The following is a 72,089-nucleotide window of genomic DNA, read 5'->3' on the forward strand; positions in this document are numbered from 1 at the left end:
AATAAGTAGAAGGTGATGAAAGTGATTTATGGGAGATGGAATCAAAGAGATATGGTATATTGTTGGATATGAGGTGTAAAGGAGAGGAAAGAGGCTATTATAGCACTGGGATTTTGAACAGGGGGGCATGATGACTGGGACTGTCATAAAAATAAATCGTGAAATCCAAAAGAGTAGGTTTAGATGATAATTTAAATTTTATTGTTATAGATAGGGTGGGGCATTCTATCAAAGAAGTCCTACATATAGTTGAAAATAGAGCTGAAATTCTGTGTAAGGAGTTACTATATTGAGGACATATCCTCAACCTGGAAGGGAGATTGATGGGAAAAAGATTAAAGTCTGGAAGTATTCTGTCCTTATACAAACCTGCAGATCTGAGTAAAGGATGCCTTGCCTCTTTGGAAACCATCTACAAGGATGTAGATGGGTGTAAACATCATTATTAGCAATCAATTGTTAGGATGCACAAAAGGCTCTAATTAGGAAAATTCAGAAGGAATTAAACAGATGCCTTTAGGGTTCTTAGAAAGACATTCTTTTATTGCAAGTATATATTAAACTGTGTAATGGTTTTCTTCAGGAAACAATGGAAAGCATAAACATATCAGTCTGAATGGGACTTCATGAGGCCGTGTAATTTCCAGGCAGTTTTAAATTTCATCTACCAAACTCTCTGCCGTCCAATCCTATGGATTTATATGAATCAGTGCAATATATGGGATTCTTAGTTTGTGAGACATAGATAACAGAATAATAGGATAATAAATCAAGGATTTAGATCTGGAAGGGGATTTAGAGATTGTATAGTCCATTCTTCTTCATGTGTCTCACAAGAACACAGAGGTCCAGATTAGGCAGATTGGGGAGGTGACTTACTTGCCTAAAGATCCATGATGCAAGCCAAGAAGCCCAGGTTTCCTGATATTTAATCAGAAACCCTATTTCCACTATTCTATACTGTATATTGTTTCCTAACAACCTCTCAAATTTACCCCATCTTTCCTACTCCTTTTTCTGTACTTTAGTCTCTATTTCCACTACCTTTCTTTCTCTTTATCTCGATACCTATTGGATAGCTAATCTCCCTACTCAGGTGCATGCATAAATGAAGCAAGATAAACAGGAAATAATTAACAGAGGGAAGTAACTAGTTCCAGACTATATCTTAGAAGACATTACTTCTGAATGTATCTTACAACTGTCCTTTTTCCACTCATCCTGCTATTATCCTAATTCAGGACCTCACTACTTCTCTCCTGGACTATTTAATAGCCTCCCAACTGGCCTTCCGGCTTACCCTCTCCTTTCTCCAAACAATTCTATGAATAACTGTCAAAATAAAGCACAGATTGGACCATGTCATCTATTTGAATGGCTCTTTGTTACTCATATATAAATATAAATTCCTTAACCTGATATTTAAGACCTTCCAAAATTTGGCTCCAACTTACCTTTTCAACTAATTTTCATATTATTCTCCATTACAAACTACTTTTTTTTTCTGCCAAAGAAGACTATTAGCTAATCTCCACACTTAATTCAGTACTTTCCTACCTCTACATATATGTCCAGGTTGTCCCTCATAGCTGAAATGCACTTCTGAAGTAAAATACTCCCTGGGAAACAACTTGGTCACTGAAATAATAGGGAAGTGTCCTTGACCTTCAAAAGTGGAAGAGATGCCCCCACAGTCATGCTATGTAGACCCTACCCAGATCACAAAATTAAAAAAAATTATTAAAGTTTTTTATTTTTCAAAACATATGCATGGATAATTTTGCAATATTAGCCCTTGCAAAACCTTGTGTTCCAACCCCACCCCCCCCTTCTCACATCCTCCCCTAGATGGCAAGTAGTCCAATATTTGTTAAATCCAATATATGCATACATATTTATACGATTATTGTGCTGCACAAGAAAAATCAAATCAAACCAGAAAAAAATGATGAAGAAAATAAAATGCAAGCAAACAACAACAAAAAGAGTGAGAATTCTATGTTGTGAACTACATTCAGTTCCCACAGTCCTCTCTCTGGGTGGAGATGGCTCTCTTCATCACAAGATCATTGGAACTGGTCTGAATCATCTCATTGTTGAAGAGAGCCACGTCCATCAGAATTGATCATCATATAATATTGCTGTTGACATATACAATGAAGATCACAAAACTTTTGTGCAACACCCCCTATGCTTATTTGCCTTTAGTGACAATGAAGCATCATAACAATCTCTAATATAAACAGAAGAGTGTTAGATTCAATGTCACTGATTTAAGGTTAAATTCAAATGTTGGCACTTGTATTTAAGATTTTGTTGATCTAAAGTAAAATATTTCCCTCTCTGGACTTCAGTTTCCTTCTAGGTAAAGTGGGAAAAGGATGTTGCATGGGATACTTTCCAAGATCTATTTTGATAATTTTTTACCTTTTTCAACTCTTAAAAGATGTTTCTTTTTTTCTGTTCTCCAGCCTGAGTTTATCCCCTTGACTCTCTGAGCTTAGCCTTCAGGGAATTCCTTTTTCACAAAGTGGTTGGGGTAGATGACTTTGAATGTCCCTCCCTTCTATTTCAGAAATTCTATGATTCTGAGACTTGCCATGGGAAATTGGGTGAGAAAAAGGACTGAATAGCTTGTCCTATGTACTTCCTAGGGCTTCATTATTAGACAATCTCTCCAGAGAAATCACTTAATCTGCAATCAAGAAACGTTTTCCTTTCTGGAAGCCATCCAGCTGTCTGCCTGAGATGATCTGATTTTTTTTTGGGGGGGGTGTCCCTCTGGACTCAGTGTATTGAACTCTGTCTCATTCTACCAATAACTTAGAATTTCTCCTTACTCTTTTTATATCTGAAATCCTGGAATCTCAGCATTTTAGAATACCTAATTCAGCATCAGATGAGATAGTATTTGTAAAATGCTTTTCAAGCCTTAAAGCATATATAAATGCTAGCTATTTTTGTTGTGATTAGTTCATGGAAAATCAAGTACTTCCAACATGGATGACACTGTAAAACACTAGAAGATACAAAACAAAATAATCCTTGCCCTCAAGAAGAATATAGTCAACTGGTGAGGGGACTACAACACATCCTTTTATAAATAAGTACAAATTAAGGCAATTTAAAGAAGAAGATCCTAATAGCCAAGGAAACAGAAGTTTGTGTAAAAGTTTGGTCCTAAGTTTTACCTTGAAGGAACCTAGGGGTTCCATGACACTAGATCATGAAATATCCCAACCATTGTATGGCAGAACTGGAAAGGATTCCAAAAATGTTATGATCTGTGTTGAACATATATGGGAAATGAGACTTAGAGAGAATTGGGTAACCTAAGTATAGTGAAGAACAGCAAAACCCAGGTGATTTTTTTTTATCTTAGCATTCTTCCGATCTCAAATTCATTGGTCTTTCCAATTTACCACATCTCTTCCACACTGCCTCCTGTTTGCTGGAACAATCACTTATTCTTCTCCTTTAAAGTAGAATATAGTCAACTTGTGAGGAGACCATAACTTTTACTTTTATAAAGAAGTACAGAGGACAAATAAGTGACAGGATTTAAGATTAGACAGTTTCTAGGATTCTCATGACCTATGAAGCCTTTTCAGCATTGAAATTATATGTAAGAAACAAAATAATTTTAATTGTCTCTAACACAAGATTAATGAGGTAATAACCCAGTGAAGGACAATATAGAAGGGTAATCCTAGGCTAATAATCAGAACTGAAGAACAGAAAGAACTGGGAAAGAATTTCAATAACCTATGGAGGGAAAGGAGAGAAAATCTGCCAAACATTAAAAGTGAAGGAAAACTGGTGTTCAGCTGAGAGAAGAAAGGGGTATTTTATTTGGATATAAATGAAAGAGAGAAAAAAGAGGAGTAAAATTTAGGCAACCTGGTAAAAGAAAAGATAGAAAGAATAATTTAAGCAAAACATGTTTGAGGAGTCAAAGGTGAGGGGAAGAGAATCAGAATAGAATTGCCTTAAAGTAGACTAAGAAAAAAAAAAAGGAAAAAGTACCATTTCTTCAGGAAGAGGAGGGAAAGAAGAAGACAAAAACCCCAAAGTACCTCCCATATTAAAGATACATATATATATATACATATATATCTTTATAAAGATAAATATATATAAAGACATATATATATATATATATAAAGATATATATATATATGACAATATAAACCTACCTCTCATAACTTTAAATGTGAATTGGTGAAATAATGCAATAAAATGAAAAAAAGATCAACAGATTATACAAGAAAACACATTGCAATCTGTTTGCTTACAAGAACCCTACCTTAAAAGAAAGAAATAAGCAGAATAAAAATGAAAGACTGATAAAAAAAATTCACAATGCATCAGGTCAATCCAAAAATCATTCTCTCATAACATAAGAAGAGATAAACCATGAAATTATGAGCTCCAAATGTCTTAGCATCTACATTCATAAAGGAAAATTTAGTTAGAGTACACAAAGACTTAGGTATTAATACAATAGTGGCAGGAGAATCTAATGTCCTTCTCAGTGTTGAATAAGCTTAATAGAGAAAAGATAAAATATAGAATTGATCAAATTTATGAAGAAATTAGAATGAAAGGATTTATAACATTTCCTCAGTGGGATGGATAAAGTATATCCAAATTTTTCATCAACATGGAACTTTTACAAAAAATGATCATGCATTAGGACAGAGGTATATTGAAAATAAATGCAAAAAAGCAGAAATAATAAACACTTTGCAGAAGATAATGCAATAAAGTTGTAATCAGTTCATGGAGTATAAATAGAAGATCGATCCAAATAGATCTTAAACAATAAAATATTATATAATAAATGGATAAAATATCAAAATATTGCATAGAAACATTAATAATTATGTGAAAGAAAATAATAAGAAACAACATACCAAAATTTCTGGAATACAGCTAATTGGGTCTTTAAAAACATAATAAATCAACAAAAGAAAAAAGAAAAGATAAATGAAGTGACTATGCATTTCAAAAATTGGAAAACCAACAAATAAGCAAATTTAAACTAGCACAAAAATAGGAGATATTAAAAAATTAGAGTGAAAACAGATAAACTAATAACTAATAACAAACTAAAAATAAAACAATAAGATGATTTTTTAAATGAATAGCAAAATTGATGTCTTTAGCCAACTTGATTAAAAATGAAGGCAGAAGATCAAGCCAACTAATTAGCACACAAACAAGATGAATCTTGACAAATATCAAGAAAGTAAAAGAATTATCAGGATCTATATCAAAATTATATTTTACCAAAATAGAGAACAGGAAAGAAATAGAGGAATATCTTTTTAAAAAACACATAAAATATCCAAACTAATACAAGAAAAAATTTTGAATAACCTAATCTCAATAAAAGAAATAGAATTAGTTATAAAGAAATTACAAAAAAAAAAAAAATCTCCATGTCCTGGTGGATTTAAAGAAGAATTGTGTCAAACTTTAAAAACAGTTCATAGCATTGTTTAAAATGGGAATACATTGGCCGTTTTCCTAGTTAATACAGACAAGACAAAAGCAAAGATGTTTCTTTCCATTACTATTTGATATACTTCTGAAAATGTTAGCAATAGCAATAAAATGAGCAAGAAATTAAAGCATAAAGATAGGTAAAAAAGAGATAAAACAATTTCTATATGCTAATGACATGGGAAATCATCTGTACCAACAAAACCTTCAGCAAAGTTGTAAAATAAAAGCTTAAAAATAAACTGCATTTCCATATAATTATAAAAAAAATCAGAGGCAAAAATAGAAAAGAAAATAGTATTCCCAATAATGACAAATTACATGAAATATTTAGAGCTCAATTTACCAAAGCATACAAAATTCTTGTATATATTCAATTACAAAATGAGTTCTTGCAGAGGACTAGTGACATCAAAAGGTTACTATCTTGACTTGTGAATTAACTGAATTTAGGAGAAACAGAAGTGTGCAATGTGGTCAGCCTCACTTTCCTCCAGAGTTATGGAAATTCAATGGCAAGACAAAAGTGAGGATGACTGAATGTAGTAGATGACCATGGCCTTTCTAAATTAAGGTCTTTCCCAGGACTCAGTTTGTCTGAAGTCATATCCTTTCAATGACTAAAATCTAAATAAGAGTTGAGACAAAAAATAGCCCAATTTACTATCACAAAGTATCAATTTGGGAGGGAAAGAACCTCAAGAGTTTCTAACCAGAATAATGCTATTTGTACTCACAAGGAGCCTCATAATCTTACTTGGGACTATTATTGGTCATTGAATGAAAGCCGGGGTAGTGTAGGTTTAACATGTAAAGTGACTCCATTTAAAAAATAAATAAAACCCTAAAGAACTGGAGGAATATTCAATACATATGGTTGAGTCATGTCAATATAATAAAAATAACAGTGCAATATTAATTCATAGAATGCTATGCCAGCAAATTATCAAAGGGATACTTTATAGAACCCAATAAAATAACAATAAAATGCATTTGGAAAAATAAAGAATTCCAATTTACCCAAGCTATTTAGACATCTAGCCAAGTTAATAAAAATCTTAATAACTATCATGCCCTACCATGAGACAGAATTCCAGTGCAATAACTTTAGAAAGAAATCATCAAGCATTTGTTTGGACATGCTTGTGTTTGCTGGTCCTTCCCTAATATTTCTTTTAAAACTAGTGCAGCAGAAGTGACTTATTGTTTTGATTAACATTAAAAGAAATTCAGATGAACATTTTGAAAATGTTATACCATGTTTTGGGGACAATTGGAAACTCTAAGGCATACCACAGAGGGTTAACTACCTCTATTCCAGGAACCAGTGGTAAAAATGATATTTTTAAGACAATGTTACACAAGTAGTATAGGAGAGTTCAATTAATTTGTCTTGTAAAGAGAATGAAGGTAGCATAGATAATGAATTACTATCAGTAATAAATGCAGATTCATCAAATGGCATAGCATCCAAATTCTTAAAGTAAAAGCTGAATGAGTTATAGGAGGAAATGCAAAGTAAAACTATACAAGTGGGGAACCTCAATTTATCCCTCTCAGACCTAGATAAATCTAACCATAAAATAAACAAGAAAGAAAATATGAAGCTAAATAGAATTTTAGAAAAGTTATATGTAATAGATCTCTGAAAAATATTAAATGGGAATAAAAAGGATTATACATTTTTTCTCAGCTGTGCAAATCATCTTCACAAAAATTGGCCATGTATTAGGGGGATAACAACCTCACAATTAAATACAGAAAAGCAGAAATATTAACACATTTTCCCAATAATAATGCAACAAAGTTGCATTCAATAAAGAGCCTTTAGAAAATAGATTAAAATTTAATTGGAAACCAAATGATCTGAATCTAAAAAATGAGTGGGTCAGTGAACAAATTATAGGAAGAATAATTGCATTAAAAGTAATAAGATAGTATAATTTGATAATTGTTACTGATACTGATCATTAACATTAATGATGATGATTTTGAGACAATAATCATGAGACATCTATAGGATACATTTTAAGAAATACTTGGGAGAAAATTTATATCTCTAAATGTTTGCATCAATAAAAGAGAGAAAGTGTAGCTCAATGAATTGGGCATTCAGTGAAAGAGAGAGAGAGAGAGACAAAGAGAGAGAGAGAGAGAGAGAGAGAGAGAGAGAGAGACAAAGAGAGAGAGAGAGAGAGAGAGAGAGAGAGAGAGAGAGAGGTAAAACTCCTGCATTAAACACCAAAATAGAAAGCCTGAAAAGCAAAAGAGAGACTAATAAAATCAAAAGTTAAAAAAAATTGAACTAATAAATAAAGTTAGGAACTGTTCTTTAAAGAAGCAACAAAACAGATTAAATATTAGCTAATTTGACTTAAAAGGAAAAAAAAATACCAGTGTAAAAAATGAAAAAGATAAAAGCAAAACCAAAGAAAAGAAAGGAAAAGCAATTATTAGGAGCTATTTTGTCCAAATATGTGCCAATAATATTAACAATCTAAATAAAATGAATTAATTTTATATATATATATATATGTATGTATATATATATATATATATATATATATATATATATATATATATATTGCTAAAATTAACAAAAAAAGAAAACAGAATGCTCTACCTTAGGAAAAGAAAGTGAACAAGTTATAAATGTTTTCCTAAGGGTAGAGGGCAGAAGAGAGAGAGGAGCAAAATAAACTCAAAATGAATATGTGATTTAGACATAAAAGGTGATAGCATCAATAAATTAGGGGAGCATGGAGAATTTTCCTATCAGACCTTATAAATAAGGAAAGAGTTCATGACTTTACAAGAGATAAAGAGTTCTACAGGAGGTAAATATATTAAATTAAAAGGAGGTTGTACAAACAAAACCAATGTAGCCAAAATTAGAAGAAAGTAGGAAAGTGAGGAAAAATACTTTATAAAAAAATTTCTCTTAAAAATGTATCATTTCATATGTGTGCTTTATGTATATATGTATATGGCAAATTCATAAAAATAAGTCATTTCCCACTTGATATATGTCAAAGAATAAGAACAGATAATTTCAGAGATAAAGATCAAAGCCATCAATACTCATATGAAAAATGCTCTAAATCATTGCTGCATATTAAAACACCTCTAAGGTACTACTTCAAACTTATCAGGTCAGCTAAAGTGCTGGAAAGGGCATGAGAAAATTGAAACACTAACACACTGTTGACGGATTTGTGAAGTAGTTTAATCATTCTGGAGAATAATTTGGAGCTATGTCTAAAGAGCCATAAAATTGTGCATGTCCTTTTATCCAGCAATATCATTACTAGGTCTATGCCTTCTTTCTTTCTCTCAGTCTCAGTAATAGGTTAACACTGAGAAACCTGGTAAATGAATTGGATTGCAGTGAGAGAGGGCTGTGCAAAGTCACCAACTTCACTTTCTCCTCTAGAGGAGACGGTCCATCTGGGTCAGTGGCAAGATATAGATCTGGACAGGTGGAGACATTGGGATGCACAAGGAGACTTTGGCTTTTTAAAGCTAAAGTCTTTAACAGGTCTCAGTTTGAGGCAATACCCATTCAGGGATTGAGGTGAAGAATATTCCCTTTTACCTGGTCAAAAAAAAAATCCAGTCTGGGAGGTGTGAAGAGAAAATTGTGTTCGCCTAAATGCAGGAAGAATGTTGACAAAATAACTTCTCCATTCATGGCTCCAGAGAAATGGTCATTGTTGGGATCTGTGAGTACAAGCATGAAGGGGAAAGACCTTGGATGGGGCTGAGTACTGGAAAGGAACATTGAGCAAGGAAGATAGAATTAGTGGAATTCTGCTTCAATTGAATATTCCCTACAAAGAAGCAATAAGGACTCCTCCCCAAATTCTATAGGGGAGGATTTATAGCTTAAAGGTAGCCCTCAATAATATTGTACCTGGTCAGACAGACCCAACCCTTGATGTAAGTTATTGTGTAGCATATGGGATAATGAACAAAAAAGATTTTTCTTGTTTGTCTTCTTGGTGATATGGGTATAATTCTGAGTACTGTGCCTTGTGAAAAGATAGTGAGGTAGGAAGGTATAACATAATGTCTTTGTATTTACCTAGAGATTTCAAGTTGATTGATTGATTGTCTAGGTCAAAGCTAGATCTTTGATTGCTGAGCAGCCAGAGCAGAGAGCATATCCAGAAGTTCTTCTGAGAGTTGAAAATGTGTCAGAATTGACCTCAGAGACACACATGTAATTCTCCATGACTGATGGAAGCAAGTGGGTGGCAAAGTGGATAAAACTCTGGCCCTAAAGTTGAATTTAGGAAGATCTGAGTTCAAACCTTTCAGACCTTTACTATCTGCCTCGGTCAAGTTCGTTAACATTTTTCTGCCTTGATTTCTTCAACTATAAAACAGGGATAAAAGTAACACTTACTTCAGAGTTGTTGTGAAGATCAAACAAAATAACATTGCTAGAGCTCTCAGCACAGTGCTTGACACATAGTAAGTGTTTATATCCCTCCTTTCTATCACTGGAGAAGATGATCCCATGATGGACTACTCCATAATAGACATGACTGAATTATTTGGAAAATCTTTCTTTTTAAGAAAGATGAATAGCTATTTTTGAGATAAAAGCTGGATCTTTCATCTCTGGGCATAGACCTATTCTCTGGGTGCAATATTGGAAAATTCATTAAGAAAAGATTTCCCAGCTTTCAGATGACTTTGGGAAACCTTGAAAGTAATCACAGCATCCTTGGCATGATGAAGCAGCATAATGCAGGGATGGCTCAGCTTGGTTTAAATTCCTATTCTTATGGTTACTAGTTGTGTCACCATGGGCAAGTTATTGAGACCCTTAGTTTCTCTCTCTGTAAAATGGGGATAATCATATATTTCTTGCAACTACCCACTTCACAGGGTCGTTGTGAAGAAAACATCATAGAAATGTGAGCTATTATTATAGTGGGAACCCTCAGGCAGCCGTCACAAATTCACATTTTAAACTCACATACTTATTTTTTGTTACCCAGCTACAAGCTATGTAATGCGATTATAAATCTCAGAGGCACAGACCAACATTGCTAGGAGAGTCGGGTTTTTCCTCTAACTGATTTTTAGCAGGCCCAGAGTATTTTAATATGTATTTCACCTTTATTTGATTTCATGGGCAATTGGTTCTTTTGCAAAGCAAAAAATTATTATTCCCCCCCACCCCTTGCTTCCCAGCATGCAAATTTCCCAGGGAAGGGGAGTTTGTTATCTTGAGCTCACTGGACCCTCTGGAGATTGCTCTCCCTTGTCCCTCATGACATTAACATTCCAACCACATTCTGCAGGTCTGGTACCCTACACAGCAGAGAAATGCATCACTGCCTTGCACACACTGAGAGTTTAGCCTCTGCAGGGGGCTTGCCTGATTACAGACACCTGGCCTCTCTAGTGCAAGAGGAAAAAAAATAGGCTATTAGAACAGATGAGATCCATCTTCTCAGCAATATGGACAGAGACGTCTGTGTTTGCACTGACAGGGAAAAGGCTGGTTGAAAGATGAGGAGAGAGAAAGTGAAAATCAAGCCAAACTGAACTCAGCTTCCTTGGTCAGTCACCAGAGGTAAGGGGGACCATTCCTGTAGGAATAATATTTCTCACCGACAGAACCGCAGATTTGCAACCATCCAGTTCATTTAAACGAATGAAAATCTACTTATAAAATTCCCCAGAGTGGTCATCCAGCCTCTGCTTGAAGAGCTCCAAAGACAAGGAATATACTCTTACCAGAGACAATCTGTTCAACTTTGGTATAGTCATTGGAATTTATTTTTTATGTTGGATTTAAAATTCTCTCTCTCTCTCTGTCTTTCTCTCCTTTCTTTTTTTCTCTTTTTTTTTTCTCTCTCTCACCAGCTTTTATACACTATTATTGGTTCTGCTCTATAGGACCAAGAAGAAGTCTAATCTCAGTAAAGCGATTTGAATGAAATAAGGAAATCCCAGGTGAGAAAACACCTCCACCAGTGCAGGTACCTTAATTCCAGAGAATTGCCTTGAGCTGTGTTGTCAAACTCAAATAGAAATAGGGGCCACTAAACCATATGTAAGGATCTCCATGGACCACATATTTATTTAGAAAACCACACATGTTTTTTAAATTAATACATCAACACACTAAAATCAGATAGGAATTATATTTTAATCTTGCTCAGGACACACTCAACAGTGTTACCACACTCTGTTTAACACCTTCAGCCTTTTCACTTGTTTCAGTCTTGTCTGGCTCTTTGTAACCCCATTTAGGTTTTCTTGGCAAAGAAGGAAACCTTCTTTTCATTTTACAGATGAGGAAACTAAGGCAAACTGGATGAAGTGACTTGGCCAGGACCACACAGCTACTAAGTATTGAGGCTGGATTCGAACTGATAAGAGATCTGTCACTCTCTGCACACAGTTGCCCCTCTGGCTTAGAGTATTGTAAAGTGAGCACAGGTTAAGGGACTTGCTCAGGTTGTCCAACCAGTATATGTCAGAGGCAGGGCCTTGAACCCAAGGTTCCCTGCCTCTGAGAATAGCCCTCTCTCCACCTCATTGCCTCTCCTTTGTTCATATGCCTACTGTCAAATACTGAAGGACAGCTATTATACCTTCTCTACTCTAGCCCATCCCCTCTTCTATGGTGAAAAAATTCACAGAACTTTCATCCAAACCTTCTGTTGTTCATGTCATGAACTTAACACCCTTCCCCCTCCTGGCTCCTCTCCTTGGATGCTTTTTTTGCCCTCCTATGATATAGTATTATCCATCTTTCATAGCCAAACTATCTTCTCTAGCTACCATATCACACTCATAGGGAGCACATAGTACCCTAAATTCTCACATAATTTTCCAGACAAACCGCTACCTCTTCTCATTTTCATAGATTTAAAGCTAGGAGAAACCTTAGAGAGAACCAAATATAACTTCCTCAATTTGCAGGTGAGGCTGGGAGAGTTTAGTGGAGACACAGCTAGTAGGTATCTTAGACAGAATTTGAATCCAGATCTTCCTGACTCCAGCTATAGCACTTTACTCATTATCTCAGCTTGATTTTTAAAAGCTTATAGTGAGGCACAGTAGTCTTGGAACCAAGAACACTTGGATTCCAAGCCCACTCTTGACATATACTGACTGTGTGCTCTTGGGCAAGACAATTATTCCCTGTCTGCTTCAATTACCTCATCTGTAAAATGGGTATAATAAAAACACCTGCTTCTCAGAGCTTTTGTGAAAATATGAAAAGGTATTTTGTAAAGCACTTTGTAAACCTTAAAGGTCAATGTAAATACTAGATATTATCTATTATTATTATTAGGGCAACTAGGTGACACAATGGTGGGTCTGGAGTCAGGAAAACTCATCCTGAGTTCAAATCTATCCTCAGGAAGTGGGAAAATAAAGTTAAAAGTACATAGTAGAGTATAAAAGAAAACCTTGAAAGGAAGAAAGAAAAGCAAGATATCTTTGAAAACAATGTGTAGTATATATTATATAGTTTTCTTGAAATGGAAATTTATTATTTTTATTGAATCCTCTCTTTTCTGCTACACACATAATAATGTCCTTTCTTTTCTTTTCTCTTTAAATTTTAAATAAATAAAAAAATTAAAAATCTGGCCCCAGACACTTACTAGCTGTGTAACCCTAGGTAAATCACTTCACTCTGCCTCAATTTTCTCATCTGTAAAATGAGCCAGAGAAGGAAATGGCAAGCCATTCCAGAATCTGCCAAGAAAATCCCAAATGGGGACATGAAGAATCAGACAAAATTGAAAAATGACTGAATAATATATGGTGATGATGATGACTTAATATCTCAATAATCAAGTAGAGAAGACACTGCTAACCTGCTCTTGTGTCAAGACTTTCCAATATCCATGAAATTTCAGATCCAGTTTTATCTTCTCCCCCTTTATATTTGTCCTATTAAATTATATGAGTAATTAGAGTTAACCCAAACCTTCAACTTGCCAAGATATTTTCATCTCTCTGTAGATGATTCCCAAATCTACGTACCCATCTCTAAGATCTTGCTTGAGATCTAGTCCCACTTTGCCAACTACCTGCTGGACATTTCCATCTGAATATTCTATCAATGTATTCATATGAACCTAATTATCTTTCCTCCTCCATTTTCCTCTCCTCCCAGCTTACTTAGCTTTTGGAAGTCACCACCATTTTTCTAATCACTCAGTTTTGTGACTTCAGCATTCATCTCCAGCTCTTCTTCCTTCCTCAGCATTCCCAATCCCAGTCAGTTGCCAAGTCTAGTTGTTTCTACATACATCACATCCATCTCACATCCTGTTTGTTCTCTCCATTTCACATCTTAGTTCAAGTCTTCATTACTTCTCAACTTGAATTGTTCCCCTAACCTCCTGATTATCACTTCTCTTTATATCATTTACATTGCTGCCAAATCTTATTCCCATGACATAGCTCTATCTTTCCCCTTCACAAAAACATTCAAGGGTTTATTATTCCTTCCCACATTATATATATGCACATATAATTATAATAATTTTAATAAATATATAAATAAATGGTATATGAATATAAAAATAAAACATAAGTTCCTCAGCTTGGCATTTAAAACCTTCTAAAATAAAGATGTCAAACAATCTGTTGGTACCAAACCTTCCTGAGTAAAGCTCGAACTAAATTAATATGTAACTGAGAAATGTGGTGTTCTCTTTTTTTATATAATATAAATGATTCTCTCTGAGAGTAGGTTTCTTGGGGGAGGTTTTCTGGAAGCAGCCTTAGTTTCAGTTCAGAGTAATAATCACTTCAAATGCTCCCAGCTGATAAAATCCAAATGTTTATTTCTTGTCTCTTTCCTTGGGCCCGGTTAGCTTTCTTAGAGCCCTATCTCTCTATTTGATTCCAAGAGTTCTTGCAGTTTGTCCTTTGCCTCTGCTTTCTTCAGCCTCCAGCCAGAACAAAGGTGGAATATGGAATGAATCTGTCTCTGCTTCTGTATCTCCCAGAGTGCTCTTTGGCCCTGAGAGCTTCTTGCTTATATGCTGTTCACTGAGTACACACCAATCATTATATCACTGGGAAACCATTATTTGTTGTAGGATTAAATCAATGCTAAACTAGATTTAACAATTGTCTCCTCAATTCCACTTAGTACCTTGTTTCAAGTTCTGACCCATAATATCTCCTTGTAGGAGCAGATTAATCATATTGAACCATGCTAAATTAGATAATTATTGTCTCTATCAACTCTAATGAGTTAACACTTTGTAAGGATTCCAACAGAGAAATATTCAATAAAATAAATAAAAATACAAAAGAGCATAGATAATGTTGATATATAGTTTTCTAAGTCGATGTATGGCCTGCAGGAATCTTTGTGAGATTTAGTAGCCCTTGTTTCTAATTGAATTTGACATCAATGCTCCACAGTGAAGCTCTCATTTACTTTTATTTTAGAATATGTTTCATTATACACTGTGGGTAGCTGAGCTGTCATAATCAGTGTGTTATCTCCTATCTCTGTGTACAGCCTCCTAAACGTAGAATAGATCTCTCTCTTCCCCATTTGGAATACTTAGCTTCTTTTTTGGTTTGGTACATGTTCCTCTTCTTATGTGATTTGGTCCCAATTCCTTGCTGCTTTACTAAGTTGTTATTCATTTCCCTTCCTAACATTCTCTTGTGTTTACCCCACTGGGTTATTATATCACAACTAGTTAGAACCAGATATCTTAGAAGTCATCCAAGTCAACCCTCTCATTTTATGAATGAGAAAGTTGAAATTTAGAGAGGATAGTTTCTCACCAATAAAGGTCACACAGCAACTAAGTGAAAGAGCAGGGCTCCAGATCAGATCTCTTGGCTCTGAATAGCGATCATTCTACTTGCCCATGCAAGGCAGCTGCCTTGGTGAGTAGGGACTGGTTTGTTTCTGTGTTTATTTCCCCCAGGACTTAGTAAAGGAGGATACACATAATAAGTGCTTAGTGAATGTTGAATTTTTGAGTTTGATTTTTTTTTTTATCCTGACTCTGACCTCCAATACATTATCCTGTTGACTTCTATTTCCATAGCTCTTGAAAGTTTATTAACTACTTTCCCCACGCCAACAAAGCGAGATAGCTGCAGAAGTATTTCAGTTTTAGAGATGGAGAAATTGATTCTCAGAGATCAGTTGTGACTTCTGCCCAAGTTCACAGCTTGGATTCAGATCTTGGTCTTCTAACAGTATCTCTAGTGAATTTTCCAATGCTCCCTATTTTCAGTGCCTGGGAAGGTTCTCACGTAATGCAGACAATGGTAGGATTAAAGTAAGAAAAAGCTAGAAAGAGGCTTTCCTACCTATAGAATCCTAAGAGATTTAGGAAGGTTCCTAGATGGGTGAAAATTTTCTGAAAGCATCAATAAAAAAGGTTTTTGTCAGGCTGAACCAAGAATAGAGTACACAATAGAAGTAAAGTATAGAAAAATAGGTACTAGTACTAAAACCAGAAAACCTAAGATCAAAGCCTTCTTCTATGCTTCCTTGTGAGGATATTTCAGAAGTATAACTCAACCTCAATTATATCTCTATATGATAGATTTATTGCTAATTTGTAGGGAATGTACTTTGAAAACCTTAAAGGAATATATGTATGTACATATGTGTATGCATATGTATGTATGTATATACACACCCATAATTCTGTGTATATCTATATGTATACATATATATGTATATATGTATATGTATATACACATGCACACATAGATATATACAAGCCATTATCTTTTTAGAAAATTGGACGTAAAGCAATGATGCAGAAGTGGTACCTCTCTTGAAGTGCACCATAGACCACTTAGACAGAAAGAGGAAATAGATGCAAAGTGCAAGTTTCACACAGAGCTATATGATAGATATTAGATGTCTGTCTACATCTGAAGCCTCTTTTAACTACAAATATATTACATATATATATATATGTGCATATACATGTTCACATAGTGTAAAAGGTTCATATAGTATAGTATGCATGTACATGCACATATATTATGCATATAATTCATATATATATATATATATAGCTTCTTATCACTATATATAGTATGTGTATATATAGGTATATGCATATATGTACATACATACACACAAACTATTATCATCTTCTTAAGAAATAGGATGTGAAGAGATGATGCAGAAGAGATAGTGCTATTGAAATATGCTGTACAGAACTCTCTTTTTCTTACCCTCTCTGCCAAGAGCAGACAACATAATAATTTTTTAAACTTACTTTGACAATCATTTCAGCCTTCAAAAGATAGAGAAAATGATCATAAAAAATTCCCTTCTGGATCTGATTCTTCCCAAAGAGAAAGAATTGATTACTGAGGGAAGTCAATGTTTCACATATGGATTTGCAAAGAGAATTTTTGCAAAGCTGAAAATAATCAAAATTTGATTGAAAAAAGATCAAGGGGTTTCATTGTGTTACAGCCTTAATGAGCCAGCAATGTGATATAGCAAGTAAGAATACTAGTGACAACTTCACTATATTGGGTTTTTGTTTGCTTGTTTGTTTTCTTTTGGAGACAATTGTAATTAAAGTGATTTATTTGCCCAGGGTCACATGCCTAGTTTCTGAGGCTAGATTTGATTTCAGGTCCTCCTGACTTCAAGGCCAGTATTCTATCCAAATTTCACTATATTAATACAGGCATATTGTCTGGGGCTACAGAGAAATCTGCCCAGAGAAGACCACATCTTGAGTAATATATACAATTCCACATTCCACATTTAGCATTGTGAAAATGGCAATTAGCTAGATGAGAAAGCCAGGTGAGTGAAAGATCTTAAGTTCATGTCATGTGAAGATCAGTTAAAGGAAAAGAGAAAATTTAAAATAGAAAAAAATATGTGTAAAGAGGCAGTGAGTTGTTTATATTTGGAAATGTATTTTCAAGTTTTTGAAGTGTTATCACATGGGAAAAAGATATAAATTTTCACATATATATCTTATAGATAGATGACTATAATTAGACTAATTTGACTTGTTCTACTTGATCCTAGAGAGAAACTAGGAGCATAGAGAGAGATCACAAAGAAGAAAATTTAGGTTTAATACAAGAAAAACTTCTTAACATATGTTAGAGGATGAGTCAAAGATGGGCTAGTAGGGATGGGAATTGAAGATAATTTAATTCATTACACTAAATGAAGCTTTTGGAGCTAAAAAGCACATACTAATTACTTTATTCACATATTGTACATGCTTTTAAATACACACACACATATATTTTCTCAAATTGAGGTGCAACCATTAAACCATTATAAGAAATTACATAATATCATTGTATTATTCTATTTGATTCTCCAACCATCATATTGTACATTATTCTCATTTAAACCTGAGGGGGGAAGTCCTGCGAAGATCTGTATAAGAGGAGAAGAATTTTAAGGTACTCTCATAAAGCCATAGAGGGAAGCATTTTTTCTTATAGTACTTCAGAGAGCATACTGTTGAATCCTAAAGGATAATGACTTTCTCAAATATATTATGATTGTGTCTTTTTGTACTTCATACAAAACATTCACTTCTTATATCATCAAAACATATTTCTAAACACTAAAGAATATAATACATTGCCTGAATAGCAAAAAAAAAATACACCAAAAAATTCTATGAGTATGATGAATAAAATATTACAGGTTTCGTAATTATTGAACAAGTCATCTGAAAGTGCCATAATGTATATGCTACCTTTAGTTTTCATTCAGTACCATACTCATCTTATTGATGTATTATAAATATGTAACATAGATCCAAGTACAGTAGAATGCTAAAGCAGTTGAAGCCTACATGGAAAACCATTCTTTATTTATGAAGAGCCTGGTACAGAAGATGTTTACCCAATAAAGTGTTATCTTTACCAGGATGTCAAGTATTAAGCATATCCTCGGCTTTAGATGACTTAGGCCACCCTAGGAAGATGTAATTGATTTTAGTCTTGACCTGCTTCCGTAAAGCCATGGTATTTAACTTCTCTGACCCTTAGTTTTCTCATTAGCAAAATCGGGATACTATTAATTATCATTTATTTAATACACATAGTTTTTATGAGGACCAAATAGCAAAAGGTACATGAAATATTCTGCAGTCATGAAGGGCTAAAATGTGAATTGTTAATATGATGAAGCTAAGAACTTTTCAGTAAATTATCAGGATGCCGCACTCAGTGGGAAGTTTCCTGCTAGTGAATGCAAATATTTCTCATTTTCTACTTTGGAATAAAGAAAGAAAATCTAGATTTGGTTTAGATTTGCCAGATAAAGGCACTTGGCAAACCAAGATGCTAGATCAATCTTTGTTATTAACATGTAACATTGGGAAAGTCATAATCTTATTTGTAAAAAAGAAGACTTTAAATTAAATAACCTCAAAAATCTCTGATATTCCATTATTTACATTTGAAAGTCAATTTCAGTTCCAACATTCTAATTCTTAAAGTGTGGGTACCTTCTAGTTCTGACATTCTATGCTCTGTGATTAAAGGTCTTTTTTAACAATAAAATTTAACATTCTAGAGTCACTTTCAGTTCTTTGCTTGTATTCCAAAGTGCCCTCTCAAAGCTAGCATTCTCTTTTCTCTGTTCTATGTCCCCTTCTACTCTAACAATCTATGCTCTAAGCTTTGAGATCCATTCAAGTCTAACATTTTATGATTCTGTCATTGGTCTCGATATCCCAAACCATAACCAGTTTTATCTTACAACTGAACTTTAATGATTGGAAGAGAGTGTGAGGCTTATGACTTTGTGCAACTCTGTCTGGCTCAAATCCAGTACACTTGCAAATAAAGACATCATCCTCATGATATCATTGATCTTCTTTGAGAATGAAGGACCAACCACAAGAACGACAACATTTAATATGTCTACAATTCTCAATTTTCAAGCCAATGCCAGTATAATGGATCAGTGACACTGGGGTTGAGGTTCTGTGTACTTCTATCTAACATTCTCTAATTCTATCATTGCCCTGACCTTAGATATAAATTATCAATAGAGAAACAGTTATCATCTTCATACACAGAATTTATTGAAGCTCCCTCTGAATACCTGTAATCTGGAAGCATATTTAATATATATTTATACAATTCTTAGTCTTCAAGCCAATTACAATAGCAAAGCAATGACACTGGCCTGAGATGTGTGTTGGAGAGGGAGTTCTGGAGAATGAATGGGATCAAACCCAGAGCCTAGTGACTATGAATGAAAGATCAAATTGCACTTATGATATCACCTTTGCACATACAGAGCCACTGGGTCTCCCTTATACCGCACCAAGTGTTGAGCAATTGATTGACTGCAACACTCAATTTCAACCCAGCAAAGAAACAGGCAAGCTTTTGATCAATATTTTCCACAACAGACCACTTCCATATGATAAATGCACTAGTTGGGAAGGGGAACAGATTAACCTTTCAGCGAGGGTGGCAGGCGGTGACTAGGAAAAAGATGGCTCAATTCTGCAGGGGGGAAAAGATGGGCTTAGCTCCTGGAGCTCTTTGCAGCCATATTTCAGCTCCTGCGAAACATAAATGAGAATCATCCTCGCATCTCACTCCTAAATAGCCTCTCTCTTTCCCCTGCCAAAGAGCAATGTAAGAACATCTTCTTAGTACTCGTCATCCATGTTTGTCTTGGAAGAAGTGAATGAGGAAGAAAGACAAACAAAGCAAGAGTTGGGCGGAGGTGGGAAACAGAGCAGGTCAAAGCAGGAGGATGATACATAGACTCCAGGAAGCTGATAGATGGAGACAGAAAGAGCAATACAAAGAGTAGGTGTATGGGGTGGAGAAGGAGGGGGGTAGATGAGAGGTACAAAGAAGAATTCATCCCCATCATAAATCCCTTTCCCGCTGACAAACCACAGAGAAACAAGGTGATTCAGCACTGTGATGGTGCCGATTATATCAGGGATTGTATGCCCCAGAGGCAGCTTGAGCAGGCAGTATGCAAACAGGAGAATGGAGTGAAGTGATGATGAAAGGAAAGTATCAGGAATCTAGGCCGGCTAAAAGAGGTAGGGAAGATCCCAAAGGAATAAGAACATACAGAAAAGGAGGCAAATAGTGCCCAAAGGCATTGTATGTTGCAAAAAGCCACCTATAACGTCACCATTAGATATTCTTAGCTGTATAGTCTTAAGTGACTTTTGACTTGATCTTTCTGAGCCTCAGTTTCTCCATCTGTTAAATGGGAATGAAAATATTTGCACTGTCTGCCTCACAGATTTGTGGTAAAACAATATTTGTATTTTGTATACCTTAAAACAATATATAAATGTAACTAACCTGTTTTTTATTATTGGTAGTGGTAATATAGCATCAATAAACCTTAAAGCACTTTATAGATTTAACTACTAGGAGCACTACTGCTTAGATTCCTAACTGCATTGGTCGTTAAGGACCAGCTGCTGGTCCCCCCATGGTCATATGTTTCACCCAGTATTAAAAGGCATCCTGGGGAAATATCAAGCTCTCTATGTCTACCAGAGAACTACTTCTACCCAATGATCCTATCCGTTTTTGTGGGTGATTTTATTTGTGCATAAATAAACTCATAGCTTATACCCATGTTCATGGTGAGAACTAAAAGGAGGAAAAGAAAGATTCTGCCTTCTTCTACCATCTTCAAATAGAACTCAGTCACTCCTAAAGATGACATACTCAGAACCAGAAAAGCAAAAAGGAAAAATATCCCAATTATATTAATAGAATCACATGAACTAGGTGCTACATAGGCTAGTTCTTTCTAGTTTCAGGTAATCTAGTCCTGTTTTGGTCTACAGACAAGCCAAATAAACAATTCAGGAGGTCAGTTCAGGACACTGTTAGACCTATTGTCCTTAGATAAGCTCAAAGGCAACACAAGAGTTTAAAGAATACAGTTTAATATATTGGATTACCTTCCATCTCGGGGAAGGGGTTGGGGGAAGGAGGGGAAAATTTGGAACACAAGGTTTGTCATTATTGAAAAACTATCCATTCATATGTTTTGAAAATAAAATCTTTAATAAAAACAAAAGAAAACAGTTTAGCTGCCAAGATTTATATCTCCTTGAGAGAAGTGTCGAGAGTCCTTCAAGATCTGAATCAGATATTTGTTCCTCAACCTTGGGGTGATCCCAAATTCATCTACTATCTATTCTTCTCTGCCATGTCTGTAGCCCCTCAATAGTGTATATATTTGTAATGGATTCATGAGCTTGTTCCCACTCTAGGACCTAACCTATAATCATAGTCTTCTCATGGGAGGGTGATTCCCACGACAGAAACAGGCTTCCTCCTTTCCAATGGCCATCTTGTCTTCTTTGTCACTCCTTCATGTCTGTTCCTCCAAAATCTAGTGCACACTACATTCTAGATCGCTTCCTTCATTTTAAGCATGACCATTCTCTTGTTTCCTGCATCCCTTTTCCATCACAATGTACATCTTTCCTGTTCCTCTAACATGGCGCCAGGCTTCTGTAAAGCTGTACTCCAGGAAGAGGAGAGAGTTGAATTGTAAGTGTGGGTTAGAACACATTGCATAATGGCTCATTATCTTTTCTTCACAGTGGTGGTAATGATGGTAATAGTATGATAATGGTAGTGGTACTGGGCGGGGGGGGGGGATGATGCTTGTGGTGATGGTGGTAGGGGTGGTAGTAGTGGAAAGGATTGGGATTATAGTAGTATTTTTTCCCCACCAGCAAGGCCAGATAGCAGTCTCTCCTTTAGATAGTGGGACATATTTATCCAAATAATTTTCAGAATTCCCTAAAACTCCAGTGCTTGCTTCAGGAAGACCATAGGGATTTCCTCTCCAAATACTCCTCCCTCACACACATTTACACACATCTAATATGTTCCCCAGTTAAGACACATTAATCTCTTTAAATGATTTAAAGAGTTTTATTATAAAGCAATATATGGACCCAGAAAGTTCAGAATGGGGATAGATAGGATGTTTCCGCATATACCTTACAAAAGTTTTAATAAATTATCATAATTCTTCCATTATTACTGCAAGACATTCAGCCTGTGCTCCTACTCTCCCTTCTGACTACATTTCTTCTGTCTAGTACTGATTTTAATGTCAGCTTGGTTCCTTTTCCCCTGCTACCAACTGGCTGGCCAAGGTTGCCAATTGTTGCTTGTCATCATTTGCTTCTCTATCTCCAAGGACTAGAACCCAGAATAAAGGTTGAGAATTTCTTCCTTAAATCCCTTTAGATCAGTCCTTCTGTTACCTCCTATGACCAAAGGCTGGGAAAGTTTACTATGGTCTTTCCTTGATCCCTGACTCTCCATTCCTGCTAAAAAGAACTCTTCTCTATATGGTTCCTAAAGTTACCTCCTCCAGACTTTGGGACCTGTCTACATAAACCTTTAACTCTAATAAAAAAAGCTGGCATAAAATGGCACTTGCAATATGCCAGATGCTGAACTAAGTACTTTTTTATAATTATCATCTCATTTGATCTTCAAAACAATTCTGGGAACTAGTAGTATCCAGAAAAGGAAACTGAGGCAAACTGATTACATGATTTACCCAGTAAGTATCTGAAGTTGGATAGAGATTTTAGACACCACACAATAATGATAATAAATCATATTTAAATAACACTGTAAGTTTTCCAAAGCATTTCCCTCATAATAGTTCCATGAGGTGTGAAGGACAAGTATTATCACCTCCTTTTGACAAATGAGGAAATAAATTGTCAGAGAAGCTAAGTAACTTGCCAGTGGTTACAGTTAGTCAAAATTAGAGGAAAAATTCACACTTGGATCTCATGATTCACATTGATTCTTTTTATAACATTTTCTTTTCTTACTTTTCAGTCAACCTCAGTTTCTTCTAGTGACCCCTTTTTATCCAAGAAAGTTTTATATAACCCTGGGTATAAAAATATATAAAATAGCTATACAAATCAAACATTGATTGATAAATTTTAAAATAATTTAAAAATATGTTGATACTTTTTTACAGTTGCCAACTCAGTACTGATTTAAATATATAAATCTGTACATACATACCCACATACACAGAAGTATATTGCATATCTGTATGTGTATGTGTGTATCCCTTCTATTTATTCTATGTGGGTCCCTAAATTTTATATCTTAGAAAGACAGTTTCATTTCAAGCTTGTCCTCACTCAGTCTGTGTTTTTATGATTGCATTGTAGTACCTCATAAATTTAGATCTAGAAGAGACCTTAGAAGGTTAAGTGTCTTGCTATGGGAATGGGGCTAGTAAGTGCCTGAGGTGGAATTTGAATTCAGATGTTCTTCACCCAGAGCCCCATATTCTATCCTCTATGTCATATTGCCTTTCAAATGCACCCTTGTTTTCATCTGATCCTTGTTCTCTGTTTTGAATAGGTAATCCTATAGGGGAGCATTTCCAGCTTCCACTTCCAGTGACTAAAGTAAATTTAAAAATAGATAATGGATGTGGTTCCCTTGTGTTCAATTGAAGATTCAGTCATGTCTCTTCTCAAAAGACTTGTGATAAGACTATGAGTCACTTGGCCCACTTGATTTTCATCCCTAATAGTGAATAGTGATAAGGTTTTTGACAATAATCACTACAACATTACTTTGATAGGGACATAGCATTCATTCATTAAACATTTAATAAGTGCCTCTTATTAATCATCGATGTGGTACAGGGCAGAGCTTCTTACACTTTTTCTATTGGAGAAGGCTTTTCATCCAAGAAAGTTTTTCATGATGCTGGGCATATAGGTATATAAAATATGTATACAAATCAAACATTTACTGATAATAAATTATAAAGAAATTTATTTTAAAACAATTCCTTGGTATAGATATATAATTTTACCATTTATTAAAGATGAAAGTAAATTTACATAGTAATGAAATGGATGTGCTTATTCATTTTTACATAAAGAATTAAATCTTGGTGGAATATTTAATATCTTTTAACAGTTGCCAGATTTCTTGAAACCCCTATATTCAGTTATGTGACCTCTTATATTATATATGCATATATGTATGAACACGCATGTGTATATGTGTGACATGTATAAATACATGTGGACATGGATGTGTTTATGTGGATATATATCTGTGCAGGATATTTATATATACATTCATATATACACACATATACGTGTGTTTGCATTTATATGTATATACACAGCAGCCCAGTTGGAGTTGGGAAAACTTGGGTTTCAAGTTCCATCTTTGACATAGACTGGCTTTATAAACCTGGCCTAATTGGTCACTTAATTTCTCAATGTAGTGGTTTAAGATGGTCCCTTTTGCAGAGAAAGTGCTGACCCTTCTTGATAAAAGGCATTTCTTCATCTTCAAGAATAAGCTGAAATCCTACCTTCTGCAAGTAGTCTCTCTCAGCACCCTCAATGCTAGGGTCTTTTTTTCTGAGATTATCTTCCATTTATTCTGTATATATTTTGTATATACATGGTCCTTTTTATGTTGTCTTGCCAATGGAATGTCAACTCCTTGAGGACAGGGACTCTTTTCAGCTGTTCTGTTTTTGTTTTTGTTAACAAACATTTGTTGACAGACATATCCATGCCAGGAAGAGACCATCAGAAGATTTTACCAAGTCATATCATGTGAATTGATTACACGCATCTTCCAAAGCAATGCAGATTGCAATCTACTGAAGTCTCCTCACTCTAAATCAAGTACACATTGTACTTAAAAGATAAAGAGGGATTCTGGGAATAAGTCAAAAGGAAAGGTCATCTAAAAAGGAAAAAAATAATCTGAACTTTGAATTGCATTGGGGGAGGAGGCTTTTCACTAGCAGCAAAAATGTACTTTTTGTTTGAGAAAACCTTAGAACTATTTTTTCTTCCATTAAGATGCCTGGGACTGGATTGGATTACAAAGAGATTCTTGAAATCTCTCTCTGCCAGTAGCTATACATATCCCAGGCAACAGAAAATAGTAGATAAAGCATGAGAGATTTGATGTGAAGGGACCTGCATTTGAGTCCCAGCTTTGATTGGGTAAATCATTGCATTACTCTCAACCTCAGCTTCCTCATTTGAAGACATAGTAAATCTCAAATTTGGAAATCGTGGGATGACAGAATTTGAGATTTGGAAGTTACTTTGATAGTCACCTAGTTCAACTTGTACACCAAAATACTGTAAATATTTGATAAATGGCTTTCCAGTCTCTGCCTGAAGACCTCCTTATGATGAGAAAACGTATCACCTCTCAAGACATTCCCCTCTTAGGTCTCATTGTTAGGTAGCTGTTTTTTTTTTTTTTTTCCTTGACTTCAAACCTAAATTTTTCTCTTTGCCCTTGATTATGTCCTCTATACACCAAACAAAGCAAATCCAATCCTTCCTTTTTATAGATCCCCAAATACTTAAGGAAAGCAGTCAAGTCCTCCCTTTATCTTTTTCTCCAGTCTAAACACAGTTCTTTCAAACAATTCTTATTTATCATGAACTCCAAGCCCCTCACCATCTTACTCATCCACTTTTGAATTTTCAACAGTTTATCAACGTCCTTCTTAAGTTGTGGCAACAAAATTTAACAGAACTCCAAGCCATCCAATCTGTATATAACCTAGAATCTAAGTGCCTGATTAATAGAGGATAGCTAGATTGAATTCAATTGAATCCCCAGAGGGTGATCATCCAGCCTTTGCTTAAAAGCCTACTGTGATGGGAAGACACCACTTCCCAAAGGACCCCATTTCATTTTGTTCAGCTCTAATTGTTAGTATATTTGGCCTTATATTGAGCTACACTTACATATTCTGCCTCTCAGGATTGCTGTGAAGATCACATAAGAAAATGGCCAAAGAATCAAATATAAATGTGAATGTTTCTTATCATCTGTCAGTACAATTCACTGATTTCCAGGTTTGCTATCTCTCTCTACACGACATGTCTAAAGCTTCCCAGACCATATTTTTCTTAAGATTCTAGAATTACATAATCACTGATTTTTCTTTCCTCAACATTAATTTCCAGTGCACTTGTAGCAATTTTCCATATCACAAGTTAATTAACTACTCCAGCAAAAAGCTGAAAGTTGATTAAACATTGATGTAGCTATGTATTGATTTGCACATTTTCTTGACTTTGTGTGCAATGCGTCAATAACATTAAATAATATCTTAATAAAATATCCTCATAATTATATCCTTTTCCCCCTTATTGCACTCTCTTGAAATATAATTACATGTAAAATAACTATTTATTCCCTAAAAGCTACCAATAAGTACCTAGCAGGATAGGTAGTACAGTCTAACTGGTGGGTACCCTTAAAATGCATTACATCTTGGCATTTCATTATATTACAGGGGAAAAGAAATAGATATAGGTGGTTTGATCTCCTAGAAAAAATGAACTCATAGAATGCTAAAACTGCAATGACCCTTAGAGTAGAGGATATAAAATATTGAAGCTGGAGGGTACTTTGCAACATGAATTATCAGAGCTGGGAGGGATTTTAGGACATAGAACATTGAATTTTAGAACTAAAACCAGCCTTGTGATTTTGTTGTTCAGTCATTTCAGGCATGTCTGATTCTTAGTCTGTTTTCTTAGCAACAAAACTAAAAGGGCGGTAGAGTCAATATGGCAGACTACAGGGAGGAATTTGTCCTTGTTCTTCCTCAAATGGCTCTGAATTCCTTTAAATGATGATTTTAAACAAATTTTAAAGAATTAGAATACTCCAAAAGATGGAGTAGAACTTTTTTTTAGCAGAAGACAACTTAGAAGCTCAGCAAAAAAGGTCTGTGACATCAGGATGGGAGTCAAGAGTCCTAGTGCAGGCCACACCAGTGGAGAACTGAATCCAGCCCCAGCCTGGCCCAAGACTGCCCTCTGAATCAGCAGCAGTTCTGGTGGCTTCTGGATCTCTCAGCCTAGGGATATCAGGGAGAACTCTGAAGGTCATCACAGAGGATCTATGGCAGTGGAATTGGAGTTTGGTGTTCAATCCCTTTGCTGCTCCAGTCAGCATACTAGGTCATACAGCTATAATGGAGTGGAGATAGAGCTAACAGCTCCAAGACAGAAAAGAGTGGTCAGATTCCTAGAAGGATCTCTGAAAATAGGTGAACAAAATGCCTGAAGTTAGAGACAGTGCACCCTCCATCCTGAAACAGAGTCCTACATTAATAAAAAATTAAAAGTTGAGTGATAAGCTAGGAAAATGAGCAGACAACAAAAAAAGTTTCTGACCATTGAAAGTTATTATGGTGACAAAGAAAATTAAAACACACACTCAGAAGATGAAAACAGAGCAAAAGTTTCTACATCCAAAGCTGCCAAAAAAAAAAAATTAGGCTCAGGCCATGGAAGAGCTCAAAAAGGACTTTGACAACCAAGTAAGAAACAGAGGAAAAATTAGTGAGAGAATTGAGAGAGATGCAAAAGGAAATACAAAAAACTAATTGAGGAGAAGAATGTCCTAAAAAACAAAATTGGCCAATTAGGAAAGGAGGTAAAAAAGCTCACTGAGGAAAATTATTCCTTAAAAAAAAAAAAAAAAACAGAATTGAGCAAATGGAAGCGAATGATTTTATGAGTAATCAAGATACAATAAAAAAATGAAAAAAAAAGGGAATAATGTGAAATAACTCATTAAAAAAACAACTTATCTGGAAAATAGATCCAGGAAAGATAATTTAAAAATCATTGGTCTGCCTGAAAGTCATGACCAAAAAAAGAGCCTGGACATCATCTTTCAAGAAATTATCAAGGAAATCTGTCCTGATATTCTAGAACCAGAGGGGAAAAGAGAAATTAAAAGATTCCACTGATTACCTCCTGAAAGAGAGCCCAAAATAACCCTCCCAGGAATATTAAAGCCAAATTCTGGAACTCCCAAGTCAAGGAGAAAATATTACTAGCATCCAAAAAGAAACAATTCAAGTATAGTGGAGCCACAGTCAGGATAACATAAGACTTAGCACCTTCTACATAAAAGAACCAGAGGGCTCAGAATATATTCTGGAGAGATAGGCTTGAAACTAAGAATCACCTACCCAGCAAAACTGAGTATAATTCTTTAGAGGGAAAAAAATGGTCATTCAGTGAAACAGGTTTTTTCAAGCATTAATGATGAAAAGACCAGGGATGAATGGGAAATTTTATTTTCATATACAGGACTCTGGAGAAGCATATGGAAGTAATAAGGAAAGTGATATCATAAGGGACTTAATAAGGTTTATCTGTTTACATTTTTACATGGGAAGATGATACTTGCTACTCATTAGAATGTTCTCACTGTTATGGTAATTAGAAGGAGTATATCTAGATAGAGGGCACAGATGTGAGTTGAATATGAAGAGATAATATCTTTTTTTTTAATGATGAAATTAAGGGTGAGAGAGAAATATACTGGGAGAAGTGGAAAGGGAGAAGTAGAATGGTGCAAATTATCTGTCATTAAAAACGGGACAAGAAAAAGTTTTACAGTGGAGAGGAAGAGGGGGAAGAAAAGGGGAGTGAGTGAACTTTAAGCAGAATTAGCTCAAAAAAGAAATAATATACATACTCAATAAGGGCATAGAAATCTATCTTACCCTGCAGTAAAATAGTAGGAGAATGGGATATGGGAAGGGGGAAGGATGATAAAAGAGAGGGCATATTGGGGAAGGAGTGGTCAGTAGCATAACATTTTTGAGGAGGGACAGGGCAAAAGAAAAGTGAGAATAAATGAGGGGAAATACAATTAGCAATAGTAATTGTAAAACAAAAAATCAAAGTAAATTTTTCTGATAAGTCTGGAAACTGAGTCAAGTTTATAAAAAATAAGATTCATGCTCCAGTTGATAAATGATCAAAAGATATGATCTGTCCCCAATGGGTTATCAATTCATGCATATCCTTTGATCTAACAAAACCAGTTACTAGACATGAATACCAAAAGAAATTTGGAAAAAATGCAAACAAAAAAAGGACCTATATGTACAAAAATATTCATAGCAGCTCTCTTCTCAGGCCAAAAGAAATTAGAAATTAAGGGGATGCCCATCAATTAGGGAATGGCTCAATAAACTGTGGCATATGTTTGTGACAGAATATTATTGGTCTCTGGGAAATGATAAGCAGGATACTCTCAAGAAAAAAAAAAACACACCTGAAAGTTCTCTATGGGTAAAGTAAAATATACTAAGCACAAAATAACAGCAATATTCTAGAATAGCAGTCATTTCTTAGTAGTACAATTGTTCAAGACTACTCTGAAGGACTTATAATAAAAAATCCTATCCATCCCCAGAGAAATAATTGATTATGTCTGAATACAGACTGAAGCATTCTCTCTTTCTCTCTCTCTATTGCTCTCTTTCTTTTACATAATTTTTCTTAAGGGTTTTTATTTTCATTAGGGAGAGAGATCTTTGTTTTCTTTCACAACTTGATCTTTATGGAAATGTTTTGTATAACTTCATACGGATACTTAATTGTGGGGATAAGGGAGAGAACCTAATACTCAAAAATCTTAAAAACAAATGTAAAAAACTGTTTTGAATGCAATTGGGGAAAATATTAAGTAAATAATGATCATAAGAAACTAGAATGGTTTAACGTTTCTTTCTCCAGCTCTTTTTACAGATGAAGAAGCTGAAGCGAATAGTCTTTAGTAACTTGTGGAGGATTATACATCTAGTAACTATTTGAGATCAAATTTGAACTTGGAGCTTCCTGATTTCAAGCTCAGACTCTATCCATAAGTGGCATTAAAGGTCATCTAGTTTGGCCCTTCAAGAAGCAAGTTGAGTACCAGAGAAAGGGAAGAGCTTGCTTGGGGCCACACAGCTCCTAAGGTAGAGTCAATTTTCCAACTACAAGTCCAGTGTTTTTTCCTACTGCAAAGAAGACCAAATTGTATAACACAACGCATAGGGAAGGACTTCTTATTAAAAAGAATTCTTTCCAGATGGCCTCATTCCTTGGGTTACATCTAGAAGTAAGAAAGGCAGAACATACACTTATTAAGTTGTGGTTCTGACACTGTTGTGGAGTTCTGAGGAGATTCAGTTTCAATATCTTCATTATTTTCAGCAAACTTCCCTGACTGCTCCATTCCTCCTTATCTTAGTCAGTCATACTGAACCATCCAAGGATGTGTTCACAATAATTTGTTGAGCTCGAATTCATTTTTTTCTCAAGATAAATAAATGTCACTAAAATCTTATTTCACCTGCCTTTCCCCTTGCCCATTATAACATTGCTTTTTTTGACATTCTTTTTCACTTTACTTTTTCTTTGTTTTTGTTTTTTAAGGGTGAGGAGTAGGAAGGAATTAAACTATACTAAATTAGTATTAGAAGAAAAGGCCATGGTTTCCTTATAACCTTTCACAAAACTTGAAAAGTGGCCCATGGATATGACTAAAATATCTACTAATTTTAGAATACTTTTCAACCAATTGATTGATGATTTGGCTATTTTCCCCCCCTTTTTGTAATTAATTCATTCTAAATAGTTGATTCTCCAGACTTCAGTGGAAAAAAAAAACTATTAATAACAGAAAGCTACAATGCACTCTCTTCTGCCAATGATTACTAACAAACCTAATCAATCCATCCCTTTGGAAAAGAGTAAAGGCAGTGTAGTCTAGAGTGAGGGAGATGGGTAGGGATGACCAGGATGACTGTTAAGAGAAAACTTCCAACTCAAGAATTAAATGCCTCTCTCAAAAACTTATCATTTTCTGGAATGCCTTTAAAAAAGATCTATATATAAAAGGCCTGGTTTTTTTCTCCTTTGTTGTTTTTAATCTTAACCAAAGAAACAATGAACAGCTCACTTTATGCCAGAGGAATCTATTCTGCCATTTTCCTTTCAACTTGCAAAATGATTACAAGTACTTTTTAGTGTCTACAGCTCGCTCCCTGACCATATGCCTGATAGGACTAAACTAATACTGATAAATAATAATAATAATAATAATAATAATAATAATAATAATAATAATAATAACTAATATTTGTTTTTAGGGTTTTAGAAGCATTTATTATCCCATTTGATCCTTACAATAACTCCACAAAGAAAGGACTATTATTATTCCTATTCTATTGATAAAGAAACTGAAGATAATACAGAATTTGAATTCTTGACTCTAAGACCAATGCTCTATCTACTGTACTCCCTAATTGACTTGAAACTTCAGCACATGAGAAAGATGAAAGAAAAAGTGGGAATGGATGTAAACCTGAATCTATATTCCATTAGAATTAGATTTCTAGATATCTCTTGATCTCTCCTTTCCTTTCCTGTTATTAACTCATACTGTCCTTGATGACTGACACATACTTTCTACTTACAAAAGTTAAAATCCTACCCTTTCTTTTTTAAAATATTTACAAGTTATTTTATTTACAAATTATATGCATGGGTAATTTTACAGCATTGACAATTGCCAAATCTTTTGTTCCAATTTTCCCCTCCTTCCCCTCATCCCCTCTCCTAGACGGCAGGATAACCAGTAGATGTTAAATATATTAGAGTATAAATTAGATACACAATAAGTATACATGACCAAACTGTTATTTTGCTATACAAAAAGAGTTGGACTCTGAAATATTGTACAATTAGCCTGTGAAGGAAATCCAAAATGCAGGCAGGCAAAAATATAGGGATTGGGAATTCAATGTAATGGTTCATAGTCATCTCCCAGAGTTCTTTCGCTGGGTGTAGCTGGTTCAGTTCATTACTGCTCCGTTGGAACTGATTTGGTTCAGCTCATTGCTGAAGATGGCCATGTCCATCAGAACTGATCATCATTTAGTATTGTTGAAGTATATAATGATCTCCTGGCCCTGCTCATTTCACTCAGCATCAGTTTGTGTAAGTCTCTCCAGGCCTCTCTGAAATCATTCTGTTGGTCATTTCTTACCAAACAACAATATTCCATAATATTCATATACCACAGTTTATTCAGTCATTCTCCAATTGATGGGCATCTATTCAATTTCCAGTTTCTGGCCACTACAAAGAGGGCTGCCACAAACATTCGTGCACATATAGGTCCCTTTCCCTTCTTTATGATCTCTTTGAGATATAAGCCCAGTAGTAACACTGCTGGATCAAAGGGTATGCACAGTTTGATAACTTTTTGAGCATAGTTCCAAATTGCTCTCCAGAATGGTTGGATGTATTCACAATTCCACTAACAATGTATTAGTGTCCTTGTTTTCCCACATCCCCTCCAACATTTCGCATTGTCTTTCCCTGTCATTCTAGCCAGTCTGGCAGGTATATAGTGGTATCTCAGAGTTGTCTTAATTTGCATTTCTCTGATTAATAATGACTTGAAGCATCTTTTCATATGGCTAGAAATAGTTTCAATTTCTTCGTCTGAGAATTGTCTGTTCATATCCTTTGACCATTTATCAATTGGAGAATGGCTTGATTTCTTATAAATTAGAGTCAATTCTCTATATATTTTGGAAATGAGGCCTTTATCAGAACCTTTGACTGTAAAAATATTTTCCCCGTTTATTGTTTCCCTTCTAATCTTGTCTGCATTAGTTTTGTTTGTACAAAAACTTTTCAATTTAATATAATCAAAATTTTCTATTTTGTGATCAGTAATGATCTCTAGTTCTTCTTTGGTCATAAATTCCTTCCTCTTCCACAGATCTGAGAGGTAAACTATCCTGTGTTCCTCTAATTTAAAATCCTACCCTTTCTTCACAGCCCAGGTCAAGTGCTACCTTCTTCATGAAGCCTTAGGGAAACTGAAAAAAAAATCATCCCAGCTAAAAGTAACCTTTCTGTCTTCAAATTTCATTAGTATTCTTTGGAATGATGAACCATTTATTTGTTGTTGTTGTTGCTATTCCATCATTTTCATTTGTGCCCATTTGAAATTTTCTTGGCAGACATGGAAGGGATTAGCCATTTTCTTCTACATTTCTTTCTGCAGATGACTAAAAGGAGGTAACTAGGGTTAAATGACTTTCCCAGAATCACACTGCTAGCAAGGATCGGAGGCCAGATTTGAGCTCAGGAAGATCAGTCTCCTGGCCTCCAAATCCAGTACTTCTTCACCTTAAAGAAGTGAACCATTTTGCTTCATCACAGTTTAACTTGTATAATATTTACTTGAGTGCATGCTGTATCTCCTCTAATAGACTGCAAGTTCCATGAGGGCAGAAATTGTCCTTTTTTTTCTTCATATTCCCAACAGATACATCAATGTGTAGCATACTATAAGTGCAACATTAATAAAAATGTGTTAAATTGAATAATCTATCCCCAGGGGTCCTTTAGTATCTTATGACTAGAACTATCAGCAGAAATCTATAGCCTTTTTTAAAATGCCCAATTTCATCCAACTTGATGTTTTCTCACATGGTTGCTTTCGCCAGAATTACTTTCCCTTTGGGAATTTGTCCCTCTTACATCCTCTTAATCTGAAGCCAACAGTGGCTTTTAGCAAAGGTTTATTAACAATTTCAATGGAAAAGCTAAACTGTATGTAAACCAAATGACACAGACACTTAATGAGTGTTAAGTACTTACTAAAAGCAAGAGTCAGGGTCTCCAACTCCCTACAGATCAGCATAAAGTCTGAGGCAGTCTCAGCTTGGCTCCATCCAAAAGTTGGATTCAATCAATCCTTTATGCTTGAATATATAGTTCTATTCTTCTTTGTGGGGTTTAACAGCCATCACTCCAAATCCTTAAAATATTCCTCCCTTATAACAGTTATCAGATATGGATCATTGCATATGATGAGAATATGAATCAAACTCTTCTCACATTATATTAACCTTACATGATAACAAACACTCTTCCTGAATTGAGTCAATGCACATTAATTGATGATTGAATAAGTTGTGGTATATGAATGAGATGGAATATTATTGTTTTGTAAGAAATATTGAGCAAGCTGATTTCAGAAAAGTCTGATTCTAAGTGGTGAACAGAGCCAATAGTACATTGAACACAATAACAAAAAGATTGTGTGATGATCAGCTGGGACAGACTTGGCTCTTCAACAATGAGAAGACTCTAGGCAATTCCAATAGACTTGTTATGGAATGTGCCATCCACATTCAGAGAGAGAACTATAGACACTAAATGTTGATCAAAGCATAGTATCTTCATCTTTTTATTGTTGCTGTTATTTGTTTGTTTGTTTTTTCTTTCTCACATTTTTCCCCTTTTCATTTGATTTTTTTTTGCATAGAATGATGAATATGAAAATATGTTTATAAAAATTGCACATGTTTAACCTACATTGAATTACTTGTTGTCTTGGGGAGAGGGAGAGAAGAGGCAGAAAAAAATTGGAACACAAGGTTTTGCAAAGATGAAAGTTGAAAACTATATTCGTATGTTTTTGGAAAAATAAAATACTATTTAAAACAAACAAACAAACAAACAAACAAAAACAAATATTCTTCCTGCCAATTCTAAGGTTTGTCAGGAAAGTCCCTTTATTGTACATCTTCATCCTTGAGTAAATTTCAAATGAGATCATTGAAAATTAAGAGTGATTAGTGCAGTGTCTGGCACATAGCAAATTCCAAATAAATTTTTTTTCCCTTTCCCTTTCTTCTCTTACCATGGGAGTCTTCTGTAATCACATGTAGTAGATATCAGTTAATATGGGAAATATCAGAACTGCTATCATAGGATTACAGATCATACGTCATAGATGTAAAAATAACCCAGTTAAACTCTCTCACTTTATAGCTAAGAAAAATAAAGCCAAAGATCATAAAAGTAATGAGTGAAAGAAGAAGGCTTCTCTGACTCCAAATGTAGAAACACAATTTTCATCACACCCAATAAAATATGTAAGGGATAAAAAGCAAATCAATGTTTTAGAATTAAGCAAGGGATCAATTTTGTGTTATATCCTTCTTGGAGGAAAGGCTTATTAGCAATAGTTAAATTGGGAGGTTACAAATCCATAAATCAATGAAATCCAGGGAATCAATGAAGACAAATATTTCTATGAAGTCATATGACACCATTGGTGGGCAATCATCAATTTAGATGTAGTAGGAGATTATCTAGTTGAATTCCCACATTGCAGAGATGAAAAACGGAATTCTAAATAGTTACCCTGATACAAACAACTATAAAGCAAAACAAAATCTAGAAAGTAACTGAATTACCAATAAGTAACTAGAGTCTAAACTAGATTTTCTGACTACAAATTAAGCATTCTTTTTTTTTTTTCAAAGATGTGTCATCTGGAATAATTGAGGGAAAAGAAAAATATTTAGAAGAGAAAAGAAATGTTTAGTTTCCAGAAAAAGAGATGAAATGCCTTTACTTGCCATAATGAAAATGTCCTTGAGAGAAGGTAACATGAAGTGGTAGAAAGAAATCAAGAAACCAGTTGTGGATATGCCAAAATTTTGTTTTGTGTTCTTGAGTAAGACATTTATTTTTCTCCAAACCTCAATTTTCTACCTTGTAAAATGCGAGAAGGCTAAATGATCTCGAAGTTCTTTTCTTTCCCTGAGATTCAATGATTTCAGTTAACTTACAAAAGTACTGAAATCTATCCCTCAATCACTGAGTCCTTTTGACCTGCCAACCTGAGTTAAGAATGAATTATCCTTTCTGCCTATGAACTTCTGCTTTGTAGCAAAGAGAGCTATTGCCTTCTTCCAACTCAGTGGGGCATAAAGTGAATCTATAAGGTCCTCCCTGCAGGCTGAAAGTCACTATGGAAATAGAACTCAGAAGGGAGAAGGATGGAGAGTTATCAGTAATCAGGACTTCAACAATTAAATGATCAGTCTTTCCTGCTACCTGTAAAATGGTACTTATTATTTAGTGATACTTGTCATGAGCAACTTAGAGATCTTTTGAGAAGGAAGCAATTGAGAGATCTTTGGGGAGTAAGAAGCAATGTAGTATCATGAAAAGGAGGCAAGATGACTTTCCCCAATCATGGACTCATATTAATAATAACATATAGATTGAGAGCTGAAAGGAAACTTAGAAATCATTTGTTCCTACTCCCTCATTTTTTAGATGGAGAAACTGAAATTTAGAGAGATTAACTATTTGACTAAGATCACAGGATCTCTTCTACCCTACTGGAGTGGAATCACAAGACCTGGATCCAAATCCTAGCTTTAAGGCCATGTCCTGTCCATATGTTCTACATTCTGAAGTCCTCCCAGTTTAATCCGTGTTCTAAGAAGTTTAACCACTCAGACATCTTATATTCTATGTTCTAAGGTCCCTTTCAGCTCCAAATTTTTATGCTCTGAGATTGTCCCTATTTTTAACATTCAAAAGTCTTTTCCATCTCTAATCTAACATTTTATAAGTTTACAATTTTAATGTCAAGACTTCCTTACCATGTTACAGGAAATCAGGCTGGAAGTATTTTGAAGAGACAACTTAAATTCCATTTCTATTTCTGAGCCTCTGTCTGGACTTGAGCTGATATTGGAGAGTTTGGCAGCATCTAATCTCAGCAATAAATTTTCCTGAGTGCTAAAATCTCTACTCTCAAGAGAAATGAAGGCATTCTAATGGTTAATGACTTTGGGCTTCTGGGAGGAGAGAGGGGAAAGAAATGGCTGGTGAAAGAATGAGTTTTTTGAGTATGAAGACACTTCTATTCTTTGTTTTATTTTTCTATACTCTGAGAACAATAGCCCTAACCACAGATACATCTTTGAAGCAACTGGTAATTGGGAGGGTCAGTTATCCTCCCCCATAGTTTCAACCACATCAGCACTTTCATTATCTATCTCAAGGGTCAGCAGAATGGATTCCTTGAGCATATTCTTTGGTAACTGAGAACAGAGTCTACCTTTATATCTGGAGATACTGACAAAGTGACTTTCAGGAATTATGGGTCAGCCATAATAACACATCAATCATGGGATCAGACTTAGAGCTGTACAGGACCTCAGAGTTTAATCTAGCTCCCTGCATTTTACAGATAAGGAAGACCAGGAAGGGCAAATCCCTTCCCTTAAGATTACTCAAGTAATATGTAGCAGAAATAAAATCTGAACTTAGGTCCTCTTGCCTCAGATCTAACAGTGTTTCTACTGTGCCAGGTGACTTCTTCATCCAATCAATGCTACAAAGGATCTGTGATCTCAGTATGAGTATTCCTCTAATACAGGTTGTGATCATCTTCTCTCTTTCATATCAGGCAATTTCTGCCTATGTTTAGAAATTTAGTTTAGTGCCATTTATTCAACTATATATGATAGACAGAATGACAGCTTTATCATCCTCCACTTGGTTTTTCCTGTGTGAATAGCTAGGCCATTTGTCAAAGAGTAATTATTGGTCTCATTTAGGAGAAGCTAAAATATTTCACTTTTTGATACAATCAACAAAATGATATACACAAATTTGTACTGTGACATTCTATATGTCTATGGACAATACCTTTGGTGAGTAAACTTTCCCTGTTGTATGATTTGATTAATATTGGTAACCAACATCATCAAACACTCATCTGCTGTTGGATGTTTCAAAGAATCCTTTTGGATTGTAATATATTCAACGCACATATTTTGTTGGGTATCAGTCTCCTTTGATAATCCATCATCGATCTCACACCCCAAAACTGTGGAACTGTCCTTAGTCCTTTTTTCTTTATATGCTCTGCACAAGTTGACGTCATGAATTCCTTTGAGTTTGATCCAAAGAACTCCCAGATCAATAGTTCTAGGCCTAGTCCCTTCTTGAGTTTTGTTTCTCTTTTTCTTTTCTGTAGTCTCACTATTGAACACATATTAGGTGCTCAGCAAATACTTATTGATAGAATGATCAAGGTGACATTTTTGTTCTACTGAAATAATTGATTTTTTTCTCTCATCAACAAGCAATAAGCACAATGAGATCTTGGAATCCCTGTACCTTTTAGTCAGTGGTAACTGGGAAGATGTGTTATGCTGTAGAATATCATTTTCAGAAGTCTGGCTGTTCTTTGCTCGTCAAGGACGTCCTTGATACACATGCTGATTACTATCATAAAGATTTAAAGAGGTGGGCAAGTCGGCACATAGGTCAGTAGTTATGGATGTTTTCTGGATTGCTTTCTTTCATTAGTAATAACATCCAAGCTTTTTTTTCTTCTAAATGCTTGGTATCCTCCCCTCTTTCAGAAAGCTTGAGAATCGATCCTTCAAGAGTTTTCAAAATTGTGTTGCCTCCAGTTCCCATTAAAATAGCACTTAATATCTATTGTTGACTCCAGCTCTGACAATAACCCTGTAAGGGAGATAGAGGCACATATTATTATCTTCAATTTACAGATAAAAAGTGAGCATCTGAAAAGCTGAGTGATTTAATCAAAGTCTTGGAGCTAATGAGAGACAGAGGTAGAACAGAAACCTTTATATTTGGGATTGGGCCTTGTCAGTGGCAATTACTTTAGGACTTGGTGTTTTTAATAGAAGAGATAGACCTGGTAGTGATACTTTTTAAAAATAGATTTTTATTAGGACTCATTTTAATTCATACAAGGAAAGACGTAAGGCCTATAATAAGATAATGAGGAGTGGATAATATAAAATTGTTGTTGTTTTATAGTAATCTTTTGGTTCTGTCTGATTCTGTGATCTATTGGCAAAGATAACAAAGTAGTTTGCCATTTCCTACTCTAGCTCATTTTCCAGATAAGGAAATTGAAGCAAACTGGATCAAGTTAAGGGACTGTCCATGGCCACACATATAGAAATATCAGAGGTGGGATTTGAATGTAGGTCTTTTATGATTCCAAGGACAACATTTTATTTTTTGCAGCTCACTGCTTCTGAGAAGGTGGGGGACAAAAGGAAAGATCAGGGGCAATCCAAGGTATGACCACACTTGGTACACTGCTGCAGTCATTCCTTAAACTTGGTATAGTCAGGATAGAGAAACTTCTAATAACTTCCCTTATGGTGCAAAGTGCGTAGCACAAGTGTTTGGCACATAGTAGATTCTATATAATAGTTGTTGTTACTACTACTACCACTATTACTACCACTACTATTACTACTATTACTACTACTAATGCTATTGTTACTACTACTACTACTACTACTACTACTACTACTACTGCTATTGTTACTACTACTACTACTAATACTACTACTACTACCACTACTACTGTTATTACTACTATTACTACTACTACTACTACTATTATCATTATTACTACTGCTGCTGCTGCTGTTGCTGCTATTATTACTACTACAACTTCTACTACTACTACTACTACTACTACTACTATTACTACTATTACTATTGCTACTACTATAGCTACTATTATTACTATTGCTACTACTATTGCTACTATTACTACTACTTCTTTTATAGAGGTATGGGGAGTTCAACCATATAAATAAAGACCTTTATTTTGTCAAGGGGCAGCAATATTTTATTAAGTTTCATCTGCTTAATCACTAATGATGTCATAGGCATGGAGAAGCCATATATTGGTTAGCAAAGCCCAGGAGTTAACATAGGGCTAGAGATTCAAAGAAGGGGCATATCTAAAGCAGAAGCAGCATAGCACACATGAACCTTATAAAATTCAAAGAGTACTCACACACACACACACACACACACACACACACACACACACAAACACACACACACACACACAACTGTTTTTTTTCCCCAAAAATACCAGTAAGTACAGTGGTCTTTTAGTTATACCATCTTCCTTTCTATCATATTAGCAATGATCTTCAGATGTTAATTAATCACCAAAACTTCCTCACCCAGAAGGAAAGTCACAGAGAGAGTAAGTAGCAAAACTGATATTTGAATCCACTTTAAATCCATCTTTTTAGGTAGGCCCTCTTTGTTCTTTATTGGCAAAGCAATGTAATTATGGAATAGGAAGAGAAGGAAGGAGCCAGCTAAACTTTTGCATTAATGAGGCTTCATTGGAAGTGGTTTTCTTCAACAATGAGATGATTCAAACTAGTTCCAATTGTTCAGTGATGGAGAGCCATCTATACCTAGAGAGAGGACTATGGGAACTGAGTGTATTCTCACTCTTTCTGTTGTTGTTTGCTTGCATTTTATTTTCTTTCCCAGTTTTTTTTTTCTTCTTGATCCGATTTTTCTTCTGCGGCAAGATAACTATATGAATATGTATACATATGTTGGATTTAACATATATTTTAAGATATTTATTGCCATCTAGGGGAGGGGATGGGAGGAGGGAGGGGATAATTTGGAACAGAAAACTTTGCAAGGCTCAATGTTGGAAAATTATCCATGCATGTGTTTTGTAAATAAGAAGCTTTAATAAAAAATAAAAAAGAAGAAAAAATAAAAAGCTTTAATAAAAAAGAAAACAAACAAACAAACAAAAAAACGAAGCATCATAGCTACTATAGCTCATTCTTACTCAGTGTTCTTCTATGTTTGTCTCTTCCTGAAACTTAAGCTCTTTGCAAGCAAGGATTGTCTCTGTTTTTTGTATTCTCAGAACTAGCATAATTCTTGGTACATAATAAGGACTTAATTAGAAAAGGATGCTGGCCTATTAGATTGATAACATGACAGAAAAAGAAAATGATAAGTGGAAAAATAGGCACATTAATACACTGTTGGACTTGTGAACTGGTCCAATTCTTCTGGAAAATAATTTGGAAATATGCCCAAAGAGCTATAAAATTGCATACCTTCTGACCACTATTAAGTTTGTACTTGAGACAGATAAAAGAAAGAAAGAAAGAAAAGAAAGAAAGAAAGAAAGAAAAAAGGAAGGAAGGAAAGAAGGAAGAAAAGGACTTATTTGTACAAAAATATTTATAGTAAATTTGTTTTTGTGGTGAAAAAGAATTAGAAATTGAGGGGATGCTCATCAACCAGAGAATGGCTAAAGAAGTTGTGATATACAATCGTGATGGAATACTATCTGATTCTTTGTCCCTGTTTGTCTTTCTCTTTTTTAAAATAGCTTTTTCTTTTAAAATACATGTAAAGATAGTTTTCAACATTCACCCCTGCAATACCTTGTGTTCTAAATTTTTCTCCCTCTCTCCTCTCATCCCCACCCCTAGAGAGCTAATAATCCAATATATGTTAAACATGTACAATTCTTCTCTACATATTTCTATATTTATCATATTGCATAAGAAAAATCTGATCAAAAAGGGGAAAAATGAGAAAAAAACGAATAACAAACAACAACAAAAAGATGAAAAAACCATGCTGTGATCCATATTCAGTCCGTAGAGTGCTCTTTCTAGATGCAGATGGCTCTCTCCATAATAAGTCTGAATTTCCTCATTGTTAAAAAGAGTCACATCCCTAACTGATTACCATGTAATCTTATTGTTGCTGTGTATAATGTTCTCTTGGTTCTATTTACTTCACTTAGCATCAGTTCATATACTCTCCAGGCCTTTCTGAAATCATCTTGCTGATCATTTGTTATAGAACAATAATATTCCAAAATATTCATATAACATAACTTATTCAGTCATTTCTCAGCTGATGGGCATCCACTCTGTTTCTAGTTCCTTGTCTCCACACCAAGGGCTGCAATTGCACATTTTTGTGCATGTGGGTCCTTTTCTGTTTTTTATGTTCTCTTAGAGATACGGGCCCAGTAGAGATACTGCTGGATCAAGGGGTATGCCCAGTTTGACAGCCTTTTGGGCATAATTCTAAATTCTTCTCCAGAATGGTTGGATCAGTTCACAACTCCACCAACAATGTATTAGTGTTCCAGTTTTCCCACAATCCTTCCAACATTTATCATCTTTTACTGTTACTTTAGGCAATCTGAAAGGTATGTAATAGTACCCCAGAGTTGTCTTTATTTGCATTTCTCTGATCAATAATGATTTAGGAGATTTTTTCATATGACTAGAGATGGTTTTAATTTCTTCAACTGTGATTTGTCTATTCATATTCTTTGACCATTTATCAGTTGAAGAATGGCTTTTATCCTTATAACTTTGAGTCAATTCTCTCTATGTTTTAGAAATGAGCCCTTTATCAGAATCCTTGGTTATAAAGATTTTTTTCCTTGTTTTCTATTTCCCTTTTAATCTTGTCTGCATTGGTTTTGTTTGTACAATAACTTTTAAATTTTGTCTGTCTCTTAAAAAAAAACAGACATTTGATACTGTATCACTAAGATGGCACACTAACCATATTAGAACTGTAACATCAAAGGAACATAATGATACTCTTTAATAGCCTGAAGGAACATATATATATATATATATGAACAGTTTTCCAAGCTGTCTTTCTCATATAGCTGACTACCTTACTCTTGAATCTTAATCCTCAACCAGCTTGCTCAAACTTGCTTATAGACAGGTTTTCAGATTGTTCTGAGGTTCTGATTTATAGGTAGTTCATAATTTGTTTGTGCTTTAAGTATCTTTTCAAACCATTCCCTTTTCTCTGCATAATGCCTGGTAGATTTCAGACCCCCAAAGTCTGATGCTTCATTAGGATTATCATATCATAAGTTTTCATCTAGTTTTTTCAACTGAGGCCCAGAGAATTGAAGTGATTTGTAGGGTTCACATAATGAGTCAATGGGAGATTTGGGACTGATTCCAAATACATTATTCTTTCCAATTTATTCTTAAGCCCAAGAGCCCTGGAGGTTATAGTAACCCACTCCCTCACACCATTGGTCTTGCTTCCACCCCAACCATTATCCAAATAGTCGACCCTTATGGGAAGAACTTAGAAACTGCTTCTGTAATTGCTGCAAACAGAGCTACCAAATTTACCCATAACAGAAAGTTCTTGCCACTGTCAAATAGTTCAGCATCAGAAACTGATGAGATTTCATCAGTCAAATCAGCTACTAAAGGCCATCTGTTTGGGCAATGAACCCTTGCAAACCATGGGACTGGGACCTGCAACTTTAGTCTTTTACAAGCGTATCTCCCCTATTAGAATCTAAATTCCTTGAGGGCAGGCAGGGACTCTACTGACTTGCTTTTTCGCTTGTATCCCCAGAATTATTAAAGGCACTGTTTGTAGAAAGTGCTTAAAGACTCACTCATTATAGCAGCATCACTTCCATCATGGATAACTCAAAAGATAACTGAAAGTTAGGGGGATGATGTCAGACTTTACAGAAGCATAGAATAATAGATTAGTGGAATGTTAGACTTAGAGGAGAACTTAGAACATAGAACATAGTACTTTAGAATTAACAGACCTGAGGTCATAGAACTACACATACATACATTTAGAAGTGACTTTAGCTTAATAGAGCACAATACAAGAACTGGAAGAAAACTTAAAAGTCATCTAGTTCTTATCTCTGCCTCATTTTGCAGATATAGAAATTGAATCCTCGCAAGGCAGCTAAATGAATTCATTTTAGTTTGCTCAATAAGTATCTTCCTTAGAGCCTTATCACAGTGATATGGCATAATATTTTTAAGCTGGTGAATTACCTTTTTTCATAGTGGACAGGGACTCATAAGTCCTACATTCTAATAGTAGTCTGCCACTTATTAGCTATGTGATGGGTTTATAATCTTGGCCTAGTCACTTAACCTCTGAACATAGTCTGAAAAATAAAGATCATGGGCTCCCTTGTGGCATCTCATTATTTTTTTTAACTTTCTGTTGCTATTCTTTTTTCCCTCTGTGTATACACAAATACTTATTTATGAATCATTACATGTATTTATTTATATGCATATATAAATGTATTATAGCTAGCTAGCTACATACATATAGATACAGATATCTTATATTTCCTCACCTAGCTGTCCTTGAAAAGGTATATGGCATTATCTTAATACATGCTAATAATATATGCCAATATCCTAACACATCCTAATAAAGATATGCAGTTCTCTTTGCTATCTATAAAATTCCAGGGTACCTATATCACTGATAATGAGGCTTTATTCCCTTTCCTGAAACTTTTGCTTGTAGATATACCTCATGAAAATGTGCTTGTCCCACTGGAAGTCTCTCCTATGGAGCCTTTTGGAGAAGATAAATCAGAGGTATGCAAGAAGGTTTTGCCTGCAACTAGGATAAGATCTATCTGTTTATGTATTATCCATTTATCTATCTATATAGATATCTATATATCTTTTTTCATGTTCATATATGTATTTATTCATATAAATATGTATATATGTATTGTATGTGAATATATATTGTATATGTGTTTATAAAAATATGCATGGAAATTTATATATACATATTATCTATTCTGCTTCCCTTATACAGCTTTCTGTAGCTATTCTTTTTTCCGTGTGTGTATACACAAATACTTAAATATGAATCAATAATGTGTGTATGTATGTACATGTGTATATAAATACATATAAGCATAGATATAGATATCTTATACTTCCTTACCTAGATGTCTTTGAAAAGGCAATACCAATAATTAATAACTGATAAATTGATGATTATTAGTCTTTCTTCATAACCAAAGACCCCTAATAGAAGTACTTAAATATCTTACTATACTTTTAGAAGGGAGAGGTACCCCTGATAGGCAAAAATAGCCCTAATTGGTAAGTAATTAATAAGGAATGGGCAAGTGACATAATGAATATTAAAGTTATATAAATGCTGAGTCATTCAAGGTAGAAAGATAAAAAGGGAAAAGTTGGAGCTGGATGCTTCTGTCTTAGGAAAAGACTTTGATAAAGTGTCAATAACATCTAGGACCTTGGACATCAGATATTCTCATTGTTTCCTGCCTTCCATGGGCCAATATAATGGGAGGAAATAGTAGTACTAATTTAAAAAAAAAGGAAACCATGTGTAAAAGTTTTAACAGTCAGAAAGTTTATAAAGGCTGTCCCAGAAGTCTTAGCTTGGTTTTTAAGCTTTAGTAAGTAAAAACTATACTAAAAATTTTAAAAACATCCTATATAATAGGAGGTTTAAGGATATAAAAACTTTTCTTGGTATCATTTGTTTAAGGGATTGAGGGCTAAATGACTCAGAGATAAGGAGCAAAGTTTTGGGGAGACAGACACCCATGCATTTATATTTCTCAGAAGGCTTTCTAGCCAGAATAAACTACGGTCAACATTTTTCTTGAAATTCTCTAGAGCTCTGCACTCTTCACTCTTGATGCCACTGATCATTGCTAGGTTGCCTGGATGTCCTTGCTTGAATGCTTCTGTGATGAATGAAAATTCTTAGACATTTTCTGAGTAATTAATAACATATTACCAATATATCACCAATAAATTGATCAGTCTCTTTTGATTACCAAAGACTCCTAATGAAGGTATAAATGTATTAATATACGTTTAGAAAGGGGGGTACCCTTAACAGATGAAAATCAGTCCTAATTGGTGAATAATTAATGAGGGTTTGGATGGGCTAAAGATCTTTAGCTCCTCCTACTGAAAATGTGACTTAATCATGAGACTTAGCTGCCTCCAACAATCTGGGTAAAGGAATCAATCTTTACCCAGATGGTTGTTTTTCTCCTTCATGAACTATGTTACCTTAAACTTTAATAAAGGGATGCAAAAGGCTATAGGACTAGAATTAGATTAGATTAGCAGAAGTAAGGTCTCCTCACTGGGTGGAGTCTTGCCCAAGATTGGGGAGCATGTACCCAGGAGATTTGGGGCAACTTCCCCTATTAGCAATATCCTTCAGAAACTGACTGACTGACCTACAAGGGCTAGTCTCTGAATGAGGGATCCTAATTAATAATTTTATAATAATAATAATCCCTTACTTTTATCCCAAATTAATCATGAATTTTCTTTGTTAGCATTCCTCTAGTCTAGATGATGGACAAAGAGTAGAAAGAGGAGCCCTCAGAACTTCACAAGGACTAATAATTAAACCGATGAGATATTTTCTATCTGATGGCTCAGGCCTCCTTCACGTTGGCCAGAGATAGACAAAGCACTGGATCCCCTTCCAAGGAATCCCAATTCTCAGGCAAGACCATGTGTTCTGGACCTGGAAGACAATCAGTTGTTTCCAAGGGAGGCAACCACTTAGATGTCAGAATCAAACAGGCATCAGCGTCTCACCAATTAGAGTTGTCAAGTTTTCAGTTCACACCATCGTTCCATCACTGTCACCAACTAGTTCTCAAGTCACTAACAGCCTGACCTGTTGATGCAGACCAGATTACCAACATCAGAGCATGACTGGACCACTGCCTGGAAGAGGGGAAAAAGCATCAGGTAGTAAGAATCTTTTTCAGTTATCTGAATATTGACACTTATTTCCTACTTCTTCCTACATATTTGGGCTTTCTCTATATTGAAATTTTAAAAAATAATTTCTTTCCTTGAGTTTCTTTGAAAAAGGGACATGACATTATCCCAGTACATACAGTTCTGTTTCTATGACTTACTTGCCAAAGTGCTTGGATCATTGACACTGAGGCTTAGCAACTTCTCCTGGAAATTCTGCCTCATGAAACATGTATTTCCTACACTGTAGAAGCTGTCCCTGGCAGGGTCTCTCCTATGGAGCCCTTTACATAAAGTAATCAGAGGGCAGCAGGAAGGTTTTATCTGCAATCAGGATGATATATTCATTCTTTCTATAGTTTACATACTTGTATTTCACTTTCAATTCCATGTATAGTCTCCATGATGTGAACATGTAAAATATATTTGTTGAAATGGAGAAAAAAGAGAAAAGAAAAAGAGAGAATGAGAGGAAAAGAGAAAAGAGAAGAGGGAAGGGAAAGGAGGAAAGGAGAAGAAGAGAGATGAAAGAAGGGGAGGAGAAGGGGGAAAAGGAAAAGAGGGAAGAAAAAGGAGAAAAAGGAGAAAAGGGGAGGGAGGAAAGGGAAGAGAAGTAAAAATGTGGGGAGGGGAAAAGAGGAGGGAAGGGAGAGGACCAGAGGGGAAAACAGGAGGAAAAGGAGGGGAAAGGAAGGGAAGAGAGGAGAGAGGGGAAGGACAAAAACATAGAGGGAAAATTAGAAAGAGCAACTGTTTAATCTAGATGGTTTGGATTGAGGGTTATGGATCTCCACTAAGAAAATAAGGCCTATTCTTAACTGAGCCCTATTAGTTGCATGACTGTAAGTAAGCCAACTGTTAGTGTAATACTACGAAAAGAGTACCAGATATAGTCAAGAATTTAGTTCAAATCCTCTGCCTGCAATTTATTATCTTTGTGACTATAATTTAATCTTATTAGGCTTCAATAAAATATGGGAATTGAACTAGATTACTTCTGTGTCCATCTAGCTTTAACTCTATGTTCCTTTGACGGTCTTTGGGCCTGAGCTCCTCATATGTAAAATGAAAGTTTGGATTAGATAAATGTCTTAAGTTCCTTCTAGATCAATCATTTTCTGTTCTATTTCTGTTCTTTAATTCTTATTTATCTTACAAATATTTATTATCTCTTACTGCCCATTTCTTAAAATATTAAAAAAAAAACAACAACACTAAACTCTCATAGATGTTCTGGTTTTAAGTTCCCTTTTAACACTGACATTTAAGGAATTAACAATTTGCTAATGTCCTCATCAGAAATGGACCAAATTTTCTAGAAGATATGATGGAAGTGAACTATGAGAAATTTTTGGGAAGAGAGTGCACATTGAAGAGGAAATCAAGTCATAGAGATGGGAAGTGACTTGATCAAGATTACACAGGGAGCAAGTTCCAATGGATTTCCTCTGACTCTAGCTCTAAAGAAGAAGGTACCTAGGTTTCTACTATGATGAAGGTAAAAAGAAGGATGGAACCAACTTAAAATCCAAAATGAATAGTCTTCATTTCCCTACACAAAAGTTTATTTGGCCTCTGGCAAAGCCAAACCAATTTCCCATTGCAATTTGCTAAACAAGTCTGCTATTTTACATGCCTAATAAATAGTCATGTGTCTATTCGAGTTCCTCCTGCAAAATAATTATTTTAATTGTCTGGGAAAAAAAATCTGTTGGTTCTGCTTATAGAATGTTTCACAGGAAACACCTTCCCCCTTATTAACTTCCAGTGTAACACCCTCCTCTCACACATATCTACGCACATCCATTAAGGCCACACTGATGTTTTACAAGTGACTTACCCAGAGTTCGTCTACTGGGTATTGGACTGGTTTATGTGGATGCTTGTAATAGAGGTGGGTGAGAGAAAAGTGAAAGCGAGAGGGAGACAGAGACAGAGACAGAAAGACACAGAGAAAAGAGAGATATAGAGAGAGACACACAGAGAAAGAGAGAGACAGAGAGAAAGGGAGGGAGAGGAAGGAGAAGGAGATGGAGAAGAGGGAAAAGGAGAGAGGGAGAGAGGGAGGGAGGGAAGTGGGGGTGGAAGAAGAGAGAATGATCACGTAGTACTCAGAACTTTTGCAAAATCACAGTGATGAAGTTAGAAGTGATCTTAGAGATCACTAATTGTGGAAAGGAAGCAGTAAGACCTTGGAGGGAGTTGCATCCTGGGGGCTTCAGAGCTGGTGCCCTAATTCAAATAGATTACTAACTACAGATGTCTCTGTATTCATCAAGAGCTCAAAACCTGCTCTTAATTTTTTCTAGGAGTCTGGAATGCTGGCTCTCGGTTTTAGCAAATGACCTTGAATCATGACATATTCCCAGGCTTCAGAGAGTACAGATGAATACCTGCTAACAATAGTTGAACAGCTCTCAGCTCTTAACAGGAAAGTAGATGACCAAGCCATCAGCAGCACATCCAAGCCAGGGACAAGGCTGGAAGGGGGAGAGAGAAAGTGTTATGTCTTACATAAAACACTTGGTACCAAATGTAGTCACAAACTCTACTACCTGAGGGTCCTAATTAATATTTACAATTCTGTATAAATTGGGTTTAGCTGGAAGAATCTTTTTGGCTTTGGGGCTTGTTAAAATAAAGGTTTTCATTGTCATAAAATCCTCTTTCCTGCCACCAACATTAAATATATTTGAGCATGTATGAATGAATCTTCAAGGGATGACTCTTGGTCATAATAAGGGGGCTTCAAAGTCATCATTCTGTCCAGTTTTGGAGAAGAGAGGATATAGTAGAAAATCCTCTTTTCTAGTCCAGAGATTAAGGTGCAAGGACTGGCTTTCTTAGTAGCTGGTGATACACTGGATAGGGTTTTGAGTTAGGAATCTATGTTCAAATCACTTCAGATACTTATTAACTGTGACTCTGGGCACTTCTCTCTACCTCAGTTTCTTCATCAGTAAAATGGGGCTAATAAGAGCACTTACCTCACAGAATTATTGTGAGTCTCAAAGGAAATAGCATATAAATAGCTTGCTAACATTAATAGTGCTTTGCAAGTAGCATTTCATTTGATTTTCACAACTTTGTGAAATAGATATCCTCACTTTATGTGTGAGAAAAATAGATATTGAATGACATTACTGACTTACCTTGAGTCACACATCCAGTAAGGTTTTGAGAAAGGATTTGGATTGTGGTCTTTCTGACTCCAAGTACAGAATTCCATGTATTATGTTATGTAGCTGTCACATTTAAGTATGCAAGTCTTTTATAAAACTTAATATATTATAAAAATGCCAGACAATATTATTGTTATTGCTGTTATTCCTTCCACTAGACCAGAGTTCTTTAATCATTTGGATTAGACTAAAGTTCCTTTGTATCAAAAGTTTCTTTTATCTTGAAGGGTTATCTAAATGCCACTTATTACTGTTCTAAGGTCTTTATGATTCTAAAATTTAGTGTTCATAGATCTTTCTAGGTCTGATATTCTATATCCTCAGAACTCTCATAGTTTTATTATTTTCTATTATAGTAAGTCCCTAAAGTGTTATTCTCTGTTCCATGTCCTAAAGTTTTTATTGTTGTTATTGTTCTTTTCAGTGCTAATTTTCTGAATCCAAGACAAGATCATGGCCATGTAGAAATTTACCAAATAGAAACTTACATGTTTAGTACCATAAAGGACCTTATGAAATCATGTCACTTAACTTCCTGATTGTACAGAGGTAGAAACCTAAGCCTGGAGAAATAAAATTACTAAGGCATTGTCCAATAGCTAAATATAGGTAAACAGGAGACAGGTCTAAATCTCTTGACGTCTCATCTCTTTGAGAGACATAATCATTCTGGCTGACATTTGTTTGTATAATGCTTTATTTAAAAATATATATATATTCCCATATTTGTCATGTTGTCCAAGAAAAATCAGACCAAAAGGAGAAAAAGCCATGAGAAAGGAAAAACAAACAAACAAAAACGGTGAAAATGCTATTCTTTGATCCAATTGCCTTGAATCACCACATTGTCCAGAAGAGCCAAGGTCATCACAATTAATCGCCACATAATCTTGTTGTTATTGTGTACAATGGCATGAATTTCTTCATCTGAAAATGGTTCATATTCTTTGACCACTTATCAGTTAGAGAATGACTTACATTCTTATAATTTTGAGTTAGTTAACTATATATTTTAAAAATGAGGTCTTTATTGGAAACACTGGGTAAAAATTTTTTCCCCAGCTTTCTGTTTCCCTTCTAATCTTGGCTGCATTGGGTTTGTTTGTGTAAAAACCTTTTAATTTAATGTAATCAAAATTATCCATTTTGCTTTTTATCATGTTCTGTAGTTCTTCTTGTGCCATAAATTCCGCTCTTCACAACAGATCTGACAGGTAGACTATCTCTTGCTTTCCTAATTTGCTTATAATATCACACTTTATGTCTAAATCATAAACCCATTTTGACTTTATCTTGTTATAGAGTGCTAGATATTGGTCAATGCCTAATTTCTGCCAATAATTATAATTTATATAAATATATATATATTTAATTTTGAAAAAAAATTTCTTTACAACATTATCTCTTGCACTCACTTCTGTTCCAACTTTTTCCCTCCTTCCCTCTACCCCCTCCCCAAGATGGCAAGCAGTCCTATACATGTTAAATATGTCACAGTATATCCTAGATACAATATATGCAGAACCGAACAGTTTTCTTGTTGCACAGGAAGAATTGGATTCAGAAGATAAAAATAACCCGGGAAGAAAACCCAAAATGCAAACAGTTTACATTATTTCCCAGTGTTCTTTCTTTGGGTGTAACTGCTTCTGAATATCATTGATCAATTGAAACTGACTTAGATCTTCTATTTTTTGAAGAAATCCACTTCTGTCAGAATACATCCTCATATAGTATTGTTGTTGAAGTATATAATGATCTCCTGGTTCTGATCATTTCACTTAGCATCAGTTCATGTAAGTCCCTCCAAGCTTCTCTGTATCCATCCTACTGGTCATTTCTTACAGAACAATAGCATTCCATAACGTTCATAGACCACAATTTACCTAACCATTCTCCAATTGATGGGCATCCATTCATTTTCCAGTTTCTAGCCACTACAAAGAGGGCTGCCACAAACATTTTGGCACATACAGGTCCCTTTCCCTTCTTTAGTATCTCTTTGGGGTATAGTTAATGAGTTTTTATCCTAAAAGTTTTGTTTATCAAACACTAGATTACTATAGGCATTGACGGGTGTGTCATGTAACCAACCTATTTCACTGATCCACATATAATGCTTTATAAATCTCAACTCATTTTCTCTTCCAAATAACCCTAAGATGTAGATGCTATTGTTATTTCCATTTTACATATGAGGAAACTCAGAAAGAGAGGTTAAGTAAGTTGTCCAAGATCTCAGTGTTAGTGGGTGTCTAAAGCTGGTTTTGAATTGACTCAGCTCTTCTTCTGAATTAACTCAGGTCTTCTTCCGAATTGACTTCCAGGTCTAGTTTTCCATGTACTACTATCTAGCTGCGTGCATTCTGGAGCATGGCTAAATGTGGGAATTTATTTTACCAGACTGTGCCTGTTTATGATAACAGTATTATTTTTCATTTTCATTTTCTTTTGATCAGTTGTGGGGATAGTAGAATGGACAGATTATAAATGAATATACAAATAAAATTATTAAAGCAAAAACAAAGCAAATAACTTGAATGAAAAACAAAATCTTTTTGTCTATTTCAACATAACTTGATGTCTCTTAAGGGGACAGAGGGAAAAGTAGAGATTCAGAAAGGGAATCTCTAAAAATGGTGAGCCAGAGACTATAACATTGCTTAGGAAATTAATACCTTTGACAAAGAGGAAGTGAATGAGCACTCTATACTCTGGGGATGGGCATTGTGAGGAGAAGGAAGGGTCTTGAAAGAGTGAAAAAGTGCCCAAGATGGAGTTAGGTCATTTCGTAATTTTATTGAGATGTGGCCATGGAAGCAAGAAAAAAAAAAAAAAAAAAAGAAAGAAATTAGATTTTTTTTTCATGGTCTCAGAGGAGAAGAAACAAAATATCAAAAGAAAAATTAGAGATCCATGTCACCTCATCTATCTAGGCTGGAACTATATAACCTCAGGTGGAGAGAAGAGAAAGCATTACAGTTTCTGCCCCCTGCTTATTAGCCTCTGAGACTTAAAACTAATATTTGTAGAAGAAGCAGGAAAATGTAATGAAAAAGCACTGGACCTGGGGTCAGAAATTTTATCCCTGGATCTGGCTGGACTAAATATAAGACTTTAACCAAACACTTTCCTTTAGTAAGCCTCAGTTTTTTCATCTGTGAAGTAGGGATAAAGCAAAATATTAATATTACTTGAGCTCACAGGGCTATTGTCATGAAAGGACTCCAACAAAAGTGAGCTACTAGAATTGCTAATTTAAAAACAAGGATGAGATTTACACATTAAACAGTTCTCCCACTGGTTCCCTTGGCAACCATCACAAACAGGTTCAGACACCTCTTATTCTCTGTTTTTAAAGGGACTCTACCTCTTTTTCTCAGTTTCCAGCTAAGCTAACCTGAATATAAGGAAAAACCCTTTTTAAAAAATTTTTTTTTCAAAGGAGACTCAAAGTAATTTCATCACAGATGGCCATTTAGGACCTCAATGTAGTGGCCCAAGATGGATTCTACAAGGAAAGAAGGAAGCTAAGAAAGTAATCCCTGGCACCAACTGGTAAATGGCCAATTTTGAGGGATCTTATCATGAAGCCCATCTCATCATAAATCATGACATCTTAAATTTAGAGTTAGAAAATCCCTTTGAAGTTATCCAAACCAATCCCCTCATTTTTATAGCTGTATATTGGAGGTTCCTGAAAACCTTAATTGATTTACCCAAGGTCACATAAATAATAAATGAAAGAGCTAAAAGTTATATCTAGGTCCTTTATCTTCACATTCAAGAGAAATTATTAGAGTGGGAGGAGCTTTTAGTCTAACATAGTCCTCCCCCCTCCATTTTCCAGATGACTCAGTGAGTCTCTGAGAAGTGAATCACTTGTTAATAGTCACACAACTGGCAAGAACTAGGGCCAGGATTGACCACCAGAGGTATTATAGAAAGAACAATTGATTTGAAGCCAGAGAACCTGTATTCAAATTTTATCTCTGATATTTACTGCCTGTATGATCTTATCACTATGTCTTCTCGAGTCTCAAATTTCTTCATCACTTAGACCTATGATCCTTTGGCCCTGTGATCCAACCTAGTTATGAATCTCATCTCTTTTATTTACAAGCTCACAGAAACTGCTTTGCTTCAATTTTCTCATCTATAAAATGGGCTATAAAAAGGAAGAAGCAAAGGAGGAGAAGATATGAAGGGAAAGATAAGATCTATTAAATTAGGGAAGTGGGATTTCTTTTTCTAGTTTTAAACTACTAAAATTTTAAAATTATTAAATCTTATGATCAAAGACTTCTTCTGACCTTAAACCTGGCTCTCTTTCCATCATACCCTACATAATCCCCTTTTTTTCTTCCGTCATTTAGGAGGGGTCATAAAATAGGTGCTAAATTATGTTTTAAACTAACAGATACTGAATTTGGTTTTTAGTAGGAGTGACAAGATTTTTATTCATTAATTAATTTACTTAATCATTAGCTCATCTATTTATCTACTAACCTATGTATTTATTTATTTTTGAAAAATAAATTTTGAAAAATAAATGTTTGTCAACCCTAAGCAATAACTGTGAGTTCTAGCACTGAGATTAAAAAATTCAGAGAGTGGGGTACAATCGTCTTTATATTCCCATGCAAGATAAACTCTTTTCTTTTGCTTCTTTGTGCAACAAAGAAATTTTGAATCTTCTCTAACAACCCAAGAGCAGGAGTCAGAGAGTGGATGATAAATAGGGCTGAGATGGGAGCTTCCCTTCCTCTTTGTGCAGCAGAGAAATCTAGAACATTCCCTCTTTAACACCCCAAGAGCAAGAGTCAGACAGTAGATGTTGCACAGGAGTGAGCTGGGGTCTTCCCTGTCAAGGCAATTTATGAAAGGCATCCAACACTGTGCTATAATTCTATTAGATTTTTTTTTAATGCCAGAAAAGATGGCTGGATGCCAGCAATCAATCAGAAAGCATTTATTAAGCACCTACTGTATGCCTGGCACTAGGTTGTTCACTTGGATAGAAAGAGATTCATGAATTGGTCCTTTTAGTCAAGGAATTTACATTCTATTGGACAAAATAGCCTCTTCGTATTCAGTGAAGTCCATAAAGTCCACAAAGTATATGAAAAACATATACAGTATAAGAACAAATTGTTTGCTAGAGAAGAGAGGTATTAGCAGCTAGAGAAATTAGAAAAGGCCTCACTTAAGAGATGGAGTGTAAGGGGAACTTTGTTGTTGTTGTGTTTTTTTTTTGATATTTTATTTTATTTTATTTAATAATAACTTTATATTGACAGAATCCATGCCAGGGTAATTTTTTTTACAACATTATCCCTTGCACTTGCTTCTGTTCCTATTTTTCCCCTCCCTCCCTCCACCCCCTCCCCTAGATGGCAAGCAGTCCTATATATATATATATATATACATATATATATATGTTAGATATGTTGCAGTATATCCTAGATACAATATATGTTTGAAGAACCGAACAGTTCTCTTGTTGTACAGGGAGAATTGGATTCAGAAGGTATAAATAACCCGGGAAGAAAAACAAAAATGCAAATAGTCCATATCCGTTTCCCAGTGTTCTTTCTTTGGGTATAGCTGCTTCTGTCCGTCATTTATCAATTGAAACTCAGTTAGGTCTCTTTGTCAAAGAAATCCACTTCCATCAAAATACCTCCTCATACAATATCATTGTCGAAGTGATCTCCTGGTTCTGCTCATTTCACTTAGCATCAGTTCATGTAAGTCTCTCCAAGCCTCTCTGTATTCATCCTGCTGGTCACTTCTTACAGAACAATAATATTCCATAACATTCATATACCACAATTTACCCAGCCATTCTCCAATTGATGGGCATCCATTCAATTTCCAGCTTCTAGACACTACAAACAGGGCTGCCACAAACATTTTGGCACATACAGGTCCCTTTCCCTTCTTTAGTATCTCTTTGGGGCATAAGCCCAATAGTAACACTGCTGGGTCAAAGGGTATGCACAATTTGATAACTTTTTGGGCATAATTCCAGATTGCTCTCCAGAATGGTTGGATTCGTTCACAACTCCACCAACAGTGCATCAGTGTAGTAAGGGGAACTTTGAAGGAAAGCAGGGATTCTTTCCAGGATATGGACGTGAAGAGGCATTCCAGGCAGATGGGATATCCTATGAATAGGCATAGATATGGCAGCTGGAATGCTGCATAGAGGAATAAAGAAAATGCCATTTTGGTTTGGCAGAAGAACCTGGGCCCTATAGAGAAGGTTTTGAATAGTGGGTGACACAGAGAACCTAGAGCATTGATAAAATTATTCCCTGGGGCAAGCAGAAAGAAGATCCTGATAGACATCAGTTTAGCTATGGTCCCACCTTATGTGAAGAGAATCCCATCAGAAACCCAAGTTATGTCAAACCCTTGAGATTAATTTTTTCCTGTAAATCTACTTGTGACCCATTCCATGTTTGCTGTCTTTGGGTCAATCCACCATCACTCTTTCCCCTTATACCTCCACTTTACCACGGGGAGTCTCTCCTAACCCCACTAGGCTCCTAAACCTCATTTCTCCTCCATATCTAAGTCTTTTAGAGTGCTAAATCCTTTTCAAGATTTCCAGAAAAGGGAATGGGCTCAATCTCATGGGGTGTTCCCTTTCTAATGGGTAATTATGAGTTCCCTTAAGATTTTTCTTTTATATGCTCTCCCACTCTATCTCACATTTACCATTCTTAGTGTCTATTGTATCTATTGTATATTGTCTATGTGTCTATTGTAACCTTTTCTCATAAATAAATCTACCTTTTGTCAAAGAGAATAGCCATTGTGAATTCTTCATATGACCAAACCCAATATTTGATGTTTCTCTTAAAGCATATCAGTTGTTGCTACATCATTAGCTGAATTAGCCACATCATTTTTGTATCATTCTACCCCTTTCCCTTGGAGAGTGAGACCTTAGGGAGGCAGAAACATAATTTCCCTATACACAGTTTATATCCTCATTTCTCTACTCCAGGAACTAGGATGTTCTCCCCCATTTCTCCTTGGAGTTGCACTACCTGTCCAAAATTCTGATCTATAAAATAAGGAATGTCTTTGAAATTTTGTTGGGTGTAAATTCAGTAAAAGCTGCTTTCTTTCTTTAAAAAATCCTTATGTGCCTCCTCCCTCCTCTTCCCATCCCTCACTTTTCAACTCTTGCTCTGAGAGCAGTAATCATATAAATTCTACCATTGTTCTGGATCCACTATTTCCTGGGCAATCTCAAGTCATCCTGTCTTTTGTTCTGCCACTGGACTTTTACTACTTTGGAAAAGAGAATGAGGCTGACAACTTTGTGCAAAACTGTATCACTTAAATCCAATTCATGCACCCTGTAATGTCTGTTGTCCTCTTCAGAAACAAAGGGTGAACAATAATAATGACAGCAACAATAACAAGACACTATGTGAAATGCTTTATAATAATTATCTCATTTGATCTTCACAACAACCCTGGAAGGTAGAAACTCATTTCTTTTGTATATTTTATTTTTTTTAATTAAAGCTTTTTTATTTTCAAAATATATTCATGAATAATTTTTCAATATTGACCCTTGCAAGGTAGGTACTGTTATTAAACCCGTTTTACAGAGAAGGAAAGCGAGCCTAAGGGAAGTTAAGTGTTTTGCCCAAAAACACACAGTTTAGAAAATGATTGAGGAAGAATTTTAAAGCAGTCTTTCAAATCCATCATACCATTTAGTGGCTTCATTTTTGTATTCTATTGTTTTGATTGATTAGAAGCAAGATGGCAGAGTAGCACTGATCAGGAAGGCAGGTGATTTGACCTCTGGACCTGATCTTACTTATCATTTCCTTCACAGTCCCTCAATTTCCCCCTTTTGAAATCAAAGAGTTGCACTGGATGACCTCTGAGATCCCTTACTGTCTTACTATTCTGTGATTTTACAATTCTAGAAATTAGCATGGGGAAAGATCTGAGTTAGACTCAGAATTTAATAGGAGTGAGATTCTTTGTGTAGCCTACTAGCACTGAAATCAAGCCAGTACCCCCTTCTGTTTCCAAAGAGCTTAATAAGATGGTCTCTCTAGCCTTTCATTCAGTCACATTTAGAAAGTGCTAGCACTTAGTCTTCTACTCTTAAAAGCACCTAGCCAATTTCAGAATAATTCAGTGGTAAGTGGCCCAAACTAGGCAACTTAAATTGACTTTGATTTCTTTTTCGGGCCAAAGGAATGGGGATAAGGGCTCACTCCTAAATAGCTTTCATTTGGTGCAAATTCAGACTTCGATCTAACACAATTTGTTTGGTGCCTGTATAGTGGGTCTGTATAGGAAACTGATTTCTCCTTTTGTGGATTCTCCCTGTTCTTATTAGTCCTTTGTTCTCCAAGAGATCTATGATATCATGGGGATGATGCCATTGACATGCAAGTGAATTGGATTTAAGTAGAGAAGGGTTATACAAAATCACTACCTTCCCTTTCTCCTGCAGAAGTAACTGAATCCAGTGGCAAGACATAATTCAGGATGACTGGAGACAGCCCTGGATACACAGGGAGATGTTGCTAAATTAACTGGTCTCAGTTTGACTGAGGCAATGCCCATTCAATGATTAAGGCTAAGTAAGAATTGAGGCAAAGAATGGCCTCTTTTACCTTAATAAAAAAAATCAATCTGGGAGGGGAAGAACCTCAGGGTTTCTGGTCAAACTAGAGACAATTGCTATTTAGTTTCACTCTGAATCAATCAGGGTCCAAGCAGTGACCAACTGGGGGTTGGCCTGGGAGCAGTGTTGGCCAATCAATGAGAGCCAGAATGAGTTAAATTTAAGGGATGATCCTTAAGAAAGAAATCTATATCTTGCATTCTCTTAGACTAGCAGAGAAGATCTCTCCTCAGAGATGTGCTGATCAGTTTAACAGACTGCCAATAGGATTATGCAGAATTGCTTCCTTTGCTTTCCAGTGGGGAATTGGCCTTTAGAAGAAATGAGAGGTTGCTCCATGAATGGAGAGTTAATGGGATTTTCAGCTCTAAAGTCAGGGCTGGGAAAACAAAGAAAGGAAAAAAAAATCAGAACCTATACCTAAACAGAGTCAAAGCTATTTGAAAAACATTTGAATTTCAAACACTGCATTAGTCTGATGAAGGTTCTCAGCAGTGAATGGCTTTAAGACATGAGCGGCTTATTAGAGCATTATCCAATTCCAGTGGTTATATACACATCCAGCTCAAATCACATTTCTCTAATGCAAATATAGTAAAAATGACAAATCCAGAATTTCAGACATATGTTATAAAATGGGAATCTGAGGCAGCACTCAAGGGGGGGACTTTGTACATTGTATGTTCCATCACTTTCTGGGAAGGTAAAAATAGATTTGAAGTCCTACTTTGTAGGTAGGGAAATGAAGAATAAGTAGCATAACATCAGAATCTTCTGTTAGTAGTCTTCCAGGGTCAATCAGTATTTGACATGTGATGTATAATCTTCCCCATGAATGCTTCAGATAAGAGACCTCTGAATATGTCAAGGTTGTGGCTGTTTGTGATTTAAAACAGAGTCATCACTGCTGGGCCTTTATATATTCTCTGAACCTGAGAGCCCAGGTAGCATATGTTTGCACAGGTCAACACATAAGAATTTTCTTAAGGATAAGAAAATTAGTAATAATATCTCACATTTATCCCATTTACAAGGAACTTTCATTTTTTTTAAACTTAAACTTATTTAGTTAATATTTTTCCTGTTACATTCCAAACATTTTTTTAAACATTTGTTTTTAAAGTTTTTGGCTTTTAGGTTCTCTCCCTTATTCCCACCCACAATTAAGAAACCACATGTGAAGTTATGCAAAACATTTCCATAATAGTCAAGTTTTGAAAGAAAATAATTTTCCCATCTTAATGAAAATAAAAACTTTCAAGAAAAATTAAGTTAAAAATAGAGAGAGATAGAAGGACTAATAGAGAATGTTTCAATCTCTATTCAGACTCGATCAGTTCTTTCTTTGGGTATGGTTAAGATTTTTCATCACAAGTCCTTTAGAGTAGGTGTGGATAATTATACTACTGAGAGTAACAAAGTCATTTACAGCTAATCATCCCAAAACATTGATATTACGTTCTATACAGTATATTTCACTTTGTTCATGGAGAACTTTCCAGGTTTTTTCTTTGTTTTTCCTGAGAGCATCCTGCTCATCATTTTCCAGAGAACAATTGTAGTGTTCTCTCTAAAATGCAATGTTCTCTGCTGAACTTTTCTTGGAGCCTCTAGGAGTAATCTTCATTTCAGTTCAGTAATCACCACAAGTACAGCCAGGTGTTAAAAGTCCAAATTCTTTATTGTCTCCTTTAAAGTCTAATCTCCTTCACATGGGGCTTGGCTAGTTTTCTGGGGGCTTTCTGGAGTCTTGGTTTCAGTGGAGAAGCGAAGAAGGAGAGCCTGCCACGAAGGTGGTGTGAGATGGGATGAATCAGCCTGAGCCCAAGGGTTTGTGCTCCAGCCTTCAGCCTCCAGCCTTCTGTCCCCTTGTCTCTGGATCTCTGAAACTCACTGGCTGAGGTTTCTAGCTTATGTGCTACACAAAGCAATCATTATATCACTAGGAAACCATTATTCGTTGTAGGATTAAATCAATGCTAAACTAGATTTAACCATTGTCTCCTCAATTCCACTTAGTACCTTGTTTCAAGTTCTGGGCCACAACATCTCCTTGTAAGATTAAATCAATCATACTAAACCATGCTAAATTAGATACCTATTGTCTCTATCAATTCCACTGACTTAGTATCTTGTAAGAATCTTTGTTTCAAGTTCAGAGTTCTGGTCCATAAAAGCAATAATATTCAATCAGAGAAATTTGCTTCAAAAAATTTTAATAATTATTATTGCTAATTATATTTCCCCCATTTCCTTTTACCTTGTCCCAACTCAAAAGTGTTTTGCTACTGACCCCTCCCTCCCCTAATATACCCTCTTTTTTAATACTCTCCCCCTTTTCCTATATCTCATCCCTCACCTATTATTCTGTAGAGTAAGGTAGAATTTTATGAATGTTATTTCCTATTTGAGCCAATTCTGATGAGAGTAAGGTTAACTTACTCACCCTTTCCTCCCTTTTCTCCCCTCCACTGTAAAAGCTTTTTCTTGCCTCTTTTTTTATAGCAGATAATTTGCACATTCCACTTCTCCCTTTCCCTTTCTCTCAGTACATTCCTCTTTCACCTTTTAATTTAAAAAAAGATATTATCCCTTCATATTCAACTCACAACCATACCCTCTGTATATATCTATATTTACTCTTTCTAACTGTCGTAATAATGAGAATATTCAAATTCTTCCCATGTAGGAATGTAAATAGGTAAACCTTATTAAGTAACTTATGACATCACTTTCCTGATTACCACCTCCTTATGCTTCTCCAGAGTCCTGTATTTGAAAATCATTAATGCTTGAAAATCCTCTATTTCATTGAATGATCAATCTTTTCTCTGAAGGATTATACTCAATTTTGCTGGGTGGGTGATTCTTGGTTACAATCCTAACTCCATTGCTCTACAGAATATAATTGTCCAAGTCCTTTGGTCCTTAACATAGAAGCTGTTAAATCTTGTGCTATCCTAACTGTGGTTCCACTTAACTTAATTGTTTCTTTCTGGATGCTTGTTATATTTTCTCCTTGACTTGAGAGTTCCAGAATTTGGCTATAATAATCCTGAGGGGTTTTATTTTGGGATCTCTTTCAGGAAGTAATCAGTGAAAAATTTTAATTTCTCTTTTACCCTCTGGTTCTAGAATATCAGAACAGTTTTCCTTGATAATTTCTTGAAAGATGATGTCCAGGCTCTTTTTTTGATCATGACTTTCAGGTAGACCAATGATTTTTAAATTATCTTTCCTGGATCTATTTTCCTGGTCAGTTATTTTTTCCAATGAGATATTTCACTTTTTTTCCCCTGATTTTTCATTTTTTTTATTGTATCTGGACTGCTCATAAAGTCATTAGCTTCCATTTGCTCAATTTTATTTTTTAAGGAATAATTTTCCTCAGTGAGGTTTTGTATCTCCTTTCCCAATTGGCCAATTTTGCTTTTGAAGGCATACTTCTCCTCATTAGTTTTTTGTATTTCTTTTTGCACCTCTCTCAATTCTTTCTCTAATTTTTCCTCTGTTTCTTACTTTGATTTTCAAAGTCCCTTTTGAGCTCTTCCATGGCTGAGCCTAATTCTTATTTTTCTTGGAAACTTTTGAGGTAGGAGCTTTGACTTTGCTATCATCTTCTGATTGTGTATTTTGATTTTTCTTGTCACCATAATAATTTTCAATGATCAGAAACTTTCGTTTTTGTTTTCTGCTCAGTTTTCTAACCTATTACTCAGCTTTTAACTGTTTATTAAAGTGGGGCTCTGTTTCCAGGGTGGAGGGTGCACTGTCCCAAGCTTCAAGTGTTTTGTGTAACAGTTTTTCAGAAATCCTTTTAAGAATCTGAGCATAAGCATTCTTTTCTGCCCTGGATTGTTAGGAAGGTCCCTGCCCCACAGTAGTGTAAGATCTAGTGTGTTGGCCCTGTCTGGAGCTCCTCTGATTGGGGCTGCACTGAGGTGCACAATTGCCACAGACCCTCTCCACTGACTTTCTGAGTCCTCCCTGGTGTCCCAGAGCTGAAAGGTCCAGAAGCCTCCAACATTGCTGCTGATTCAGAGGTTACACCTTGCTGACACTGGAGCCTGGACTGGAGTTAGAGCTGGAACTGACCCTGTGCTGGGATTGCCCAGTAGGCTCCCACTCTGTTTCTACAGACCTTTTCTGCTGACCTTCCAGGTCCTCTTTGGTGTCTCTGGGCTGAGAGATCTGGAAGCTGCCAGAATTGCTGCTGATTCAGAGATCAGGCAGGGCTAGGGCTGAGGCTGGGTCCAGGATTGCACCAATACTCACATTCTGGTGTCACAAACCTTTTCTGTTGAGCTTCTAAGTTGTCTTTCACTGAAAAAATGTTCTGATCCATCTTTTTGAGTGTTCTGATGCTCTATAACTTGTTTAGAGTCATTATTTAAAAGAATTTGGAGCAGTATGAGGGAGAGGTCGGGCAAGTTCCTGCCTTTACTTTTTCATTTTGATTCCACCCTCCACATAGATTGAAACTTTCCTTATAATAGCTAGATGTGACTAATATTTTTAGAGTTTAAGGAGGCCCACAAGGCATCTAGGTGGTACAGTGGATACAGCACCAGTCCTGGAATCAGAAAGATCTATCTGAATTCAAATCAAGCTTCAGATGCTTACTAGCTGTGTGCTCCTGAATAAGTCACTTAACCCTAATTGCCTCAGTCCCTCCTCTGTGTCATGGGGACACAGTGAAGAAGGAAATGACAAACCATTACATTAATCTTTTCCAAGAAAATCCTATGGACAAAAATCATGTAGGGTTTGGCACAAGTGAACAATAACAATAACAAAATGTCATTTAGGGTCATACAAGCATTTTTTTATCTTAATTTTTAAAACAACGAATCTGAGACAGAGAGATGTTAAGAGATATGTATACTGTTATACAGCTAGTAATCATAGGAAGTGAGATTTGAACACAGATCTCCTGACTATAAGTCTAAGGTTGAGCATAGGTCATACTATAAAGCAGAAGCCATATAGGTAACCCTAGTCCCCCAGGGTGCATTGACCTACTATGAAGAGGCTTCTTTTAGCTTTGTTGCTCTCTCTCTGAACAACACGCTGAGAGTATAAATGCCTGTTTAAAGAACACTAGGCCATAGGTTTAGATTTTTCCTGCTTTTATATTCTTCTTCCCATAGCATTCTCAGAATAGGAGATAGAATGGTATCCTGGAAGCTTCCTTCCTTCTCTTTCAGGGTACCTTGTTTCCCTGATCATAGTACCAAAGTGAAAATGGAAATAGAACTCATTCCAATCCAAGATTTTGCATCCTATTGCTCATTCTAATCACCCAAGTAATCACCAGTGAGTGAAAAATCTATACAAGGATTTGGACAATGAAATCTGAAAAATAGCCTTTAATTTTAAGTGCGATTTCAAGAGTCTAAAAGTAGTAATAGAAATCCTGGTACTTGAGGCAAGTGTGGAATTGGTTTGAGGGAGAAGTACAAGAGACCTTAAGAGGGGAGTTTGGGGCACTGCTCAGAAGCTGCTGCCAAAATAGGGAATAAAGCAGAACTGGGCCATGATGAGTAAGGAAGAAACATGGTCAGACATGTTTTAATAAAGTAATGTCATCAGTGTGAAGGATAGACTGGTATGGGGACTTATTTATGGCACAGAGTCATGGAGAAGGCTATTTCAGTTAGCTAAGAGAAAGAGGTAATGAGGACATGGACTAAGGGAGCAGATGTATGTGTAGAAAGAATGGATTGGATTGGGGAGATGTTATACAGGTAGAAATGTCAAGACTTAGCAACTGATTCAGTATATAGGATAAAAGAAAAAAAAGAGTTTGAAGTTAATGCCAACATTAGAAATCAGGAAGACTAGAAGAATCATATTGCCATTGAGAAGTAGCAAAGTTTAAAAGAGGAATGGGTTTGGGAGAAGAGAAAATGTCAAGTTTGAAATTGAACATTAATTTGAATTTGAAATAGAACATTAATTTTGAATTGTTCAATAGTCAATTGATGATTCAGATCTAAGAGCTCAAAAGGAAAAAAAAATCACTAGATATATAAATCTATGAGTGAATGGCAAAAGTATAATAATTAAATCCATGAGAGATAATGAAGTCATCTAAAATTGATGGAAAAGAAAAGGCCTAAAACAGAGCTTTGATCAGCAACCATGGTTATAGACATGGTATGGATGACTTACCAGCAAGCTAAACTGAAAAGGAATGACCTAATTGATAGAAAGGAGAAAAGGGTTAGAATATGATATTAAAGGATTTTGAGACAACAAGAAGCAGAACAGAGAAAACTCACGTGAGATCATAATTTTCTTGATAAAGTAAAAGCGTTAATTTTTAGTTGGGAAGTGTGAGGAGATTGGGTGGGAAACTCCAGGAGAAAAAAAGTTTGAAATCATTTCTATATGTAGTACGACAAGGAATCAATTGGAGAAGAATAGGAAGATTGTCTAACTGTAGTGAAGACCCAGTAGAAGTTGAGTAGCTTGAATTTACAAAGTGCCAAGTTGACTCAATTCAGAAGTATTCAAGTGGGAGCAGAAAAGAGGAATCCAGGACTGAGGCTTGGCAAGGAATGAGGGCACAGGAGATAAGGGAACCAGAAAGTAAAGAACAATGTAAAGCTGAGACCACTAAATCTAAGGGTTGAGCAGAGAGGTATGGAATTGAAGTCAGACCAGAGAAATAATGGAATGAGGAATTACTGAATGGGGGGAAGGGGGTGATAGGGAAGATCTAGGAAGAATGACATTCAGGGAGAGATAAAATAATGGAAAGTTATAGTCAGAGGAATGATAGAATTTATAATGATTGAAGTGGTTATAGGAAGCCTTTCCCAACCACTTTTAATTCTCTGTTAATTATGTCCTATTCATCCTATATTTAGTCTGTTTGTATATATTTGTTTTCATACTCTCTTTCATTAGATCATAAACTATTTGAGATGCGGAGATATCTTTTTTGCCTTTTTTCTTTTTCTATTTCTATTCTATTAAAATGTTGCCTAACACAGAGAGGGCACATAATATATACTTATTAATTAATTGATTTGGTGGGTAATGATTGAGTATTGGGTAATTGTAAATCCTGTGTGTGACCATTTGTATGTATTGTTTAGGTAGAAAGGAGTCAGTTATGAAATTTGAGAAGATGAAAAAACTAAAACATTATATATCTTGAGGAAGCATCATTGTGAATGTTGAAGTACCATAGCATAAGGGCAGAAGTTGGAGAGGGAAGAAAGATTTTTAACCAGGGGCTGAACTCCTTAAGAAAAGAGGGAAAATGTCCCAGTTGTCAGTATATAATACTCACTCTGATCAGGTGGGCATAGAAAATTTTAATTGAAATAACATTTTTAAGAAGGAAATGTTGCTGGCTGATGATAGCAAAGGAAAAAAAAAACTGAAAATGACAAGGAACAAGGAGTGTTTTGACTCCCCTTCCAGGACCATTAAGGAGACATGTACATTTCAACATGTTCACAGGAACAGAAGGTATCATGAATATAGGTGAGACCATGATACAATTAAAGGGGTTTCAAAATTTCTTCCTTTCTGACTCAGTTTCTTGGAGCTTTTCAGTTTCTGAAAATGGGCCTTTTTTAGTCAAATTGTCACCATTACAAAAACCAAAACAAAACTTAAACTCTTATGGAAATTATTTTGATTCTAACTTAACTAAGTCAATAAGCAGAGTTCATAAGCAAATTAAGAGTAGAGAAAAAACCATGAAAAAAGTTTCAATTGAATGAAATAATATCTTCTATATGAACAAAATGGATGAAACTATGATAATAAGAGAAAGTTGCCAATTTGGGGATGGGATATTTGCATCAGATATTTCTGATAAAAGTCTGTTGTACAAGATATATAGAAAATGAATAATAATAATATATGTGTCTACATACATATAAATGCATATATACATATATATCTATAATATGAAAGTAATTCCTTAATAAGCAAGCTAATAAAGAATACAGGGTAGCAGTCCTCAAAAAAAAAAAAAAAACCTGAAAAATAGTAACAACCCTATGAAAAATTGTTCCAAATCACTAATTATAAAAGAAATGTACATCTAAGGTTTCACCTCTCACATAACAAAATGGCAAAGATAGCCAAAGTTGTGAATAGTCAGTATTGGAATGACTGCAGAAAAAGAGATAGGCACCCTAATGATAGAACCGATATCTTTGTGTATCTGTGAAAAGTCCTAACCATTCTGGGAAGCAGTTTGGACCTATGATAAATAAAAATAACTAAAATGTTCATGCACTTCATTTCAAAAATCCCTCTGTTAGCACATACCTAAAGGAGGTCAAAGACTGAAAGAAAGGTCCTATATACACTGAATATTTTATAGCTACTTTTTATGACAGCAAAGAACTAGAGATAAAGTAAATATGGCAGAATTAAATACATTTTGGTACTTGAATGTATTTTATCCTACTACAAGAAAGGATCAAAATGAGTTCAGGAAAAGCCCCCTCAGAGGGTAGGGCAAATAGGGAATGTTCCCCCAAGGTGTGCTACAGCATGACTGATACTTGTATCTACATGTAGACAGATATGTATGCCTATGTATTTCCAAAAACTTTATCTTTTATTCAGATCAATCCAAGATCAACAAGTCCAGAGACAATATCTCCCTTGAATTTTGGTTCTGCATAGTCGGCTGCCTAATAGACATCTTTGCACAAATGTTCCTTCATTATCTCAAATTCAATAAGTCTCGAGCAGAACTCCCTTTTCACCATCCACTTATTCCTTCAAATGTCTATATTTCTATTGAGGACCTACCACCCTTTCAAGCCCCTGGATCCATAATGGAAAATTTCAAATTGAGCTTCAATGGAGTTCTCTCAAACCAATCAACTATCAATTCTTCTTGATTATGTACAGTATTTCTTGAATCCAACCTGTTCTTTCTACTCACACAATTACCATATATATTCAGACCTTCATCACCTCTTAAATGGCCTATACAAATAGCCTTCTAATTGATTTCCCCATTTCTGATATCTCTTCTTTTTGCTCCATCTGACATGCAATTGTCAAAATTATCTTCCTAACAAATAGATCTAATCATGTTTCTCACCTGATTAACATAAACAAACAAACAAACCAGCCACCTTCAGTGGTTCTCCATTTTTCATAGGGTAAAATAAACTTCTCAGCATGATATTTAAAACATTCCACAATATTACTCCTGCTCATCTTTCTATTTTCTTTTACAAATTCTACATTACAGCATTATTGGATTATTAACTATTACTCAAACAGCGGGCTATCTCTAACCTCTGTGTATCCTTATACGTCATCTCCCCAATCTAGAATACATTTCCTCTTCATTTTTGCCTATTAGAATTCCTAGCTTCCTTCAATACTCAGCTTTCATGCCACTTTCCAAGGGAGATCTTCTTTGATGCTTGCAGTTGTCAGTGTTCTTTCCCTTTTCAATTTGTTTATTTGTTTGTTTTGTTTTGCTTATTTGTCTATATACATATTACATCTTTCTTCATCCCAGTAGAATATTTCCAACTCCTTGAGGGAAGGGTCTGGCTTAATTTTCCCTTTTCCAAACTTAATATGTTCCAAAAAGTCAGTTAGTCAACAAGCCTTTATTAATTGCTTATTTTATGCCAAGTACTGGGCTGGACATAAAAAGGCAGCCTCAAAGAGCTCATTAATTTGTTTTTAAATTAAAGCTTTTTTTATTTTCAAAACACATGCATAGATAATGTTCAGTATTCATCTTTGCGAAACCTTATTTTTCACATTTTTTTCTCCTTTCTCCCTACACCTTTCCTTAGACAGCAAGTAATCCAATATATGTTAAACATGTGCAATTCTTCTGTACATATTTCCACAATATCCTGCTGAAGAAGAAAAATCAAATCAAAAAGGAAAATAATAAGAAAGAGAGCTCATTTTGTAGTTGGGGAGACAACATACAAACTACTATGTATGGACAAGATCTAGACAGAAGGCTTGTCACGGGATGTGAAATGAGAAGGACCAGCACAGTGCCTTGCACAGAGTAGGTTTTTGGTAACTACTTGTGGAATTGATCACTGGGACAAAAAGCAAAATGTTACCCAAACCTTGGGAATATTTTGCTTATTGTTTTCTTTCCTTTTTCTCCTTCCAAACAAGATGCTGAATAAAGAGCATAAGATGTCACTGTCCAGTTCCCAAGGGAAGACAGTCTGAGGGAGAGACAATGTTTTTCTTTGACACAAAACAACACATTTATTTTGATGCTCAATCCACAGTGGCAGGTAATGCCTTCAGCCTTCCTTGGCCTCAGCCTGCCATCTGTCCTCCAAGAGCCCCTGGGGCTGAGGTGAATGGAAAATGCCTGTTGCCAGTCATTTAAAAACAGCAAATTGTCGGTTGATGGCCTGAGCTCTATCTATATGAATGGGACTGAATCAGCCAGGTTTGAAAAATGGGGTTACTCAGATTCATGCTGGTCTGTCTCATAGGCCGTGGGGCCCTGAAATAATGTTTTCATTCATTCATCTAAAATCAGCCTTCTACAATGAGCAGGATACTGGGCTAGGTACTTACTAATCTGGGCTCATGGAGAGCTGGATGCTAGGCTGTTTTGTAACTATTCTCTGTGTGACTTCTCAAGTTACTTCTCTCTGATCTACTCTGATCCTTAAATATGAGATTGTCCTGGAATATCAGTAAGGTTCTTTCCAGTTCTAGCATTCCATGTTCTAAGCAGATAAAATGAGACCACTGAGGTTCAAATAATCTGAAAACTTAAAAATACTATGCACATATAATGTATTATTGTTCTATTTTCCTTTTATATTCAGTATGAACTGTTAGATAACTTAGAAGACAGAACACAGAATGTGAGTTCTGAAAGTGAACATGGAGATCATTTAGCCTGCTTCCTTATTTTTAGCAACTATCATACTCAGAACTGAGGGGATAGGAGTGGGAAGCAGAGAAGAGGGGGGCATTCTCATCAGAATGGTAAATACATGTGCACACATATGCACACACCCATATACACTCCCCCTAACTTCTTCATACTTCATAGCATTCAAGAATTTATTACTTAGTTTTTTGAAATGATTATTTCTTATTAATTCATATTCATTAATTAGGTTTTGATTGAGGAAGTTAGATTTTCTGGTACTGGAATCATTCTTTCTTTGTTTCTATGTAAGACTATTTTAATAGAAGGAAGAGTGGAAGAGGAGAAATGGAAGCCAAAATAAAAGAAGAAGGTGGGAGAATCAGACAGAAGTAAAGGCAGAGAGCCAAAATTCTTCCCATTTCTCGTGTCATGGACCCCTTTGACAGTGTATTGGAGCCCATGGACCCTTTCCCAAATGCATAAAATGAAATATATAGAAATTACAAAGGAAACCAATACAGAGCAATAATAATATTCATAATAACAATAATTTAAAATATGCATTATTTTTCTGCATCCAAATTCACAGACACCAGAGCCTATGCTCCTAAGGTTAGAACTCTTGATTTAGAGCCAGAAGGTACTCTCACTCATCTAAATGCATAAATTAAAATACATAAAATAACAAAAGAAAATAATTGGAACATTATGAAAATTTACATATGCACACTGTATCCACATATGTATATATGTATTTGTGTGTGTGTGTGTCTCTGTGTGTGTGCAAAATAAAAATTTGGGAGGGGAAAACCCTCAGAGAGAGAGAGAATGTCAATCAGCATTTATTAAAGGCTTACTGTATGTCATGAACTATGTTAAATGCTGAATTCATAGAGACAGAGGCAGAGAAAGAGAAGAGGAGAGAAAGGGCGAAAGCAGGAGTTTCATTTTGTTTTGTTTTAGATGATCTTTAAAAGAGTCTTGTTTGTCAGGGCTGCAGAAATGCACTACTTTGTCAACAGTCTTTTTCTGGATCAGCCAGCGTGTTTAACCAACACAGAAAAGATGGCTATCAACCAATAGTTTTGTAAGAGATTTTTTTTCCCCTTAGGTAAAATTGATTTTATATGTTTGTTTGTTCTGACCTTGAATTTCCCCTATTGAGACAGCTGAGAAAGTGCACTGGATATATAAGGAGATATGAATGTGTCAGCGCTGGGGCTGCATTATGAGTGACTATAAGAACAATCTGCAGTTAGGCCCTGAGGCAGCACAGGGAGCAGCCCAATTTCCAAAGACTGCCCTTGTCTGCGGCTACTGATCAGGGCTAATGGTCTTAGCTAAAGGTTAGAGCTCACAGCTTTTTATTATATGGCAAAAAAATATTTTTAATTATTAATTTTATATTGATTGTTGTGGTTAGGGGAGAGATAAGTGCTTTGGACAACCAGAAGCAGCTTGAGATCTGAGGGCCAAGGTCATTAATGACCAGGAATCTGAGAGAAGGCTTCTTTGAGGAGGTGGTATTTGAACAGGGGTTCAAAAGAATTCCATGGAGGAGAAAGGGCCCCTCATACCAAGGTTTAGAACAGGGGATGATGCCTTTCTCTGGGGATGTGCTTCCCATCACAGTTCCAACCACTTGACCAACTTGCTTCTTGCTGGCTCCTAATGTCCTTTATCTCTGTTTTCTCAATTAAGCTGATTTCTTATTAGGGAGAAGTGGATCATCCTTTACCAGATATCCTCTCCTCTCTGCCCCCATAACTGTCATAGAGGAGATCATTCTGGCAATAGCAAGCTACAGTTCTTCCTCCTTTTTTCATAGTAAACAGAACTACTCTTGCCCAGTATCTATCATCCTATGACTTTTATTTCTACTGTTGAGTCACCAAATGCTTATTAAGCACCTGCTATATACCAGACACTATCCTAAGAGCTGAGGAGACAAAGGAAGGTAAAAGACAGTTTCTATTTTCGAGACCTTCACAGTCTAATGGGAAAGACAATATGCAAATAACTAAGGATAAACAAGATACATTCTGGATAAACTGTTGATGATCAACAGAAAGAAGAAAAACAGTAGCATTCAGGGAAATGCAATTTTAGCTATAACTTGAAGGAAACTAGGGAAGTTAGTAAGCAGAGATGACACTGTTCTCTCGATTTCTCTACTGGAATATAGTAGAAAGATGACTGTTTTTAGAACAGACATAAAATTTAGAAAATTTATGAAACACATGATAATTATCCTTCATTTATATATACATTCAGTAGAGTATAAAAATATTTTACTCTACAACAAAGTAGAAAGAGAAGGGGGTAAAAGAAGGGGGAAAATGCAAGAATTCTGTTACTACTCTGCCAGGATATGAGAAAAATGGGGACAATTGTAGTTTCCTCATAACCAAATCAATAGTAATAATAATAAGAATCAGTAGTAATATATCAAGCATCTTGAGGACCCTAAACTTGACTGAAGAAATCATATTTAAGGATTCCCATATTTTTCTTCACCTGAGAACAAGTACTACCTGATGCTCCAGCTGAGTTTTACCATTTTAATCAGGTATCTTATCTCTGCCAGTTACTACCTATTTGACATTTGGCAAGATACAATATCACTCATCTGGATTTCTTTCCAAAGATTTTAATATTTTGAGATAACAGGGAAATAGAAAAATGTACCATTCAGACATCTTCAACTTACATAGGTAT

This window comes from Antechinus flavipes, chromosome 1 (assembly GCF_016432865.1).
Source record: "Antechinus flavipes isolate AdamAnt ecotype Samford, QLD, Australia chromosome 1, AdamAnt_v2, whole genome shotgun sequence".
In the NCBI taxonomy this organism is placed as follows: domain Eukaryota; kingdom Metazoa; phylum Chordata; class Mammalia; order Dasyuromorphia; family Dasyuridae; genus Antechinus; species Antechinus flavipes.